We start from the raw sequence: 64,238 nt of genomic DNA on the forward strand, positions 1-64,238 counted from the left end.
AAAAAATATCAGATGATCATTTACTCTGAGAGAAAAAATAGAAGACGAATAAGAATTAAACGTGTCGGGGTTGTAGTTTTGAAGTGTTGATTTTGATGTTGTGTTGATGGTTTAGATAAATTGAGTGAAGGGAAAGACAATAGAGTTATTGTCTTGAAACACCATGAAGTCGATTGATCAAACCTATTGTAATTGTAGTGAGTGCAATAGCAGCAATAAATTTATGATGCTATTTTGGTGTTAATTTGCAAATTATAATTCGTAGTGTTAAAATTCATATTTAAACAAATTATGTGACAGCAATGTTTTACGAATTTGACAAAAAATTATGTAAGACAACAAATTTGTGATCGACTTTGATAATTGATCTACAATTTATAGTAGTCTAAAAGTCAAATTAATTGCGATATTTGTCAAGTCTAGAGCATTTTTCCGGAAATGAGTGCTAATTTATTTTTAAAACTGATGAAGAAAACTGGAAATGTTAAATAAATGAAGATGAGGAGAATGGAAATCAAAAGGTTGATTACATGATTAATACCAGAAAAAAGTTTGCTTGATGGGAAAAAGGTATTTATGTTAGAGGTCAAGTAGGAGAGAAAAGTGAAAGGGAGAGTAGTTGGTCAACTTTAGAGCATCACCAGTAAGGATTGCAAAATGACCAATGATCCAGCAATGAGTAATTACTAGGTTTTACGTATTATCACGAAATAAGACAAAATCAGGTGTAATACTTTAAATTATCACAAAACTTACTACAACACATGACCTTATAGCTAGGCTAACACAGGGTTGTTCAAAGATTTGCCAAATATTAGTTTATCAGTTTAAGCATAGATTTCAAATTTTAAATGGTTGCATTTTTTAACACATAAGATGTCATAAGACATGTAAGGCAATTATGCAAATGTAACAATGTGGACATCATACAAAACTAACGTTAAAATTGACCTCTATATCTCTCTTAAAGTATTAGCCTTCAGATGCAACAGCTTCCAGTCATTCCTTCCCAATAACTATCACACGAAGTGGATACAAGATGCTTCATAGTCTCTGCAGCAATTTTGCAACTTTGTTCATCTAAGTCATAGTGGAATGAAAATAAATGTAAGGTAATTGGTATGTAAAGGGAAATGCATCTAAAAAATCATTTATACCTTCTCATATCACAACCCCCTATAGCCTTTCATATGACAAACACCACAGTCTTCAAGATTTGGTTTTTGTAGATTAGGTGTATCTTCAAACAATTAAACTGGATGAAATTTACAAATTGGAAGGTTGGGTCATAACTTTTGAAGCCTATAGGAGCTAGGTGCATAAATATACCAAAATGGTTGGATTTGGCCGGAAATTGAGTGGATGACGGAAAATGGTGGCTTGAGATTGTTTTTTTTTTCTATCATTGGGCTGTATTTCAACATTAAAAATGGCTTTGGGGGAGAGAAATCATATCCTTTTAATTTAAGGTATGGAGGAATTTACCATAAACTCCCTCACATGAAAAATGCTTATAACGTTTTCGTTCAAACTCCATAAATCATTTACGCCTACGGTCTCATATTGCCGTGCTTCACTTTCTTATGTTAAGAAATTTATTGTAATGCCATGGAGAAAATTTTCCATTTGGACAAGCTAATTAAAGATAAGACAAATTGAAATATTTAAACTCAAATTCATTTAATTAATGGAAGGTAATTTTGGGTACAAAGTCTTACAACTTATCCTAAAACTTATAAGTTCAATATTCTTCTAATTGGATACTCTTACCAATCTTCCTCCTGATGATTCTTGAGTACAAATATCATCTAGAAGATAAAGGTAAATCAATTAGAGAGGCATAAATATAAACCTAGGCTTATAGTAGATTGAGTTCCGCACTACAAATGATTTGACATAATGACCTAAAGACACTAAAATATGACGCTTATATATCTCATAATCGTATTGAATGATGAAAATTTAGGGTAATTTAGACATTTTGCTCCCTTCGGATTTTTTATGTGATCATTCAAATAGTTGCCATAAACTTTATGCTATACTCTAGACCACACGAACCACAAGAAGATACCAATGTAGTGCAAGCTCGTCAAACATTAGTATGAAAATCTGCATGATTCAAAATATCATTAAGGTATGAGACAATTTAAACGACATACTGTAATTAGACATTAGAATGGGTGAGAATGCTTGACAAACCTTTGTCCAAGTTTTAACACTAAACGGGAATATTTTTCAATCTCATTATTTAACCCCTATTAACATATGACGTGCACTTTGTATATGACGTAGCAATATCAAACTACATAAGTCTTAATGAAAAACACATATTGCAAATACATAACATAGTGAACTGATAAACCAAACAAATATGAAAAGAGAAATGCATATCCCAAAGTACGTTCGGAGTTACTAGCTTCCAACATTTGCTTCACTCAAGTAGTCCACCCATATTTTTATCAACTATGATCTAACACACTAATTAGTCCAAATCATTATTGAAACAATCAATTTAGTGCACAATAGAAATTCACTATGAATATAGCAATGTAAAATAAGAGAAAGAAGTATTACATTATCCTGAATAAGTTGACTGGACCTGAGGCATGAAAGATACCCACAAGATACTATAACATCTCATTCGCTTGCAAATTTATACCCACATATTATAAATTATTATCATAGTGATAATTATTGTTTATACCAATAATGCAAAATAAGCACAGATAATTAAATCAAAGTCGATATACATATTAATGTGTCTAGCATATCCAATATCAAGAAACAAAACTAAATGAAAATAATAGTTATGCAAGTTAACAAGTTATAATTACTACTTTATCATTTTTATTGATTGTTCTGAAAATAAAATAAGCATATATTTTGTAAATAATCTACTACTCTAAGAATGGTGCATGACAATGTATATCCCTATATATTGCAATTAAATGTCTTCAATACTGGAAATTATATCAAACAAGTTTATTAACTTACGTTCATATGTCATTAGTATTATTTAAATTAATCCATTGTGGTTTACAGTACACCTGCCTAACTGAATAAGGATTGCAATTTTGGAAGAATATTGTGTCTACCATAGGAGAATGAAGGATAATTATACAGCAGGACATGATAAAATACGCTTCACCAAGGACAAATATAACCGATGATGTAAGTGACCTCAATGGTGTCACATCCTTCAATTCTGAACAGTAAAATTTCAAATTTAAGGATGATAGTACTCTGATATAACTCCAATAAATGAAATTATATTATAGTAACTAAAAATCTTTACCAAGTTTATCAAACCACTTGGATTACAAATTGTAAACATAAACATAATTACACAAATTTAAAGTTGTACGGTTTTCATCTCTCACAAGTCTCACCAAAAATAGGAAAAATAAACAGAAAGCAAAAACAACACTCTGCTGTCAACTGCTCAAACATTATGTCTCAACCCTAAACCCCAGCACCAATAATGGTACACCAAAGTTGTAAACACAAACATAGTTAGTTTCACAGCTGGTATGAGTTTAATATAAATACTCAACCTAACAACATCAACGCAACAAATGTCTCGATAATCAAAATAATTCACAACGCATGCATAAACCACTATAACCACGCAACACATATAGAGCAATACCACTCACGACAATAACACAACACATGCAGAACAGTTTTAGGTTAAAGCGACTCTCGAATCGCACCCATAAGAAAACTGGCAATAAAAACTTGTAATAACCCGAATTTCGTTACTAATGTCTTGTAATTTCATGAAGATTAATGAAATGATATTTTGGTTATATCCATATTCTACGTCTTTTAAATAACCTTCATTCGAAGTAGAAAAATCGGTTCGAGAACCATTAAGTCGTTTTTCGATTTAATTCAGTTGACTCAAGAATTGACTTTTGATCCGTCGCTCGTTTCTGAAAACTTCTTTCACAAAAGTCGTAGAGCTCGTCAAAACGAGTTTGTAGACATGTGACATGTAGTAATCGGAAGTTGGAGGAGCGAGATTTTAATTACGGAAGTTGTTGTGGGAAGGGTAAAATGGGGAGAGGAAGTATTGGAAAAATATCTATTTAGTTTCATCTTCTCCTTCTCTCTCTCCAGCCCGAGACCTTTTCATTTCTTTATTTCCTCCTTTCTTTCTTATGCTTCTTCCCACCGCTTCCCTCCTTTCCATTTCCAAAAAATCCATCTTCATCACCGAGCTCACCTTCCGGTTATGATTTCCTGCGTTGCTGGACTCTTTGTGACCGGGTAGCCTCTCTCTTCAACTGGGTAGTGGTGGTGTAACAACCTTGAAGCCCAGCAACCACTGCAACACTTGGAGGAGTCGGTAGAAACTTGCCACCGTCGTGTCAAGCGTCACCAGCAGGTTCTGGGCAAGGAGGTAGCTCCACCCGACAGTCCTAGTTACTTGGGCCACGTTGGAGCCAGCGGGAAGGAAGTTGAAGCTGGAACTTGGCTCCCCTGCAGCTGTTTCAGTTACTGATAAGTCATAGCTGCACTGCAGCAGCTCTCCTATCCTTCCAACGTTTCTGTTAGGTGAGAACTCTATCCCAACACTTGAATTTACATTTGGAAAGTGTTGAGGTAGTTTGACTTAGGTTTGGTCAGTTTGTTTGTGAGGTTAATTTTTAGGATGTAAGAGTGTTTGGGTGTGTGTTTTTAAGGCCAGCAACAGGGCTGCTGTGTTGTGGTAGAGGAAAGTTGAGTTAGTTGTTATCTTTGGTGATGTTTTGGTAGTTTCGAGAGTAAGGGGTTGTGTGTGTGTGTGTGTGGGTAGTGAAGTGTTGGGAAGTAGGTTGTGTGTTAGGACAGTTGAGGGAGAGGGAGGCCGAGAGCTGTGTTGGAAGTGTGAAGTTGTTCCTTTGTGTTTTAAAGAGTGGCTATGTCCTAGGGGCTGTTTTGGTGGAGTTAATTTTGTTGGACTCTACCACAACACAGCAGCCCTGCTTTGGGACTGTTTTGGGCGATTGGTGTAGTGGTTTTGTGGGTTAGGATCTTGTTGCTATTTTGGGACAGTTGAGAGAAAGAGTGAGACCGAGAGAGTGGTGTTTGGGAAGTAAGAGGAGAAGAGGGTGAAGAGGTTGGAGTGGATGCCACTAGTGTGTGGCATGGGTGATCTTAGTAATTTCAGCAAGAATGCTGAAATTTATGAAGTGTTTATTATTTGGTTTGTTTTGGTTCTTTTTTTTTACTAAGTGGAGCTTTGTTTAACTTAGGTGCTTGAGTTGGAAACAAGTGTTCGACTTGTTGAGTTAGAAGTGGAAACGAGCATTAAGGTGAGTAAACCTCACGTTGGTCTAGTTACCCTTGGTGGTAACTAGACGTGTGAACTTACATTTTATTAATTTTTACTTATTGTGTGATTGAATATAAATGTGTATATATTTAATGATTTATATACATATATCTAAATGGTAATATGATATGCATATATTTATCACTAAGTATATATAGCTACTATATTTGTGAAATATATTGTGTATTTTTAGTTGGTTTTCATTGAATTGTGGAGGATGGGACCGAGGGGGAATAAAATGTACCTCTCGGTAGTTTGGAGGTTTTTGGATGGATTATTGTATAGTCGAAGTGCTTATATGTTGTGTGACCAGAAGGGAAGAAAATGTACCTTCCGGCATTATTGTGTGGTGATTATTTTGTTGTTACCGGAAGGGAAGAAAATGTACCTTCCGGTATGATTATTGCGTGTGTAGCTTTGTGGGTTGTGGTGTTGTCTTTGTAGTGGCCTTATGAGGCAAAAGACTTTGTGTGAGTTGTTCTGCCTTAGTGGCGGCCAGTTTAGCGAAAGAAAATGAATACATATGATTTAGCCTTAGCGGCGGCCCAAGTGGCAAAATGTATTTCAATGTTCTGCCTGTGTGGCGGCCTTAGTGGCATAGGCATATGTCAGAACCACTTCTTGGCCGGTTGTGGGGATGATCATCTAGAGTTCTAGTATTACTGCCAATCTTTTGGGTGCGACTTGAGGGTCGCATGAACCCAGAATGTTCTGCATGTGTTGCGATGTGATTGTGAGTTGTGATTATGCTTGTGTGGCAATATGTGGCGTTTGTTGTGGCATTGGTTGCGAGTTGACATTGTTAGTGTTGTGATGATAATGTTGTTTTATATATATTTCTGAGTTTAGAAATATGTTACATTATCCTTGAGTATTTCTTTTAGTTTACTCATACCAACTTTGTAGCTGACCATGTTTGTATTTACAATCCTGATGTACCATTATTGGTGCAGGGGGTAGTACTGCAGGTACTTCGCAGTAGTATAGGCGGAAGGAGTGAGCAGTTTAACAGCAGTGTGTTGTTTTAGCTTCTGTTCATTTTCCTATTTTGGTGAGGACTTGTAAGAGTTGAATATTGTACAACTTACACGTGTAATTACGTTTTGTTACAGTTTGAAATCTAAGTGTTTTGTTAAACTTGGATAAGATATTCAGCTGCTATATCGTAATTTCATTTATTGAAGTTATATTAGAATGTTAGTATCCATAAATTCGAAATTTTACTGTTTTGAATTTAGGGATGTTACAAAACTAGAGTTATAGTTAATCATCCAGAGATCCGGCCAAGGTGTGGTTCTGACACTCTCTACGCCACTAAAGCCGCTATAAAGGCCGAACATTTAAATCTATTTTACCACTTGGGCCGCCACTAAGGCAAAACAACATTTATTGTTTTTCTTTCGCCAATATGGCCGCCACAAAGGCAGAACAACGCACACAAAGTCTTTTGCCAAAAGACCGCCATAAAGGAAAAACAACACCACACAAGACCAAGCAACAACAATCATACCAGAAGATATATTTTCTTCCCTCCCGGTTACAACACAATTATTAATAATCACAATAATGTCGGAATGTACATTTTCTTCCCTTCCGGCCACACAACATGTATACACTTCAACAATGCAGTTAATCCATCCACAAACCTCTAATTTACCGAGAGGTACATTTTATTCCCACTCAGTCTCATCCTCCACAATCAATATATAAACGAACTAAATATACACAATATATTTCTCATTCATAAGAGCAATATATACTTAGTGATAAATACATGCATATCCTAATACCATTTAGATATACGTATATAACTCACCATATATATATACATTTATATACCAATCGCACAACATTAACAAAACACGGTCATAAGTAAATGTATATAGTTACCACCAAAGATAACTAGCTTACACGTGAGGTTTACTCACCTTTTTTGCTCCTGCAAAACCTTTAATATCACCATAGCAATACAAAGCTTCCAACTCAAAAGCCTCAGTGAAACATTCATAAATTAGTAAATAACCAAAACAATAACACACAACTTGAACCTAACACTCCTCTCTTAACCCCAAAACCCAAAGATCGCCAAAGCGAAAACCTCCCTCATTGATCTCCCTCCTCCAGCCACCAATTCCATTGCCTCCGGTCCCGTTGGAACCACACGGCAGGCCGCATTGATCTGTGGTGGTGGCACACCACCCCGCGTAGCGTTTCAGTCGCACCCGAGATCGCACAGATTCGGCATCATCAAATCTGTCGTCGCCGGCGAGTCTGGGGCACGAGGCCATCGTCACTAATCATATTCCCTCCCTCCACTCTTGTTTCCATCAATGAGGAGGATCGAATTGATCGACAGCGATGTCAAACACAACCTCCGGTCTGGGTTTTCTTGCGACGACATTTATTGGCAGTTTTCGGCCGATTTGGTGCTAACTGCAGGTATGAAAATGTCCTACTTCAAGTGATCTATGTTTTTGTTGTTGGAAGTTTTGTGTTTTGTTGAAGTTTTGGGTGGAGGAGTGTGGTACACGTGCTGCCGCCTAGGGCGGCGTGTGGGAGGATGTTTGGTGGCAGGGAGTAGATTTTAGGCCGTAGGGTTGATGCAAGTTGAAAAATGGGTTGAATTGAAGGTTGCGAGTGAGGTCACGCACGGCTGTCTTGGGCGACGCGTCAGCCCCACGCGTGTTTGTCTAGGGGCGGCGTGTGAGCCCCACACGTGACTGTCTGGGGGCGGCGCGTGAGCCCCACGCGCGGCCGTTTATGGTGGTGTGTGAACAGTGTTTTCGTGAACAATGATTTGACTGTAATTAATATTCTCCTGTATTTTATGATGTCATTTTTTAAGCGCGTTGTTATACCACTAAGTGAGCGACGAAACGAGTGAGGGAATCTCGCGTAGCATTATAGAAGTTGCACTCAGGATTTAAGGTGAGTAAATCATGATAATGAACCTAAAAGGAAAGGAACTAAGTTCTAGTTTTAATTATTTTTCCGGTTTCCATTTTTTTTTTATGTTTGGCTACAATTCTTTTGTATTGGTCTTAACTCTTAAACGTACTGGAAGTAATATCACACCTTTTTTCCGATAAGTAAAACTAATATCACACCTTTACAATCAGTGAGTTACACCCAATGTCTCTAAGGCTCGGGTCATAGGATAAATAATAGAGCAATCAATAAAATAATATAATTTAAACTTAAAGTCACATTTAGAAATTAGTTAAAGTTAACATTAGAAGAAGTAAAAATATGTTGTTATAATATATCGATAAGTATGGTTAAATCATGATTAAAAAGGGAGGACACATGACAATATTTGGGGAGGTGGGCATAAACTGGGCATAGAGTTGTCAAACTTTAGGTGGTCGGTAAATTTGTTTCCGACTAAAGGCAGTGACACAGTACTAAAAGCTCGGCAACTTCAGCCTCGAAATCCGGAGTCACTTTAGTTGGCCCTCGACCTAGTCCCAATGAAAACTAATTTTCTGAAACTTACATCATTGCACTTCCATTTTAATGTCGTCTTGTCCTGTTCATATCTCGTCCCAATTTCGATCGGAATTAATCTGAGAGGAAATTTAAAAAACGCAAAGGCTCGTTTTAATCCCGTTCTGAGTTTAGATAGTGGGACGAGCCGCGTGATTGGCAATATCATGTCTCATGTCCAGCCCTACGTGTTCTATAATTATTTTGAACTCAAAAAATGGATAAATAAGTAAAAATAAGGGGTATTTAGATATGCACACATTTAGGTAGATCCGTTTTACATTAAACACACCTCTTCATTTTACACCCAACCCTATTTATTAGGTTAATTATTAATTTATTGCATGATTATTCTATAATTAAAGCCAATTTATTGCTACCTTCATTATAGGTAATTTATTATTACTAAAATTACATAAATATTTGTTTGACTCCATCATACTTGTTACTTGTTATAATATATTGGACTAATAGGAGTCGCTTGATGATATACTTAACCTCTAGGAGTTGGATAAAATAAGAAAATACCTATAAGAAAGACAAGATTATCTAAGAAAAAGATGACGATAAGAAACTTTTAGTATAAGAAACTTTTAGAATAAGAAAATATATATACATACTAGGAAGACAACATTGTCTTGTTTAATTATACCTATAAGGAATACAACATTATCTAGGAATAAGAAAATATACCTATAAGAAAAACAATATAATCTAGAAAAAAGATGACCAGTACCTTACGATGAGGAACTTTTAGCATAAGAAAATAAACCTATAAGGAAGACAACATTGTCTGTTTAATTATAACTATAAGGAAGACAACATTATCTAGGAATAAGAAAATATACATATAAGAAAGACAATAAAATCTAGAAAAAGATGACTAGTACCTTACAATGAGGAACTTTTAACATAAGAAAATATACCTACAAGGAAGACAACATTGTCTAGAAAAAAGATGAGGAACTTTTAGCATAACGTATAAAATATTTCCCAGATCATGTTATATTTCTTAATCTCATATCTCCCAATGTTTTCTTCTCTTTGAATAATCTTTCATCAACTATGACTAGGAGAGTAGGCAAGAAGTACCATGCATGATTGCCCTCCTCTTGCATCTCTCGTTGTCAATATTATGCGGTAACATTTGGTTTTATTGAGAAAAATATGTATGAAATTCTTTCAAAAAAGACTACATTCATATAAGAAAGATAAGAACTACAAATTTGTGCTGGAAACATAAAATGAGAATATATATATAATGTGTGTTCATGTCAGCAACATAAAATGAGGATTATATAAGGAAACAAAAATTGATTAGTCGTAACTACTTATTTAGGATATGTTTTCTTTTTTCAACCAAAATGGCAAAACATTGAAGCCAACCAAAACGAAAAAAAATTAATTTATAAAAATAAAACCTATAAGGAATGTTGAAATAATTAATTGGGTGTAGATTAAAAAATGAGTTTATATGAAAATTGGGATTCCATAATGGGTATATAGGGTTGGACTCGGTGCCAACGGTTCGGTTTATGAGCACTAACCGAAAACCGACACTGAACTCTCGGTTTCATATTTTTTTAAACCGAAACCGAAAAATATATATAGAAACCGCGGTTTCGGTTAACCTATAATTCGGTTCGGTTTCGGTTTCATTTCGGTTACAAAACCTAATATCCTTATTGACCTTTTGCACTTGACTAATGAAAAAAAAATTGAAAGAGTAAGCTACAAGTTCAATACTTCAATTAAGTTACATTCACCAAATGAATAATCAAGAACTCAAATATTAACTAAACAAAAACATTGTACTTCGTTGAAACACAAGTTAACCAAAATACACATTAAACCTCATGAGCTTCTTCCTTAGACGTCCAGACTTGTCTTAACATGAGGGTTAGTTGACAAAACCCTCAAGCATTACATTAGATCTCTGCATGCATGATTGTACACATACAAAAATCAAAATCACATATCTCTGCATGTATATATTTATTACTAAATATATTTTTTGCATAAGCACCCGATTATATATGTTCACCAAATACAAGTTATAACCTTAACTCCCAATTCTCGGTTCGGTTCAGTTTTCATCGGCTTTTTGAAAGCATATAACCGATAACCGACACCAACTGCTCGGTTCGGTTCGGTTTCTGACACCGACGCAATGATTTCATCCGGTTTTAGTTTCTCGATTTCGGTACGGTTCGGTTATGGCCGGTTTCGTTTTTTCGGTGTCATAAAGTCCAACCCTATGGGTATATGACTAATTATCCCTAAAAATAACGTCATTTTCAGAAAAAGGGTAAATTAACAGGCGGATAAAAATGTGATTTTACAAGGCAGAAGAAGGATAATATCGTCATTGAATAAACCCTAAAGAGCCTGAGGAGTGCGGCTCGGTTTATATAAATCCTTTTCCTTCTTTGAGAACCCGGTAGTGACTCACTCTCTCCATTATCGCTGACCTTCTCAGGTTTCGCTCCTCTATTCCTTACTTCTTAGACCCCTCTCTTTCTTTTGGTGCCAAAATTATTCCAAGACTCTTTCTTGGCTACGGAACAATCTCTAACTGTTAACATTATTGAATCATGTTGTTGTGATCAACATCTCTAAGCACTTGTTTCATTTCCAAGAAACTTGGTATTATGCTGGTGACCATTGCTTCTTTAGCTGTAATTAAGAATCAATGATGTTAGTTTTAAGTAGAAGCAAGATTCTGTGGGGAAATTATATCGGGCGGTTTTGTTTTGCTCATGCTACTGTCTTTGTGAGAAGGAGATTTGCATACAAGAGTTACTCTTTCTGACAATCTTCTCACTTGGGATGGTTGGTTTTGTATATCGATTAATGCAAATACATTTGAAAATGCAAACTAGAGTCTGCAGAGAACAACAATTGTAGGTTAGAAAATCCGAAATTTCATTAATTTTTCAATGACTATAAGCATTTTGTTCTTTGCAAATGCATGTATGCCATGTTGATCTGGAAGTGGGTAGATTGAGTACAAACAAGAGGTAGTCCATATTGGTTAGTTAAAAATTTGTTCAACTTGAGGTAGAAACGCGGGACATTAGTTAATAACTACTAGACATTCATACGAATGATATCATATGGATCATTGTATGTTACCATTATGTTGCAAAAAGCGTGTTGATAGAATTGTTTTGTTTCATGATTTGTCTCTTTAAGGGGCATGCTAATATTTGAGATCATGATATTCTCTTGCAGGTGCCACTGGCTTGAGTTATAATCATGGCTGATGGGTCGTCCCATCCATCTATAATTCAGAAAATGCATGGGCAGTCTATCCTCATTTCTAAGCTTTCTCCCTATTTAAACAGCAGGAACTATGGTTTAACGGGTGCTTATGCAAATGGAGGCTTGCAAGGCCACCGGCTGCCAGCATGCCAAAGCAATGCCCTTGCACAGGTCTCACTGTTGTCTCCCATTATGGCACAAGCTCCCGCAGAGAAAGGAGCAGCTGGTTTTGCAGTTGATTTTCTTATGGGAGGTGTGTCTGCTGCTGTTTCTAAAACAGCTGCTGCTCCAATTGAGCGTATTAAACTATTAATCCAGAATCAGGATGAGATGATCAAGGCTGGTCGGCTTTCTGAACCATACAAGGGGATAACTGACTGCTTTGCCCGAACAATGAAGGATGAGGGTGTAATTGCTCTGTGGAGAGGAAATACTGCTAATGTTATCAGATACTTTCCTACCCAGGTCATTTTTCTTTCCCTTCCTTTTTGTTTATTACAACCATCTTTTGTTTCCTTCCCTTTTTATGTCTGAGTTTTAGGTTATTTTATTATATTCAATAATGTTTCATATCTAGTTAACCAAAAATTTGAGAGGTCACTTCCTAAATCCAAATGGAGATTGTTGTCTTACGTTGTAAACTTTTTGATGTGGAACTGCGCGATTTGTGTCCCCTCTATTAGTCATTTTTAACTTCTGAATATTTGTATATCAGGCCTTGAACTTTGCTTTCAAGGATTATTTCAAGAGGCTTTTCAACTTTAAGAAGGACAGAGATGCCTACTGGAAGTGGTTTGCAGGGAACCTGGCATCTGGTGGTGCTGCCGGTGCTTCATCTCTTCTGTTCGTTTATTCCTTGGACTATGCTAGAACACGTTTGGCAAATGATGCTAAGGCTGCCAAGAAGGGTGGGGAGAGACAGTTTAATGGTATGATTGATGTTTACAAGAAAACCCTGAAGTCTGATGGTATTGCTGGGCTATATCGTGGATTTAATATCTCATGTGTTGGAATTATTGTGTACCGTGGGCTATATTTTGGAATGTATGATTCTCTTAAACCGGTGGTTCTGGTTGGTAGCTTGCAGGTATGTTCAAAATTTCAAACTTGTACTCTTTTATCAAATTTGTATGTGGGGTTATTTTCTGCGGAAGTTGTGAAAGTGCAAGTTTTGTGTTGGTGTCTAACTGTCTAAGGCAGTTGAACTATTTTCATCGTCAAGTTATTTCCTTTTCTGATTTCTTTCCCCCACCACTTTTTTGCCTTGTTACAAAGCAAGCTGTGAAGATCCATGTCTGGATACTATGTCGAACCTTGGGTTCTCTTTAATCCCAGACCCTTTCATTATCTAGTTTCAGTTATGTTATGGTGTTAATCTGTTTGGCTTATTTTAAGAGAAAATAATTTAAATTTGTGGCGTTGAACTATTGTAAACTGATGTTCTTTGAATGCCCCATAAAATTGACTTGATAATACTTGCAGAATATGCTGACGGTAGTCTCTGTGTTTCTCTTGGTACTTAACAGGATAGTTTCTTTGCTAGTTTTTTGCTGGGATGGGGAATTACGATTGGAGCTGGATTGGCTTCATACCCTATTGATACAGTGCGCAGAAGGATGATGATGACATCAGGAGAAGCAGTCAAATATAAAAGCTCTTTGGATGCTTTTAAGCAAATTGTCAAAAATGAAGGTGCTAAATCTCTATTCAAAGGTGCTGGGGCAAACATATTGCGTGCTGTTGCAGGTGCTGGTGTGCTTGCTGGCTATGACAAACTGCAAGTCATTGTTCTCGGCAAGAAGTATGGATCTGGTGGTGGTGGTTAATTGATGTTGATGTTGACGAAAACCTAGTGTTTGTTAATGTCTACTCGCTTGGTGTAATAATTTAGATGACAAATATGTTTTTACATAGTTAGGGAACTGTTACTAGTGAAACATAGGTACAAGAATGAAATTTGAAATAGTCGGTGTTATAACTTGTGAGATTTAAGTTGATGTTTATGGGGGTGCATATTTTTCCGTTATCCATTTCTTTTCTTACAACGCCAGGTAGTATACACCCAAGCTAGTGTGATGCAGGTCATTGATGCATTTGACTTGGGTGCTCTAAGTTGTGTTGCTGGTTATGAGCAGCAATGTTACAACTCAGTAGCTGTATGGAGCTAAATAGATTGAGCCATGAGTCAATTGGTCCTTAATTTCTTCACACTGCCTCTCCCCATAATCTTCAGGCAAGAAAATTATTAAATTACAAACAAAAACGAGGTAGGTACAGGGGACAGAATTCAAAACCAATTAGACAGATGGTTGTCTGAAGCAAACGTCAAACTTTCCTTTAGTTCGAAGAAAACTGAACGTGGCCTTACTATCTGTTCTGGTATTGTCTGGGGTTTGAAGATGTTAGATGTCTTTGTCCAGCTCCACTTGAAACAACTGTGATAACTACCTTTATGGAACGAGGTAGGTCTTTAGGCTATGTAATATTATTGCTATTATTGCCATCCTATTTCTATTAGTGTTATGCGAAAGTAATCCATATTAATACCAGAATTGTAATGGTGAACTGTCGCTAGCCAGCCGGAACAAATTTCCTCCAGCATCATCATCTGCTCTGATCAAAATGATTGAAAAGGAGACTAGTTCCCAGTGGGCATATGTGCATTTTTACTTGGACAGATATAAAAACGACTAGCTGATCTCTTCCCATGATCAAACCAATTAACTGACTGAGGAGAGGATTAAGAAATGGTTTTGTTTTCATTCACTTAAATTGCTAAATGTGCCAATGCCATCTTATTTACTCTACTACTTTTGTATATCTCCAGTTTGTTCAACCAAATTAATCTGGCTTCTGCAGCTGCAAAACACAGCAGCAGTAGTGTATATGCTTCTCATCATCATGGCCTTCCTCGCCACGGCCGCCGCCACAGAAACCATTCTAATTCTGCTGCATCATCAGAAGATCATTCCAATGCAAGACTCGATCGAGCTTTTCTTGCCCTCCAAGCATGGAAACGAGTGATGTACTCAGATACACACAACTATACCTCAAATTGGAAGGGTCGTTCAGTTTGCACTTACAAAGGTGTGTTCTGTGCACCTGCTCCTGATGACCCCAAAATCCAAGTTGTTGCTGGCATTGACCTTAATAAAGCTGACATAGTCGGATTCCTCCCAGACGAATTAGGCCTCTTGTCGGACCTTGCACTTATCCATCTGAATAGCAACCGCTTTTGTGGCATCCTCCCTCAGAGTTGGCCAACCTCACACTCCTTCATGACCTTGATATCAGTAACAACAGATTTGTTGGTCCTTTCTTACTGTAGTCATCTCCCTCCCTGGTCTAAGATATCTTGATGTTCGCTACAACGAGTTTGAAGGGCCATTACATCCACAACTCTTCAGCAACATAGTACAATTAGATGCAATATTTGTAAATAACAACCGCTTCACTAGTATAAACACCAGTGTGGTTGTGTTTGCTAACAATAACTTCAGCGGATGCCTTCCTCCGAGCATAGCCAACTTTGCAAATACATTGGAGGAGCTTTTGCTTATCAACACAAGCTTATCGGGATGTCGTCCACAACAAGTTGGCTTTCTGTATAAACTAAGGGTGTTGGATGTGAGCAATAACAAGCTTGTTGGTCCTATAGTAGATATTTTATCTTGTAAATACTTGATTCAGATTCTACCTGGGTGATTAATGAGTTCAGTGATATATTCCAGAAAACTGTAATAGGACAGTCTTAGAGAATCTTATAAGTGTAAGAGGCTTCAGGAAACCTGGAAAGAACTGACGAAACAAAAAGTCTTCATAAAGGGTACCGTCAGAAGCAGTCTCTTGCTGCTCATACAAATAATTCTGCTGCTTTCAGCATCATCATTATAAGAAAGAGATGATGCAACTATGCAAGCATTCAATACAAAGTGCGGTTTTATAGTGTCCAGGACCTATGATATTTATAAGTAATCCTACCATAGGCACATTACCGCTATATATTATGTACTTAATATAATCCAAAAGCAATGCGGGACTATGTTGACAGTCATAGAGGTGCATCAACTTTGACGATCGGTAGAGACTAGAGAATAATGCATTAAATCATACTTCTGTAGCATAATATCCTCAGAACAAATTGCAAGAGGGACAGATGAAGTACTTCTGACATCATACAAGTGAACCAGATTAACCAACAAGTCTGACATTAATTATTTATACCATGTGCCCGAACAGCATGTGTAAAACAAGTGATTTTTACATACTACATCCTCTTTTCATTTTGGTGAAAAAAGCATACATTTACCCGAGATTAGGTTTGGTTTACAAATGCTCCAGGGACGAGCTTAACAAAACTATACATCAGAAAGCTAGAAGCGGGATTGGACCTTTTGCCATAAATTGACTTAAGAAGTTGACCTATGCTTGCACGGCAAGTGCAATCAAGTGTTGCAATATAGATCATCAGGAGAGATAGATCAAAGGCGCACTAAGCAGAACACATTGATTTCCTTTGCTTTGCCAGCAAATCACTAAGTTTCTTTAAAAGGTGAGGGTCAGAGCACATGTATTCCTGGAAGGACACCCTCAGATCTTGCAACAGTTTCTTGTCACTACAACCAGGATTACTGTTAAGCAGTTTCTCAAAGAAATTCTTCCAGAGCTCAACCTTCCAGTATCTGAAGTTGTTTGAATCACCATAGCAGTCAAATCGTCATAGTACCAAAAGAAGAGTGAAAATTAGAAATAAAAAATAAGAACTGATGAGGAAACAAAAAGCTATGCCTTTACGTGTTTGTATTGCCCATGAAATGACCCTATTTCTCTAGCTAGGGTATATATATTGACACTGCCCCTCCCAGATAAGAGCTCAAGATTATAGACAAATGTCAAATATGCATGACTGAGAAAACTACCTTTTAAAAGATGCCTTGGGTAGATATACATAACCACCATCAGATGATGGTTTCTTGTCAATCTCCATGTAAGAACTATGCAGCATCATATGGACAACAACACAGAGTCCATATGTGTCTACCTGGTGACAAGGGACAAATCTAAGTAAGATAGAGTATAATAACCAAACTTACAATGCAAAATGAAACACGAACTAGCCTGAAATGTCCAAGGCTTATTCTGTTGCATCTCCACACAACGAAATCCAGAAGTTCGGCAATCTCCCTTGAACTTTATATTTTCGGGAAAGAGACGCAGATCTATCCCTCTTCCCCAGTCTACAAGGCAAAGACCCTGCAAAATTATCAAGATTAACATAATTTAACTAAACAAGTACAAGATTTTTGGAACCACAAACAAACCTGATCAAGCCAGGGGCCACTTCTTTCCAGAAACCCATCTTTTGTAAGCTCATTTTTGTCCTGAAATCCATTAGTTTTTAGGATGTCCCTGCAAAAGTTCAAGCAATTGATGTCAATGCAAGGTGGAAAAATCCATAGGATGCAATCTCTGATCACATGCTTACACACTTCTTTGATTCCAATCATGCTGTTCTAATAAACTTGCACTTATATAAGGTGTCATTTTTTATTATAGAAGCTTTGCCGAATATAAAAAAATTCTTATTATAAAAGATCCTTTTACTCTACATTGGATGACATCCTACTATATAAACTAATGAAGTATCAGCCATCTAACTGTAGGATAACTGTAACCGAAACTAATCTCGAAGTATGTCTCATAACTGGAAACGCAATTGCAACTGGGGAAGACAAAGAAATAAGAATACAACACTACTAGTAAGTAGTAAATAGCATGGGAGGAAGAAGGGGTGAAAAAGGTAGGGAGTTTAAGATTGTGAGTGAAAATGTAAGATGAAAGGGTCCAGTTTTCAGCATATTTAAGTTCCAGTCTGCATTTCTGCTGAATTCTAACTTTCTAAGAGTTCCTAACTTCAGATACTAGTCAATGTACACATTTAATACATTGTTAATAATGTTTGTTACCGAGAATAGCAAATTAGCAGATTATCAGGCTTGAAATCCCCATGAATGATGCCAACATCATGCAAAGTTTCTAACATGTAGAGCATTTCTATGGTGTAATAAATGCATAACTCCTCTTCCATGGATTTTCCGGTGACTGCAAATGAGTTTATTACATCCTGTCCAAGATCATTAGGCTATAAGCATTGATGGCATGATGGTTCCCGACAGTGTATATTAAAATTTGGTGTGATTATGATACCTGAAGAGTCCCATTAGCAATATAGTTACAGACAAGAATACTACAGTCAGAATAGAGATGCATTCTCTGAGCGAAACCAAAGATTGACCTCTGAGACAATGACATCAATAGTTAAATAAACAGAACAAGGAACTGCCCACAAAAAGGTGGAGCACGAGTAAATACTTACTTCCTTGTCTGAGATCCGTTGATCTAGTTCACGATACATATAGAATTCCCACGGGAAAGCAGGCTTTTGTATCTGCCGCAGATTAAACAAACAAAAAAACTATGAAGATATCCAGTAAGTTGATGCTAAACATCATTTAGAGATCACTACTGAGGTAAACACTTACCTTTAATGCAACAACATCTTCAGGGTTACAATTCATGTATGCTTTATATACTTGAGCAAACCCACCTTGACCTGCATAACCCGTAATCTGGTATTTTGTACGACCTACGAGCATAAAGATAAGGGGAATCAATTAATATAATGCTGCATTCATAATGTAATGATATTAATAATATAAAACAAAAATTAAAAGAATTAAAACTAAATATAAAATTTTTATATATTAGGAGAGCAGAAACATTATCAAATTATTTAGTGGAAATGTTGATGTTAAAATATAAGAGAGATCCTGACTCCCTGGACCCTAACTAACGTGATAGGGATAGGGAAGTATTGAAGTTGGTACTGGGTCCAATTCTTGATCAAAGGGAGAAAATGAATTTCTTTCATTCAGATTGGTGCATTTAAATGAATGTTAGTTTAAGTTTTGTTTGCAGAAACTATTCAAAAATTATAATGAGTACCAAGGTCAGACACTTTTCCTTGTGGACTGAGAAAGAAAGCTCTAAAATTAAGTAATGGATGAGAAAATTTGAATAATACACTTGTCCTGAGTACTTAAACTCTACAGTATATTCTTGTCCTGAGTAGTTAAAACTCTACCGTATATTAAATACTCAAGTTCACATATCATTTTATTAACACAGGAGAGCAAATTAAAAAATAGTTGCTGTTTATAGAATTTGCACCAAGAGTTTCATATCCAGCACAAATCAGATGCATGCATATATTTCTGACATCTAACAACCCTGCACCACTGCTTAACAAACCACTGCATTTATAGACGAACCTCGCCAAAAACTAGAAAGTGAGCAATTTGAAATAATTCACCTATCTCAATAGTCTTGTTCCTTGATGAGTTCTTCAAAGAAGACAGCGCCACTTTTCCTGAGTAAGCTTTATTAGTAGAATGATATCCCTGAGAAAGAGAAAAGGCAAATATGAGACGCTAACTCGAACTCAGACTGTACTGTGAAATGATACTACAAAGTGATGAATATCTCACATCACATTTCATAAGTTGAGGGGTAATTTTCTTTAATAGGGCTGTCATTGTGGAACTGGACCATGGATTAATTTGGCTGTCAAACTGAATGGATTGATCGTTGTCAACCTGCACCACAGAAACATTAATTCGCCAGCTTTCTTTGTATGTTCACAAGTTGCAGCTATATAACTCACCAACCAAAACTTCAAAGATAGAAAACAAGAGGAAAAAAAAAACCCTTTTATATTTCACATGTCACCAAACTATACATAGAACAAACTCTGTTAAGCAACAAAAGAGCAGTGAAAGAAGCAACAAGCAATCTGACAACCAATACATAAGGTCTAGAATTCGATAAATCAAACAAAAACAGTTCACTACCTCATGAGACAAAGCAACTAATCCAGACATCCTTTGAAGAAATGAAGCGTATGCTTTCTTCACCCACTCAGCAGGCGCAGCATTCCTAGAGCGCAATACAGTAAACATCATACAAGCATTGCACAGCAAAAAAACAAAAACAAAGATGCTCTATCCCCAAATGGAGACACAGAGACAAATATCACTACGGCATAAAGAGAGAGACCTTTGAATACCCATCTTATAAACCCTGTCGGCATGGTACGCCTTCCCTATGGATTCAAGAAAGTAGGCATACCCAACATACAGCTTAGAATTGCCACCACATATCTCCTTATCCATCAATTCCAGAAACAGTGTTTCGTAGTCTTCGATAAATCGCATCTACATAACCCAGGAGCACACAATTCCCAATTGATTCAAGCAAGCAAGGATGAAAAAAGCGACTAAGAAATCAAACATGAGATGGGTAAGAAGGTAATGTACATAGAAGAAGCAGATATAGAAGAATCTGGTGTCGTCATGGTAGCGAGGGTTGTCCTTTAATGCTGCGATGCAATCGGAGAGAATCTTGGTGAGGTGCGACCCGGAATCCTTCCCGGAGTTGAAGTCGTCGACGGCTTGCTCTATCAATCTGAAGGTTGCAACTAATTTGTTAGCAGCAAAATCCGAGAAATCTAAGAGAGATAGAGAGAGAGAGAGGGAGTACCTGAGGGAGGACGAGAGAGGGTCGCGGAGAGGAGAGGCGGTGGCCAGCGCTTGGTGGTAGACGGCAACCATGGCCGGAGTCTTGGAAGCAGAAACAGAAGCGGGGAAATGATTTTTGAACTTTTGAAACCACCACCGTTTTGCTTTTTTGTGGGACTTCATCCGACTAAGCTCTCAAGTCTCAACTCAAGCTCCAAAGTTTTTATTTTATTTTTTTCTTCTTTTGGGTTTGGACAAAATTAGACATGGGTGGATTACCAACATCATTTTTCACCTACCAACCAACACATAATTTGTATGAAAAATCAATTATTTTTACCAATTAATAAAGTTGGTATGTGCGTGTTTGGTTGATGGGACTAGTAAGCACAACACTAGATAAGGGATACAAACTACCTAATACTATGTTTGGGACTAATGGGTATTATATCAAATGACCTTAGGTAAGACCGTGATTCTCATTTCACCTCCTTAATTGATGTTAACGTGAGTACAACTTTTGTTACCCCTTATCTAAGGTTCATTCACTTAACTCTCTCTCTCTCTCTCCTGTCGTAGCAACAAAGACTCAATTCTTGTCTCCAGTTTCCGGCCACCATAGGATGTCCGACCGGCCTGGAATTCTTCTCCTCAATGTTGCGGTTATTCCTATAGCTTTGGTCTATTCCATGAGCTCTTCATGATTCTATAAGTAAATTTGAGTTTGATGGATTTGTGGAGAATCTGAGTTTTTGGCCGGTGGATGACTATCATGTATGGTGATTGTTTATGGTAGTGGTTCTAGTTGAAAGAGTTGAGTGTTGGGCTTGATTAGTAGAGTTAATTTTATTTTATTATAGAAGATCGATTCCAAATGGTCTCTTTGTTGATTGATGTAAATTGTTTATCGATATAAATTTATGTTTAAGCCTACCCAAGTGAGAGTAGCCTGAGCATTAATTTGATTTGAATTGATGAGAGTTGTAAAGATAGCACTGGGTATGGTAGACTTGAAATTGGATGATTCGAATTTACAAACAAGAATCAAATTGGTTTGATGTAGCTGGTTTGTTCTTGGTCTTCTCTCTTATGTGTTCTTCATTTTAGTACTCTATTCTGGGTAGCCTGGTTTATGCTTGACCACACCAAACGTAGTACAAAGTTAGTGTCGTCTAACCCTCCTCTCATGAGGGGAGGACAATATTAACAATTAGTACACAATAGTGAGGGGTACCAAATGTGCACTTACATGTTTGTTACATGGGATATTCTTGGATTGATTATCTTATTTTCTTACATAAGACTTATCTCATGTTTGGGAACACTTGAGACTATTTTTTTGGGACTTTGGAACACCAAAAGCCCTCCCAACATGATCTACGATAACTCCATCAATTTTTTGCCCTCCTTCCTCATGTTCTTCTCCTAGACTTCTCCATTCTCTACTGGTCATCTCCATCGAGTATGAAATTAGGATCTGAATGGGTTTGAAATTATCATAAGAGATTCAGTCAATGAAAGGCGCCAATTACAGGAAGTAGAGGTTCGTTTGATTGGGTTTGTGTTGTTCTCGTCTGTGTTTGATTCAATTGCGTTTATATGGATGCTTGGCTTATGGGGTTTTTTTTTTCCGAGTGGAAGCACATTGAGGATTGTAGTTGGATCAAGCCGAGATTGGTCGTTGATTTGCAGGTTTTTTTATCGAGAACAGTAAATTGATTCAACAAAAATTTAGTTTCTTTCTGGGTGCCTCCCTGTCTTTGTCCACCCACTAAGATCAATCTCTATCTCTCAATTCCACCTTTCCTCAAGTACTTTTGTTCTCTCTGTAATCTGGGTTTTCTGTAAGATCTGCAATTTCAAGTTTGGAGATGTTGACGGTGTTAGTTTTAATTGTAGTGTTGGTGGTATCAAACATGGGTTAATGCTTACATAACATAAGCCTAGCTTCTGGAAGGCTAGATTTAGGAAGAAAATAGATGGGGGTACAATAGTCCCCGTACCAAACGTCTCCTTAGTGTACGTTTGGTGTAAAGGACTAACTGGTATTGCACTAAATAAGAGGTATTAACTTATTTGTAATGCAATTGGTGTTGAGGAGTACAAGGAATTATTAGCTTAGTTAACACCATGTTTTCCCTTCCAACCTCCTTAAGTGGTGTTATCTTGAATACTCATTTTGTGGAACTCAGAATACCACTGTCTCTCTCGTCTTCTCTCTCTCTCTCTCCCTCTCTCTTAAAATTCAGATCGCTCACAATCCTCTTCATCACTCTCACCAACCACACTCATCTAATTTGCCAAGTTCACTACTTCGTCGTCCGAGGTATTAACATGTTGCTCCACCAATTGATTAAACAGAAGGTTAGTATGAGGTTTAGCTTATTGTTTATTAAACATAAGGGAAATTAGAATGAGATTGCTAAATTTGGTTCTAGGTATTGCAAAATTTAGTTGAATTGATGAAGATTGGTGATTAGAAAAGGGGATGAATGAATTAGGTTCAATTGGTTGAAAACTAGAAGAAGGATTTGAATTGGGATTGAGAGAAAGAGATTGGGTTACCAGAGAAAAAAAACTCACATGGTCCTTCTTGGGGCTGGGTTCCTCGTCGGAGCTCAAGGGTTAAAAGCCAAGCTTCGTCGTCTGCCTCCTCAACAATCTGATTTGGAAGTCGACTTGCATGTGTAGGTATGATCAAGAAGGAGAAAATGAGAGGAACACAGTGATATAGGCTATGGTGTGGTCTAAGTTGGCCGGACTGAGGCTCGGCGATGGATGTAATTAGATTGGCGGTGCGGCTCTACAAGTTCATTCGGGGTTGTAATTTTTTTGACTTCCTGACTATCCTACCCTACATAGCCCTCCCCATCAAACATGATTCAAATTAGTGCTAGGTAAGCCTACCCATATGAGAGTAGCCCAAGTATTAATTTTAGAGTGACTCACAACAATCTGTACTCAGTGCTATTGTGGAACTGATAGGAGCACTTTGTGCTACGTTCTTAATATGTTTTCACCTCCATTTGTACTTTGCTTAACCCTTATTGTTGTAATATCGAGTCATTGAGTCACAATAGGAGTCTTGGATGGGTATGGATGTGTTTTTGTGCTTAAATGAGTTAAAAACGAAGAATTGGTCTAGAGTCCTAGTTTGAGTAGGAATCCTTATAGGACTAGGAAACCTAGTTGAATTAGGAGTCTTCATCTTTTTACGTTTTGGTCGCATTGGCGATATCTTGAGAGTCATGTTTGCATTAGGAATCCTTGTTAGACTAGGAAACGTACCATTTTGGAAAGTCCTACTTGAACTCAAACTCTTATTACGAAACTTTCCTAAATGAACTTTCCTGTTCTAGTAACTTACTTATTCTAGTAAGTTTCCTTTTTGCAAATTAGAAACTTTCCTAATCTAGTTGAGCTCATCTATTACATATGTCTTTTTAAGACAACTAATGTCTAGATTAGAACATGATTTTCGAAATACATTATCTCTTACTATTGATTTTCTTTTCTTATTTTCAGATTGAAGAGATAATTCAAAGAGATAAAGAAGGAGTTCAAATCCGAGTTACACAAGATAATAGGAGAGGCCATGTCGTGCATATACAATCAGCTGAAGATAAAACTCACGGCTTGAGGAAAACAAGGAGGTTGTGTGCAACAAGGAAGCTTTCATGCCGTCCATATTCATTAAGGAGAAGAAGTCCAATTCGTGTGAAGCTTTAAGAGAATAACTAGGAGATGGCGTGCCTTATCAATTCAGCAAATAAAAAGGAGTCCAGCCGTGTGTAACCCTAGAGAAACAAGGGGATAAGAGCTGAATTAATCCAAGGAAAAAGGAGAGCCATTCGATCTCATCATGGCAGCAACATCACAGCCGTGCATCCTCCATGGATCAGCCCAAAACTCTAGCAGCCTCTTCTCCTCCTTCCTCTATATATAGCTCGGCCTCTCTTCAGAAAAATCATCTCCATTCTCTCATAAACACAGCCGAATTGCTGCCCAAACACAACCAGAAAATTCAAGCCACAAAACCTTCATCCATCACCACAAAACCGTGCTCATCTTCCTCCTCATCCAAATCCGAATCATCCTTGCTTCATCCTAGAAGGTTTCTAAAGTGTGATTCATCCATGGCTTGTAATTTTTCTTTTGGTTTTCTGCAATTTTCGATTTCATTGTATGAATTCTTGGATGTGATTTTCGGTTTTATATATGAAGAGCATAAATTCAGACTTCTTGGGTTTTATGTTTTGATTGTATGAATTCATTGAAATATGTATGTATGTCGTGCTAGATGAATAGGGGCAGTAAGTTTTCGATTTCAATTTAGGTTTTATTTCAATTAATTCCTTGAACTTGTGCATCTAAATCAATGCTTGAGGAAGCCAAGGCCATGGTTCTCCTAAAGTTGCGATTTCATTCACCAAAGTATTCTTTGATTGAATATGCGCTTCGTGTTTCAATAATTGATACTTGTTTAGGGTTGTGATAGTTCTAGGGATTTGCATGTTTAATCAAGATGAGTGACGCCATGCTTGTGTAACATGTTTCAATTCGACTTAATGTGCTTATGTGCTACTTTGTTGTTTAACTAGAACGCTTCGTTATGTTGAACTCTCTTTAGCATATGTTTAGGATTGAACGCTTCGTTGATTCTAGATAAATAAGAAGTCTTAACGATTAGATGAACCGCTTCGGACTCTAATTAGAATTGGAATTGAAATGGACTTAGATATAATCGAAATAAGTTGCTGCCTATATGATGTTCTATGCGTGTCATACATGTTTCTTGAGTGAAATTCGTGTTTTGTTTATGTGATGAATGGTTGATCAATTGTATATAAGTAATTTAGGATTTATTTTAAGTTGTAGTTTTAGAATCCAACTCAAATCCCCCAATAACATGATAAGTGTTGAGGCCCTTTTGATTCCCCGGACTGAACGATCCCTGCTTATTCTATACTAACGATGATGTTTTACAGGGTATTTTATAGACGTTCTAAACGAACGCTCTATCAGGAACTCTATAAATTTAGTACTTGTCCTACTCTCCCTTGGGTCACCTTAACAAGTACTAAATTGTACAAGGATTGGTACGATACCAAACTTTCGGTAACCAACATCTTCGTCTACCAGCTAATTTGATTTGGTTGGTTGGTTTGTCTTGGCACAAAATTGTCAGCCATAGTTAGCATAATATATTTTAAGTTATAGTCTTCTCTTAATTTCAAAAACTTCAAATTTTGAGAAAACATCGAGGATATATCAAAAATATTGAAATTTTAAAAATTATTATAGCAATATTATGAAAATTATAGGTACAACCAATATATATATATATATATATATGGGGCTTTTCAGGTGCGGAGGTATGTACTTTAGCTTAAGGTACAAATTTTCTTTTTTTTTGCCAACTTTCCAATCGAGTTTTCACATTTCCACCGTCCAGTCCTTAGGTAATAACGTATAGATCACATATGCAAATTTGCAGCCAATTTGGTAATCGTTAAGTCACTCAAAACTGCGTTTTTCTATTATACACATGAACGGTTCAAATTCGGCAAATTTAATTCGTTCATTGATTTAACTTAGTTAGATAGCTTAACGATTACCAAATTGGCTGAAATTTTACAGAGGTGATCTATACGTTATTACCTAAGGATTGGACGGTGGAGATGTGGAAACGCGATCAAAAAGTTGATAAAAAATAAAAATCCGTACCTTAGTTTAAAGTACAGACCTTTGCACTTGAAAACCTCCGTATATATATATATATATATATATATATATATATATTTTCTTTTGGTTAACCTATAATTTTCACAATATAGATATTTTAAGTTGCAATATATATATATATATTTATTTATATACACTAGCTTCATCACATACATTCCGTGTATATTACTATTTAGTTTATTTGGCTTATATTTCTAAAAAAATTATCTTTTTTTTAAATTGATGAAAAAAACAAACTTTTAATGGGTAGTTTACAAAATTATCTTCACAATAGTTTGGTACTTATTATTCATTTAGATTGAATTATAGAATTGTGATTTTCTTCTTATTTTTCTCTTATGTATAAATCCTTCTTCTTATTTTTTTTTCACTTTATAATTTATAAATAATTCAACACTTAGCATCATATCAAGAATTGTGATATAATCCATTGCTAACCATGGTTCGAACCCCATATTCACACTTGTTTTTACGGATATCCATGCTGAAATTATATAATTTATTAATATTAAAATATAATATTTATTTCCATTATCATTAAGTAAAGAACCAAAAAAAAGAAAAAGAAAAAGGAGTAGAAGACTGATATAATAAAATATAATAGGGGAGCCAGCGAAACTCTCCCGAGCATCTTGTGCTTCTTCTTCTTCTTCTTCGTCCAATCTTCCATACACCCAATCTTCACCGATCTCCATTTCTAGTGTCAGCACATCAATGCCTGCCCAGAAGCGCTCTTTTCCGGACAACCTCAACGACGATGACGACGACCCGTCGCACCAGCACCGTCACCGACCCAAGCAATCTCACCCGCAAGACGAACCACTACTACACCTGGAAGAAGAAAAGGAAGAACACCAAGGAGACGACGTAGCAGTAGAACAGAAACAGCAACCAGAAGGAGAAGAGGAGGGGGAAGATGGAGAAGAAAACGAGGACGACGAAGAAGAGGAAGAGGAAGAGGAGGAGGAGGAGTACGATCGAGATGAAGTTTACGGTTACGTAACATATCGCTATCTCATTTCTTCATCCTCTCCATGTGATTCATTGATTTCACTATTTACTTGTACCATTCGGTTTTCAGATTACGACGGAAGCCCATCTTCTACTTCTCACCAAAAGTCCGAGTAACTCTCTCTCTCTCTCTCTAGTTTTGCACTAAGCCCACATGTTGCAAACAGCTGTTGCTTGTGCCTGTTTTCGACTACAGCATCTTCGTAGGCTGTACTAAGCCAGTTCTATGTTTTTCGGAGAGCTCGTTGAATGTTTTGATGAGATTTCCAAACCCTGATCTTGTTTCTCAGTGGAAACTTGGGTGTTTCAATTTCGTGTTGGGTTGTTGTTTTTGTGGTATTTGATGTCCATTATTGTGTTCCTGGCTTGCTTTAATGCGTGTGAGATTCGTGCATGCTGGGATCTGGGCCGATCATTGCATTGCATTAGAAGTTTGACTGGTCTCTGAATTTCATTTTTTTCAATGTTGGTGTAAATCGAGTTTTCCTTTTTCAATTTTACGTTTCAAGATATTGCAAAGTAATAATTTAACCTGCCAACTTCTTGTTCCGGCGTGCAGGTTTGTACTTGTACAGCTGCCAGATATTCGAAAAGATGTACACTGTCCGATATGTCTGGGTAACTTCTGCTTCTAAACTCACTCTGCCGTCTGAATTAATGTACTGTGTAAACATAGGCATATATATACATAGGATCTGATCAGAACATTTGTAAAACTCTTAAGATAAATACAAGTGTATCGTACCCTAAAACTGAAACAAAACCTACAATTTCATGAAAGATAATGTTGAATTGTTCGATACATTCCTGAAGTGAGTATGGCTATCAGTTGAAGTACTGTTAACAGCTGCTTTCTGTGGTTAGCAAACAATATGTAGTTGGCAAAATGGGGCATCCATGTGCCTCCTTGAACTCCTCGGCCTTTTACTATACCTCCTCTAATCAGCCATGGTTCACTTTAGTTAGAAATCATGTCTAGTTTCTGCTGTAAGTTTTCATTCCTGATCATGAGGTTAGATGATATAAAAGAAGGGAAGAAAGGGAACACAAGGTTGTATAAATCCACACTCACAGCTTGAAACTATGAAAGGTGGTGTTATATAGTTAGATACCTGTGCTGATTCCATTGCTAATTGGACATTACATTCCACCCACCAGCTTCTTCAGTATCAACATGTGGATTTTTAACTATTCCCAGGGTCATAATATAATGATGTTATGATTTATAAAAAGTAGGTAGAATATTTGGCGATTTGCCGTTTCTTTGTTGTTTGTTTGAATTACAATATGGAGTGTAGAGTGTCCGGTTAAAATGTATGTCTAGCTACTTTGAGGGATTGTTGAGTACTGAAGAATAGTGAGTCATCTCTGCTAGGTTGTAAATCACTAAAGTTTAGAAGTGTTTACCTCTGATGGGAACTCCTTGTCAGCAAATGCTGGTTTAAAGTACACTCGTCTTTGTTTAAAGTAGGTAAGTGAGGACGTGTCCATTTAACTGTGCTGAAAACTCGAGTACTGAAGGGAATAAGAGCTAGTTGTCACGTGTAATTGTAACAAAACATGTAATTTGACTTTCTTGTAATTTTCAAGATTTTACCTTTCAGGGATATTTTTCCTAGCCGTGTGAATGAATCTAAAGTTTTTGTACTGTTTTTGTTTCCTTAACTACTGGTCTGAAAATGAATTCCAACTGGTCAAAAAAGGATTGAAAATGATTTCAAATCAATGTCAAATTCTTCTGCACTGTTCGAAGCATTTCACATTTTTCTTGAGATTAAATCTATCATGTTGATCTGAAACTTTGATGATGAATAACTTTGATACTGTTACTGTTTTCTTTAGTTTTTTCGTATAATTTTTATGAATCCTTTTTATTTTTAAGTTTTCTAGAGATTTCTGTGAATCCGTTGTTCCCTGTTTTAAGATCTGTATCTTTCTTGTAGTGAAAAGTTTATTTCTCACAACCAATTTTTTTTTTTAAAACTTCAAACACTGCTCGTATTAGATGTACAAGCCCACTTTAAAAGAATAATGTTAAACAATGAAACAAAGTCAATGGGAGAAGTCAAATTTAATTTCAGTTGTCGGGTTGTTATTGCTTGTGGAGGACCTTGTGCGCTCAACTATCTTCCTTTCCTTCCCCTCTCAATTAAAACTAAGAAAATAAGTCAAGTTTACTTCTTAATAAATGGGCTAGATCCCTTTAGGTGTGAAGGACAAAAGTCAGTATATACAAATGTGAGAAAGTTCAAGCACTAGTCAACTGCCAGTTTGGAACATTCAATTTTAAGTTAAGTTCTTCACATTTTGTGTTGTTGATAAAGTAAAGCTGTTTTTTTTCTTTTTTTCTTTTTCAAGCGGTCTCTTTGTTTTTGGTAACTTTGAAGTGTGGCTGCTGAAACAAAAATGGAAGCTCCTTAGAACTTTAGTTATAAAAAGAAAAGATTTTCCTTGCCAAATGGTAGCATATTCCCTTGTCCATTGGGAATACCTAGCAGAAATCTCCTGGAGTACTTTCTGGCCAGTGAGAATATGAACAGAACCAATAAAGACCTCAGCTCGGTTCATACTTTGAGATATAGCCTTCTCGGTGTCTATTGCCAACAGAAATGTAGATTTTAGTTTCGCTTATTAAATTCCAAATTAAAATGACACCATCTTCTTCCTTAGGAGAAAAATTATGATTGAACTCAGAACATTACACATTAGGTGATATGTTGGCCTGCTGAAAGTTTGAGAAGATGACCAGTATTGTTTCGATTGGATCCTTTTCTAAATTTAATACTGTTTAGTGTTACATACAAAGTAAATTGTTGTATCGACCTTCCAAGATTCAGCTTTAGAACTTCTAGTTAGTAGAGGTTCACATCAAACACTCCTAGCCATTTGATGTGATGCTGCTACTGGATAGTTCTGTTACTTTGGTCTGGTGAAACTCTTAAAGCCCAAACCTGGTCCACTGTTGCATATTTTGTTCTATGCTTATTCGTTTACCTTTCATCTTGATTCATTATAAGTTATAAATTCTGATAAGCCGGACATTGATCAATTTCTTTCTTATGGACAGGGATTATTAAGAAGACACGTACTGTAATGGAATGCTTACATAGGTTTTGCAGGGAATGCATCGACAAATCAATGCGAATGGGGTATTGACACCAAAACAACTTATTCTTATTTTCTGAAATAGGTCTTGAGTTTTTTTTATCAGAGAACTAAAGTGCTAGGTGCCCACATTTTCATGTGGCCGTTGATGTGGTTTTTAACCATTGGTCTAACTTATGTGGCCCCTTCAGCATTGTGCACTTTAGACCAATGGTAACATGCCTTATCAACTGCCCTGACTTGTGGTTTCCAGTGAGTTATACTAACAACGGTCATTTTAGCATTATTTTGTTTCTGCTTATCCTGAAGGTAAGTTTTGTTTATCAGATCGTTTAGCTCTTAACACTGTTCATATTTCTCCACCTCGAAAGATGGAAGAATTATAACATATTTTGCAAACCAATCAGGATTTTATTAGCTTGTTACAAAATTTCAGGAACAATGAGTGTCCTGCTTGCCGCACACACTGTGCCAGTCGACGGTCTCTAAGAGATGATCCAAATTATGATGCCTTAATTGCAACATTATATCCAGATATTGAGAAATATGAGGAGGAGGTATAAGTTGATTAGCTTGATATACTTACTAGTACAAATTTACATAAAGCCCTGATTTTAGTCTCATACGATAATCATAATAAATTTTCTACAGAAACAGTAAGATTGACAGAGTTTCTTGAATCATGTACTTTTGAATGAAGTAAAGCTATTTGGAGCTTTTTCTATTAGATGATTCGCAGATATATATGCTTTTATTAACTTATAATTCAAATAATGTAAATTCAGCTCAAAACTTACTTTGAGTTGAGAAGATGAAAACAGTGTAAAAAGTGAAAGAGATAGAGAGATAGCTTAAATCATGTAAATGATGGCAACAGGGCTGAAAGAGAATAAGGAACATTAAATAAGAATTTCCTCAAAATTTCACTTTTCTTAAGAGTGTAATATGGGCCAGAAAGTTGTGTTTTTGCTGACTATCTAATTATTCATTGTCATTTTTTTCAGGAATTGGCTTTTCATGAAGAGGAGAGGACTCGAAATGAGCAGGTTAGGCTCATGATTAAATGATTTTTCAGTTAAGATTTGGATGGTGGTGTCTTACATGAGTTACGTCAGAATTCAAATTATTCCAAAGATCTGAATGTTGGAACCTGACATGATCATATCATATATCTCTATGTTTTCCCCAAATAGTTACTGCACACTGACAATTTTATATCTGTTGTATTTTTTCAAATACAGATACAAGCATCAATTGCCCAAATATTTCAACGACAATCAGAAGCTCTAATCAAGAGACGCTCGCTTGGTAAAGATACCCAAGATGCAATTATGATGAGACCCCAGCGCAATAGTCGGAGTGTTTTCCAAAGGAGAAGGAACTCTCGAGCCACTGAACTCCAAGGGTTTGAAGACAATGACGATGAAAATGACACTCTTAACATGGGCACAAAATCACCTTCTGCTGAAGAGAGACATACTGAAGTAAAGCCAAGACGGCCAAGGAGAAAGAGAGGATTTCGATCATCTCAACCTTCATCGTCTATGACCTATTCAAATGGAGGATGCACTGAAAATGATATAGAAGTGAGCCGAGAGAGCAGGGGAATTTCTCCTGGTCCTGTGTGGAGCTCCGAAATGCTTGCTTGGGGCCGGGGTGGTGCTCGGAGTCACACCAGGCATGGCATTGCATGTTGCAGCAATAAGAGTTCTCGAAGCACTCGCTTATCAAAGCTGGTTAATCACCTTCGCAGCCTCAAGGAAAGCAATGATGAGGTATAGGAACATGCTGCTGTTCGGCAGATGGAATTAGATACAATAACTGATTTGACTTTTACTGACACCAGTTTGACCTGATCATTATTCCTAGTGTTTTGTTTTTGTGGTTACATTTCTTTGATGAAATCTTTCTCTGCCTGCAGTTAGATGTTCATCTCATGCTTATTTCTATGGATAAAAGATGTACTCCAAGCTTGCAGCAGCCTCACCTTTGCTGTAGGCCAAGTTTGTCAGTCAAGCACCTTTGTGAAGTAAGATTTTTTTTCCTGATGTTTAGTTATTGTAGAGTAAAGTATGTTTTGAAGCTTGCTTTGACAATGGAAAAGGTTAAATTTCATTATTTGGTATTTGGACCGGAGAGCATGATTGACTGTGAAACTCACTATTCATCCTCTACAACATTAATTGTTCACATAATATTGATAGAGAATTGGAGAACTAAGAACTAGTTGATTCATTCCAAAACTCTGATCAAGCTTAAATCATGGAATTTTAGTTTCTTTCTGGACATGTTAATGTACCTCATTTTATTTTCTCTTTGTATTACTCAACTTCTCTGCCTGTGTAATTTTTTCATGCATATATTTACAGTATGTTGCTCGTCAAACACCTTTGCAAGCCGAAGAAGTTGAGTTGTTCTCGGTTAAGGGGCACCACAATACCAATGAAGATGTATTGGCCGATCACCCATCACCGTCAGTTAATGATCTGGATTCGGTTCCCTTTTTGGTTGATCCTTGCAGATATGATATGCAAATTCTGCAAGCAGAAGAAACTTTGGCAGGGATTAAAGCCAATTGCGCTTCCAGTAGGGACCACTTGGTGAGTATACATAGAACAGGTTCAGTGTGTGGGTTTATGTTTGTTTATCTATACTTTTCTACGCTAAAGACTTTCAGTGAGAGTTTTATAATAGTTTTCAATCCCGATAAAATATATATGAAAGTTAATGGACATTTTTCTCTAAGCTTTAAGCAGTCAAATCCATGGTTAAATGTTACGCCACAATATTCCCTTTCTCAAATTAAAGTGCAAGTGCGTAATTTATGCAGAGTGGCAAACACTTGAATATAGAATGGAATATCTAGTAAGATTCATGTGCCTTCATATGGCAGTGTTTGTAGCCATACTGAATTGATTTCCAAATCCATGTGCACACAGATCTTTTGTGGCATAATTAACTTGTTTCAACTAGATCTTCAATTTGGGTTTTCGCATCGATGTCTGTTTAAAATTAGTTTCCAGTCTCAGCTAATGATTACAGTGCTGCAAAATTGGAAACAAGACTCATTTAAGTAATCATTACTTGTGCAGTGTTTTGATTTGCAGTTTCTTGATATAATGTTGTCAACAGTAGTCAAATAATATTTCACTTGCTGTTTTCAGATTCTAGCATACAGGCGGAAGGAGGTTTTGTAATTGATAGTTCATTAATTTCAAAGGGAAGATTGTTAAGTTAGCTGTTGATAGAGTTGTTGTAAATGTAGTTAAAGATAGATCACGGGATGAATTGATCCCAATTGAAGGGATGGATATCTTTCTTGTTGTAAAACATCTGTTTCTATGATATCTGCAATTTGAGGTTTTATAATTAATAGTTCATTTTTTCATCTTTATCCCCCCTCTGCCAGTATGTACCATTAACAGTTACCAGTTTTCTTGTATACTATTCAATAATTTAACTATTTTCTTCTATTATTTTAATTCAACCTAATCAACTTATATGAACGAACTACTGTATTTTCAGCAACTTTTCATTTACTGCCAGGACTGTAATGGTTACAGTGACCAGAAAGTCGTGCCTTGTTTCCATTTCATCATGGCACAGGACCAGAAATCCGTCCATCTGCCTTCCATTTCAGCATAGCAATATAGAATTCCCAGTTCAGAGTAAGTTCCATCAACAATTGTCTAGAGAACTTGTGCACAGGCTTAGAATTTCCACTGTATAATGTTTGGACATTGATTCAAACATTACCATTTAAAAACCGCATAACAGTTTCCCTGAATATTTTACCGTTCAGATATCTTTGCTGATGATATTGCTAAAATAATAGAAGAAAATTAGTGAGTTGCCGAAATGAGCCGATGTAACAGGTGACCAGAAATTAGTCCCACTCGTGTCCATATGGAACGTCTCAGAGTAAGCTCGAAAACATCATCACATCTTCAAACAAATTCAAAGAATTACATTCAGTTTCATTCCAACTGAAACTTTACAGTGATTTTGTTCAGTTTGCATTGTTGGAGACTGATACAACTATGAACTATGCCCTTGTACAGGGTTCAAAGGTTCTTGAACAAACGAAACCATCTTGAAACTAGTTGGTGAACTCTAATCATCTCATCTGTGCAGCAGCGCTAGACGTGGCGGATTGGAGCATCCTTCGCCGTTCTTGACGTTGCAGCACCCGAAGGTTTGGTGACTTTGCCTTTGTTGTTTCCCTTGGACACCTATATTATCATAATGAAACACCAAAATTAGTATGTCATTAGCATAAAAATTTTACTTTAACCACCTATATAAAAAAATTTCATTGTTCTTACTTCTGGGGGCAGAATGGATGCTCAAAGTTAGGCACTGGTCTTGCATGGGGTACCATCGTCCGTCTCAGATGTTTTAAAGCTTTCTCTTCCTCCATCTGTATACATTAGGGTGTCATTTTGGATTATTTTCAGTTATTATGTTTTAATATGCCAGCGAATAACAAAAATTTATTTCTTCTGACAAAAAAAAAGGTTTGTATATTAGAAGTAACTAACAAAATTTATAATAGCATGCATACCATCCTTGCTGCTTCACTTTCTTCTCTATATCTCTTATATGTTGTCTCTTTCTCCTTCACCTGCAAAACTTTGTTTTAGTGAGGATAAAAGAACCATGCTTTTGACAAAGTAATGGAATAATGGATTCCCTGATATGGGCACGTACCTTGTGATCAAATTCAGCTCTTTGCACTGCCCGGTTATTAACATTCAGATTGAATTCTTGAACTTGTGTTAGAGGCTTCCGAACTTTCTCTGGAACAGGAATTGGGTCCCTGCATTATTATGGAAAGAATGAGTCTTTTACCTTTATTCTGGAAAGCATACAAAACCCGTGTTTTACTCACTCTTTTAAGATCGGTTGGGCCTTGAAAACCCTTATCTGAGCTTCCTCCATCTCTAACCTCCGCCTTTCTTCCATTTCTTTTTGCATTTCCTCCTCATGTCTCACTAAGCTCTCTAACTGGAAGGGTTCTGGTTTTGTGCATTCCCTGGGCTCTGGTTTTGGTGGGATCTGCATTTAACAAAAGAACCATAGTATCACCAAGTACTTCAAATGAGCCAAATATATAAAGATAGGGAAAAAAAAAATAAAGATGTGTACCACAGGATAGTCAGTAGTATAAGGATAAGGATTAGCTTTTGGAACCCTGGCTCTTTCTTCCTCGAATTGCTTTTGCATAACTTCAGTATAAAACTTCTTTTCTTTCTCGGCCCCTCTTTCCTGAAGACAAAAGGTAACCACCAAAGATACAATGAATATATTGTGTCCTAAAGTTTCAAACATCTTTTGTACTAATGAAAATTTACAGACCTCTGTATGAAGATGGAATGGGTTTGGCATTGTCTTTCTTGGAACTGGATTCTGTTGGGGCTCTGAGTTCAAAGACAACTGGAAAGATAACAACAAATTAAATGCTAAACACCAAAAAATGCCTTGCAGTTATACAAGTTCATACGAAACGCAGTGAAGATGAAGAATCATCGTGTTGTCATACTAATTTGTTTTTAGTACCTTATCAAATAGATCATGAATGGCTGAAGGTGGTGGTATTCTTTCATTTGTTGCAAAGTGAAATTCCTGAGGTATTGTCACATGTTTCTTAGCATTGCAGAACATCCCGAGATCTCCTTTACTTTCAAATATCTTCAAGATGTTTCAGGAAAAAATAAAAGCAATTAGACATTTTCCTTATCTTGAGCATCATTTCTAAAAGTTACTGAGGTTGGTTTAAGATATACCTTCTTATTCAAAGGCCTTGCCTTGAATTTTGGGATCTTTTCAAGTTCTTCCTGCTCAATTTCCGAAGAAGTTTTCACCCTGGGTGGACGGGCCCTCAATAACGTATGTAGCACAGGAGTTTTAGGTTCAGTCAGATAATGGGGCTTTGATTGTTTACTCTGTCATAAAGTATAAGGAGAATATCATAAGTATGTGACCTAAGCTGGTTTAGTAAATAATTAGGAAACATGATTCTCTATACCTGTCGAGATACATCTATTGAAGCCACTGAGGCTGTTTCTGCATTTTGATTAGCCCTTACCATAGTCTCTAAATGGAATTCCTGCATCAGAGAAATATGACAGATCAAAACTATTAGTACATCTTTTTTTACAATCTCAAGTTTGCTCCTGTCATCATACTTAAATCACTTTAGCTTTACCTGGAATTCAGGTGGCTGAGGGGTACTTCTTGACATTGCAGGTAATGATGGGGCTTCAAGGATCTGTAACAACAAAAAAGTTCAGTTAATCAGCAGATACAAATTGTGATTGAAAGCTGATCACGCTATAAACTTAATATTACAAAAACTACCTTTTTGTTTACTGGGCGAGCCTTGAACTTTGGAATTTTGGCCATCATCTCTTCTTCAAGCTCAGCAGCACTCTTTATTTTTACTGAGCGGACACGCTGGGATGTCTCAAATTCTGGCCCCTTGGGCCTTGTTAAGGTGAGTTTGGGCTTCATCTGGATAGATACAACATCAACCTCTTTAGCACATATTTGATCCCTGACATACTAAATGAATAAAACATCTAAAAAAGTGAAAGATCTAAGTAGAGCTCTTACATGTGAAAGAGAACCATTAGCATGTGGCAGTGACAAGTCTCTGGTACTTGATTGGAACCTGTTCATCATTTCTGCCATTGAAACAAAGGGTGCTACTGCTTCCCGAAGATACATCTGTAAATAGAGAAGGTATCAATTACTCAGTTCTAATATTGCATAACATTATGGATTACAAAAAAAGGGATAAAAACACAAACCTTCCTGTCCTCTTTTTGGATTTTCGTAGCAGTTGAAGAATGTATGCCAGTGGTATAACCCGATTTTGATTTGTGGGGCAATGTTTGGGGTTTCGGATTAAGAATCTGTATTTTGAGGCGATACAAGGAAAACCAGTTAAGAGAATGTTTAGAAATAATGTACACCAAAAACGAGAAATAGTCTACAGGTAAAATTAACCTGTCTTGATCTTCCTCCATCCAACTTCTGTCGTTTAATTGCCTGATTCTCCTGAGCTAACATGGATGTGCCAGTTGCATTTTTCACATTTTCTTCTCTGCAATTTTCAGACAATATGGATCAGGATATAGCGCTGGTGTATAATAATTAAAAGCATACAAGATAAAAGGTGGAATATACCATACCGACCTTTTCATAGTACACGGTTTAGCTTGTGAAGAGGTCAAGTGACCTTTTCCCCTTAACCCTGATGGGTTCCTAACCATGCTTGATATCTTTTTAGCTGTCTGGAGCTTTTTAGTATCACTTAGAATATCTCCCTTCTTGGATATATTCATTGGTGGTTTTGGAGTACATGCTATGTAATTACTATTCTCCTTCTGATTAGTCATATCAGTTTGCTCATTCAAAGATACTGCAGTGGACAAAACACTGCAAAGAAGAAACACAATAAGAAATCTTGGAGCAGAAAGTTCACACCCGATCCACTAAAAAAAGACCAAAGGCAGAACTTTAAACAAGAGGTTACCTTCCATCATTCTTAGAGCACGTGTCGTCTAGATTATCAGCATAAATCTGGAAGGAAAATATTGATAATTAGGGGGCCAAAGCCCAAATTTAATCAGGTATAATATGTGAGTTTCAAATAGTAAAGTCAAATTACCATAGTGCATTGTCCTGCACTGTTTTCTTCTTTAGCCTTGCTGGGAATTATTTCTTCCTTCAATTCAGGAGTGTTCTTCAAATCAGTCTTAGTTTCCATAGAACCATCAGCAGCTTTTACTTCAGATGATGATTCAAGGTTCTGTGAAAGTTGAACCATCCGAAACTATAAGCTAAAAGTTCCAAGTTTCATAATATATAAAAGAAAACAATGTACAAGACCACTCCACCTTCTGCATAGGTTCTGCTTCAGTAAAGTCGCACATGCTATCTACTGTAAAAGATCTACCAGTCTTGATTCTAGGCATGAAGGCTGCACATACAACGCACCCAAAACATATTCAAAACCTTGTCAGTTTCCAAAGAAAACAAGAAATCACATTATTGATAACTTTCACCAAGAAAGGTTAAACCACAGGTAAGCAAACCAGAATATCAATCCTCAGTCCACATTCAACAGACTAATGGTATGTACCTTTGAATTCTTATCAATTTCTCTTGTCTCTCATCCTTAATCTCTATAAAACCTCAGGAAACTAAACCTATTAATACTTGGTTGGTATTAAATGGATTAATTTCTTATGTATACAAAAACAACAGAAAACCCCCAAATTCTATGATTACAAGTAGTCAAAATTCGTGAAAAATTGGCACAGTAACAGTAAATTCTTGCTTTCAACAATTCCTTAACACTTCAGAGTTCACGATTCACTAAAATTCCACTAAAATACAGACAGCAGATACAAAGCAAGCAAATCCACACATCAATTTCAAGAAAATACGCGATTCAGATCACAGCGGAAACCTAATTCATTAATTGAGGCAATCGAATCCAAAATTGAAAACCTAAACTCCAAATTAGGAAAGAAAATGAAATCAAGATCTGAACAGTAGAGAGAGAGAGAGAGAGAGAATCGTACGGGAAGGGGCGTAGGGGCGAGCGTTGTCGAACCAGAGCTCGGCCTTGTTCTTGTCGCCGTCGCTCTCCTCCTTGGTGAAATCGAAGAAGCGCGGCGCGGAGAACTCATAAGTCTCGTCAATCACCATCATCGCCGTCGTCGCCATCGGCTTTGTGACCGGTTCGTCCGTCGTCGCCGGCATTTGGGATTCTGAGGATTCGGTTAGGTCTTGAGAGAGAGAGAGAGAGAGAGAGAGATGAGAAATGTGAGGAAGGGGGGGGGATTAATGGAGGGGGAGAGCGTTTAGAGAGACGTTTTGGAGGAGGAGGGATCTCTCTCTCTCTCTCTCTCTAACGGTATTATGGAGTTTTGAAATGGGGCCTATTCTCTAACGGCTCTATTCTTCTTGCCTTTTCGGCATCCCTACGACGTCGTTTCCACTATCTTCCTTTTTTATTACTATTTAATTCCCATGGTCGTAAATACTAAATACATACCTCTCTGATTCTACTCCATCCCTACTGTGTTTTCACTGTTCACCCTCCTAAAGGCACTGTACGTAAAAATAATTTATTGTATACATCTTCAGTTTTTATTAATTGTGTACCCTATATAAGTTTAAAGAAAGAACTTTTATATATATATATATAATCCCTATTCAGAGTGAAGCTTCACTCTGAAATTACAGAGTGAAGTTCCAATTTTGACACACTTTTCGGTCAAATGTTTTTACTATAAGTGATTCAATATTTAGGTATGTTATTCAAGATCATCTCTACAAAATTTCATCCAATTTGACAATGGTTTGAGCTTTCAAAATTGGGATTTACACGAACGGTTCACGTTGAACAGTTTTAATTCATTCATTGATTTAATCTAATTTCAATACCTTAGCGATATCCGAATTAGATGAAATTTTGTATAGATGATCTTGAATATCATACCTAAACATTGAATCGCTTATGGTGAAAAAATTTGACCGAAAAGTGTGCCAAAATTAGAACTTCACTCTGGATATGGACTATATATATATATATATATATATATATATATAAAATAAACACGTGGTGACGATTTATTACAAATTTTAACTAGAATAACTAAATGAAGATGATGACTTATTACTCAATTGATACATACACAATGTCTATAATTAGAGTTGGTTGACTCGGTCGTGATATCTTTGTGTGAAGGGTAAATTTAACAAACAATACTCAAATTATTGGTCATTCTAATTTTTAATATCTCACATTTGAAAACTATCACATTGGTACCTCAAGTGTCTATTTCAGATTAATTATAGTTCATTCCATCAATTAACACCGTTAGTGCCTTTATTTCTTACCAATTTTAAGAGCATTTTCGTCACTTTAATTTCCACTGATTTCACTTAGTTTATAGCCAATATTTTATACCATTCAAATCAACCAATTGTTATATAAGCATTTTTTTTGCTTTTGAAATAGTTAAATGCCTATGATCAATGATCTATCGTTTTTGTAAAATAAGGATATACGGGAATATATCGAGATATATCAGATCTATCGTTTTTGCTAGTTTTTATATTTATTAACATATACTTCAAAATATACCAAATAAACTTAAGAAATTAAAACTTATAGTTCAAAATGTACCCAATAAACTTCATAAAAAAGAAAAACATTTGATTGTTTTGACAATTAAAATACATAAATAATTTTAATTAATAAAAATAGGTGCCTAAATGTTAAATTGAGGTGATCATTTATCATAAACTCTCTCGTCATCGAATATTATCGACAACTTTTTTTCTTTTTCTTAATTTTTTTAAAACGACATGGTTTAAAAAAACAATTAAAAAAATATTGATATATCGCCATATGACTTGATTTATCCGATTGACCAATATAATTTAATTATCGTATCGTTTTGTAAAAATCAAAGATATATTGGGGATATATCGCCGATATATCCCAATATTTAGAATATTGTCTATGATAGAGTTTTTGAGCATATTGTTGTTGATTGATGGACATATATAATATGAAATATATGTTGGTTTATTTTGTAATTACAAACTTTAACTTGTTTGTAATAGTTGTGGTGATGAAGAATGCTTATTAATTTTATAATGAAATGATGTGAATTAATTAACTTGGTTAAAAAAAATTGATATTAGAGGAAAATTAAAAATAAAATCGAAAAATAATTAAGTCACAAAAATGCCCTTAAAAATTGGTGGGAAATAAAGCCACAACGGTGTTAATTGATGAAATGAACTAAAATTAGGCTGAAATAGAAATTTGAGGTAAAAATGTGATAATTTTCAAATGTGAAGTAATAAAAGTTAAATCGACTATTAATTGGGATATGGTTTGTTGAATTCTCCCTTGTGTGAATATGACTCTCTAATTAGACACACCGAAAAGGAGCAGCCTAGAGGATTGATTGATCATTCATGAAACATGATCTATATTTTTATTGAAAACGAAGAACAAAATTAGTGCTGAAGTTTCTGTCATGTGAAAGTCTCGTGACTCGAACTCTGGTTTCTTACCTCCCCAAATGCAACAAGTATATATACACTCATATTAATACTTGTACACCTCATAGTTAGTTTCATATTGAATTATTGATCCATCATGGCAGTCCGTCCTTTTAGTTTTGCTTATGTAACAAGTCTTTTTCATGTGCTGCTACTTTGTTCAACATTTAGTGAGGCTCAGACGGCGGATTACTGTGCGACTGTATTAACGGAATTTAGCCCTTGCCTGAGTTTTGTCGGGGGTTTATCTTCCTATCCGACGAGGGATTGCTGTGAATCCCTGGTACATTTGAATGACTTAGCACAGCAAGAGGAGAGTGGTCCGCGGAGGATATGTGAATGCATTGAGACCTCCTCCTATTGGACCAGCCTTCGTTATAATGCCTCCCAAATTCAGGAGCTTCCCACATTATGCTTTCTCCGTCTCAGTTTTCCCATTTCTGATAGCATGGATTGCTCCAGGTAAACTCTCTCTCTCTCTCTCTCTCAAATTGACTAAAGCTTTTATATTCCTGCAGGGTCTAATGGACAAGATTATTAGTAAGGTCCAAAATGATTGAAAGAGGATACGGAACTTGGCGGAAAAAAGATCGAACAAGAACTGATGTAATTGAAAGATGATATTGTATATGTGGATACGTACAACTTGTTAGCAAACTATCATGTAAATAAGAAATCGTCATTGTATATGTATACGATACTATCTATTGTGCTTAATTGCGGTACAAACATATTGTTTTTCACTTCTCCGCAACTAATTATACTTGAGAACGAATCAGGTCAGTCCGTCAGTAAATGTTAATTATTCTACTTTAGATTTGCCAATAGAGATCACATTTTATAAACGTCAGGGGCATCATGACATGGGTACGTATCTTCAACTTAAAAACAGTTAAACAGAATATAACTATACATAGATCATTCTAGAAGGAATTACGTACTTAAAACTTCTGTTACATTTAGCTTTTGAATGATTTCGAGTTACCTTATAGAGGTGAGGCTACATGTATATACTATATTATTATGTATAATATCGAACGCGATTTTTTTATATATCTCATAGCTTTTTTGCTCAAATAAGTTTTAGTTGTACCCATATTTACAGAATTAAGCTAGTTGACTAGAATTGCACTGTATTGATAGAGGCGCACATATATTTACAGCATGAATGCAAATAGCTAGATTGCATACTGTATATTGAGAAAGTAATCGCAAAACAAAGGGGAGAATTCTCATCCATATATATAATCATATATCGAATATAGTAAGTTCGTAATTTCACATATATATAAACACAAGTGCAATGTGCATGACTACGTACCCACAATCAGTGTGTATCACCAACTACCTTATCATATCGCAAAGCCTGCAAACCAAGCTTATGCGACACCGGCCGATGCCCCCAGGACTGCAAACAATGGTTCTCAAGTTTCTTCTCATGTGGTTTAGTGGCAAGCCGTCCGAGTTGATCAATGAGAATGTAGATGTTGATATATATTGAGTGACTTATTGATCCACCCCTTGATCAGGCTCTTTTTGTGATCAGAAGCAGTAGCCAATGGTAGTGGCTGGGTCGGCGTTGGTGGCTTCTTGCATAGAGTGAAGTTAACACCACAAGATCCGATTGTTTCCCAAGGACTCAGAGCATCAACTCCGGCGGCTGTGGAGCAGTATAACACGAAATCTTCGAGATCGGAGCCCAGAACTGGTAACCTACCTTGACGCTCGTAGAACTTCAAGGCCCTTTGGATGACCGTAGCGACAAGTTCCTTCTTGTCGACGACAAATCGGATCGGCCCGGTACTGCCCACGATACTGATCTTGATCAGCATCATAGTATTGTCGCCCTTGGTTGCTTTGCGCTTCTGCTTGGAGAGCAACATCGTAGGAAAGTTTAAGTTTCTTCCACCTGCATGCAGTGGTGAACGATTCTTAATTTGTTTAAGGGTCGAGGCCGGTGCAGCTGTAGTAGCACCAGAACGGGCCTTCTATTCTGCCTTGCAAAGCCACTGGCATAAAGCAGTGCATGAAGATGATGGTTATGATGAACAAGTAAGCTTAGGGTTTTGGTCTGGGAGCTTTGGTGTACCTAGCGATGAGTTATAGCGGTTCTGTAGCTAGTTTGGGTTTATAAACTCCTACTTATAATCTAGTTGTATCCTTGTAGTTTATGGATTGGCAAATCCTTGTTGGGTAAGGATTTAGATTTCCTTGTTTTTTTTTTTCCTTATTTTATCTGAGAAGGAATCCTTATTCGTTAAGCAATATGGATTGGAATCATAAAACTAGAAAATCTATGAAGTAATTAATTTATGCATGTCTATATCTCTTCTCAGATACATAAAATGGTGGCGGCGTGAGATACCAGCCTACCACTATTACAGTATTATATCTCTCATTGACTAAGTTTATCTTTAATTAATTTCAGTATATACGGTATCCATTATGTGATTTAGGTCTTACGACTAGGGTAATACTGTAGCAATAATTTTCCTTAAGCTTGTATGAGGAATTCAGGATACTGTAGGTAGAAATCCAACTGCCTTTCTTTGTGCAGTGATTACCAAATCCAATAATCTTTTCCCCAGCAAGAAACCACGAGAGATCGAATAAATGGCCCCAAACAACCAATCCATGCCATAATTATAAAACCAGTCAATCAAGATACATATCACACTAAACCTGCATAGTTTTCCCAAAAGACGCCAAATTAACGAGCCGTTTTTTTTGTGGAAAGGAAATGGATAAGCCTTTGAACCATCTACCCCATGGAATAAGATCAAAAGTGAGCAATCATACAGTCACGAATCACCAGAGCCAGAGGGTTTGTATGTATAACAGTGACTTCTATAGTTCTGCCTCCAGAATTGTCGTTAATGACAAGAGAGTACGTACGTTGAAGAAGAAGACATATAATATATATATATATATATAGAGCCTCACTAGCTAGGGTTAGTACGTATCAGAGTTAGCGGCTATGGAACAATGTTCTCTCTTCTATTTTTTTTTCTAAGTACGTGGAGGAGGAGATGCTTCACACTCTGTTTCCCATATGCTAATATATCTAGCACAATGTTTAACGAGGATGTCATGATTTAAGCCGTACTTTCAGAAAGTTCTGTTAGTGTATTATCTATCAAAACATGCTTCACGAATGGATGGTGATTTGTTCAAACTGATTCGCATATTGTTACATATTTGTTACATATATATATATATATCATATATACCAAGTTAGCTATTAGCTAGAAAGCAACAATACTCATTCACTAAAACAATAATATTGAGATGGATCGCCTTTTTGCTTGTTTGATGATATTTGCACTAATTTGTGGATCGGTCAAGGGTCAAGCGTCAAGTTTTTGTGCTGAAACCTGGAACGAGTTCAGCAACTGCATGAGGTACATCACCGGGTTAATTTCGCAACCGTCAACGGAATGCTGTGATTCGGTGAAGAAATTGAACAAGATGGCCAAAAATAGTGAGACTGGACCTCGCGATATATGTCAATGCATCGAGGACATGTCTCGTACATATGATATTCCTTTTGTTGCCTCCATCATCCAGGATCTACCCGTCATATGCAGTGCACATCTTAGCTTCCCAATCTCTAATCGGATGAACTGCACCATGTAATTGCTCTCTCTCTCTCTCTCTCTCTCTCTCTCAAGAATAAGACCAAACCATACTTTTATATCATTATTTGTACGTACGTTCACTACATATATAAAGGTTTATTTGATGAAAGTATATTCTTCTCGAACCTCTCTCAAATGGATTACATTCTCCTACAAGGCTACACAAGAAAGAAAAGGTTAACAGATTAAGCGTGGATCGATTGAAAATGAAAGGATTCACCCTTTAGCAGTTCCAAACTTTAGTAAATCCAGTACCTACTCGATCAGTAGCCTTTTCATTTCATCCTGTCAAGCTTTTTCTGTTTAATTTCATCGTTAGATCTAGTTGCATTCCCGAAAATTAACAATTGATTGTATAAAAATCGGAGGATTTATTATGTGTTATGGACTTATAGTCGACTCTTCTCTTTGCTATGCAGTGAACCAGTCAATCTACTTACCACCTTCACCTTCACATGAATTGAAGTCCTCGCAACAACAAATCATGTGCCCTTCAGCAAATTATGCATGCTTATTGCCCGACTTGTATTGGCTTTTGCTATGAAAACAGATTAGAGTTGAAGATTCGCAGAACAAAGCTGTATGTGGCAGTTGGAGGAAAAATAGCCATATTGCCATCATACTTCCTTGTTCTACACATTCTCCAATTTCAGATCTCCGGTCCAGGCCAGGGTGTACACTTTGTCAGTGGCTGCAAATTAGAATTCGCAGCCTTCACCTGTAGCTCCACCAAAGTGAAAATATATGGTAACTTTTCAGTAGGCGTTTTCTTTTCCTACAAGAGGGTCATAGCAAAAGATCACATACCAGTCGTTTTGCCGGCTAGTAAAACAGAGCATACAAGATATTTCAAAATAATGCTACTAAACCCAATCAGGCATGTTTCAGAAATTTAAGTCTTACTGGTTTCCCACCATGTAATGGTTCAACCTAAGTACATTAATATAAGGCATAAATGCCGATTTGCACCCCAAACTTTGCTGAAATTGTCAATTTGCACTCCGAACTTGCATTTGAGTCAATTTACCTCCTAAACTTGGTAAAAATTGTTGATTTACACCCCGAACTTGTATTTGAGTCAATTTACCTCCTAAACTTGGTAAAAATTGCCGATTTGCACCATATCCGTTAAATTTAACTGATTCTATCCAATTTTGCGTCACATGTCATGCATTTAAGGGGTAGTATTGTCATTATATATTTATATTTTTCTTAAAAACAAATAAAAATATTCTTTAAAATGAGGATTATTTTGTTAATTAAATTATTTATTTACATTTTTTTCTACCTACTTAACCATACTTTGAATTATATATTCAATATACCCACCCATTCAAATATAATGTGTTGTGTATAAATATATTTTTATATGTACACATTGTTGGAGGATGAACAAAACAAGAATAATAACGACGTAATAGAACAGAACGTAACCGTTTATTGATTGATAATGATGCCAATATATAGGCATTATATAACCACAATCCCGTAGGATTCTATTACAGAGATGCGAATCCATCTCTAACAGAACCCCTAATAAGGCTAAGACACACACAATGGTAGAATAGTAATTCTCTCGGAACACACATTTATTTTTAATTTTCAATGCATTTATTTATTTATATTTTTTCTAATATCTTTTAACATACCATATCACATAAAATAATAAATATATAAATCAATAACATGCTTCGAAAAAACAAACATTGTAGCAAGTGTTCCTCTTAAGTAATTTTATTAATTTATTTCATTTTTCAATATGAATAAATATATAATGACAATACTACCCTTAAATGCATGACATGTGACGCAAAATTAGATAGAAACAATTAAATTTAACGGATGGAGTGCAAATCGACAATTTTTACCAAGTTTAGGAGGTAAATTGACTCAAATACAAGTTCGGGGTGTAAATCGACAATTTTACCAAGTTTAGGAGGTAAATTGACTCAAATGCAAGTTCGGAGTGCAAATTGACATTTATGTCTTAAAGTACTTAAGGAGAAACCATCCTTTCAAAAAAGTAAAAGAAAGGAGAAACCATCTATGGAGTACATGAAAGATGAAACCACCACATTATCAGCAATTTATTCTACTTTCTCACATTATGCGATACAGCAATCCAATTTTCATCACTAATGGGAAGCACAGTGCAATCTTCTGGAAGTGTCACCGCCATCCGTGGATAAACAGTAACCTTGTTGGTAAACAATCTTTTTGCTGGTGGCTCAAGAGTAGGGTCCATATCTGAAGTATGGTCAGAAGGCAAAGTTGACAACGAACCATTTTGAGACACAGGGGATGCAGAATGTGAAGTCTTCGGTTCAAGGCCATGCACATTGCCAGGTGGAGTGGATCCTCCACCTACATCAAGATTCACTCTCGGAGAAAGAGTTGCAGATGGATGATTGGTTCCCATTGTGGCCACTGTAATGAAACATTATGTACTCTTAAATTTAAAAAATACATATTGCACAAAATGAAACCAGTGTAAAAGCAATGTACTTGTGTATATAGGAAAAATTGCATGAGTTTTAATGTAATGGGGAGTTCCCTTTAACAAGTATTCTGAGTTGGTAGATCATATTATGGACCTCTTATTACTTGTCCAATATGATAACTAGTTCCTACAGCGGCTACTGCAATTATATATAAATGTGAACCCACTCATAAGTTGGCACATGGATTTTAAGTTCATTATACATTATCTTATAGTATTGTATACTGAGATGCATTAATTAGGTCTAATTAGTACGAAAGCATTCCCCCCCCCCCCCCCCCCCAAATCCCTCTTTTTTCGCCTCACTAGATCTACGTGAAATAACTTTCCACGATTTTATATTATCCTTGATGTATAGCAGCCCGCTGAACAGCCAAACTCCAAATTTAAGGAATGAATTCAATCTACAATGCGCCCACAATTACAGCAACAAAAAACAAACAATATTTAGGATTCAAAAACAGATAGCAACCATTGATGAGCCACTACAATGCAGCAGCCACAACTTGGTTAGAAAAGAAATATCCTCTTTGGAGACCTAAGACTAAGCCCAGCTCTGTTTGGTCCAAAATAAAGCTTCCGTAGTGGTTGAAGGGTCTTAAGAGTGTCAGTTATCAGTTGTTTGGAGAGTAATTGAGAGTCTATTTAAGTCTTAGGGTGTGTACTTAAGGGTCTTGTTAAGTTTGTTACTAAGTCTTTAATTGAGTTTTCTAGTGTTCTATAACTCAAAGGGTAATGCATATTTAGCCTATACATATGCTATCGTTTGTGGACCCAAATCACATAGAATCAAAATGAACTCAAGTTTCTTGAAAGGTTCAGTGCCTAAGCTCTCCCATTAACCTCTCTCTCAGTCTCTTCTTTTTTCCTTAGACAGCTAAAAGCCCCTCTATTTCTTCTAAAACTATTCTGCTTTCTTAATCTCTCATTCTCTCAACATTCCCCAACCTACTCTATGCATACCCTCACCAACTGGTGCTTTGTTCTGCATCAGCTCAGCTTCAGTGCTGGTGAGATTAAGAGAGGTCACCCATCCTCAACTGGTACAGATCCCTGAGATCCTTTGGTTAATCCATGCGATAAATTGATCAAAAAAGAAAGAGTAGATTCCACTCTTCCAATTTGTAGCTATATAGTCCAGGCATTTTTGGTATTTATTTGGTCCATGCATCCACTCAACCTCCTGCAAGTTCAATTTTGAATGCCCTAATCTTCAATTTGTTGAACTAATTTTAGGGCCAGTCATTAGCGTTCACAGAAATTAGTAAATTTATCATGTGTTAAGGAAAATACAAGATCCCAACAAGGAGAAGGTTATGAACACAAATACATTTATTAGGTGTACAAGGCTTCATGAGAAAACATACCACTGATCTCCGATTGTCGTGCCCCAGTAACCGAATCAAGAATGGGAATCTTCGGAGAGTTAGGTCTCACTTGCTGTTGTAGATCAGCAGCTACAACTGGCAGAGCATGAGAATATATGACCTCGGGACCTTCTCGCCCTTGCAAAACCGGGGTGAGAAACAACGGAATCTGGCTTGACTTACCTGAAGAGGAACCCATATCATGAAATGAGTCAAAAAACCAGTCTCTAGCAAATGTAAGCCGACCAACCTTTTAACCACTCATATATATATATTCAAATTGAGTAAATTCTGATTAGGTCTTTTCTATGAAAAGGAATAGTATGATAGGGAAATTACTACTTACTATGAATGAAATCAAATTCAAATGACCTGCGTTTGTTGGGGGAAAATAATTCATTAATTGATTAATTAATTTAATTATTTAAGATTATTTACTTATTTATTCGTTTGTGCTATTGGTTGAGTTAAACTATTTAAATTGTAATAAATAACTAAAGTACAGTATATAATAAAAATAAACCAAATGATTTATAAAAGTGGCAATTAACAAACTCAATAGTATTATGAAAGATAATATAAAAATCTAGAGAATTTTACAAATAAAAAGAACATGAAATGGCTATAGATTGAGATGGGATAATATGTAGATTGTCTATGTTGCTTGAACATGGAATATAGGCTTCTTCGAGGTAAAGCTACCAGATAGGTCAAATATCTTCAAAGGACATCTTTCATTTGCTGTATTCAAAGCAAGCGGCAAACTATAGCAACACTGAGGATCACTTACTACAAGTGCTTAAACTTCCAGGTAGAAACTCTTTAGTGCGTAACAAACTCTTTGTTTGATATTTATAGATTAATAGACTCGAGTGTGATACCCATCTCAAATAAGAACATAACAAATATATATTATCACCTAGGGCTAACACTAATTTGGATCTAGTAAATTCAAGAAATATACACTTACGATCTCTCAAAGTATTGTAAGCAACTTTCGCTGCGCTCACTTCTGCCAGCTTCTTGCTTCTTGCTACTTGACCTGTAAAATATTCTCCTCTAATCTCCACAGTTGAAACAAAACTACGCATGTGAGGTTCCCCCGATGTCGTTGTGCTATAGAGTGGTGCATGTTGGCCTTCTTTTTGAAGTAGTTCTTGTAAAAGGTTCTTGTACAAACCAGAATCATCCTAAAGGGAAGCAAAGAAAAAAACAAACAAAAGTCTGTTTGACTCGTTTTGAATTATAACAACATGCATAGAATATATATTAATTGGAAACAGGTTGTCGGAACAATAACTTCTTGGGCTCCATCTGGTAACAGGGAGAGCAAAGCAACTTTCGCAGCTGCATGTTCCGCATCCTTCATAGTAGGAAGAAATTCTTGACCCTGATAAGTCCGTCCATCAATTGTTACTGTACATTTGAAACGAGTGTTATGAGGAGGACCTTCACGCTCACAAGAGTAGACAGGTAAAATGAGATTCCTCTTCTGAGCATAATATTGCAGCTGGTTCTTATGCAAATGTTGTACATCTACACCCCAAATAAAAATAGTATTAGTTGAAAAACATGGAAAATCACAAAAAAGTCAATGGGTATGAACTACGACTTATAAGTGAGTTAATTGATTAGTAAAATGTGTGGAGGTAGAATGTCGAAATTACAAACTGGATATGTCATTTCTCTCGTTACAAAATCTAAGTTTCATGTCCAACATTCCAACATGCTAGCGTAACAATAGAATGATGATAATTACATTCGAGCTTCATTCACATCTTTCATATGAAAATTTATTTTTACATGCACGGAAAACTTTTTCTAAACGATGCAAATTACTGAAGATCCTCTGTAACAACCCAACAAGCTTGAAGGTTATGTGAAAAGAATCAAATTACTCCAGTGAGACAACTGATAGAATATTAAGCTCAGCTTCAATAACTAAAAAATATATCACTAGAGCGTATACAGAAAAAGTTGTCTAATATTTAGATCTATTATCACCTTCAACATTTAATGTTCTGCCAGTGCTCTGAGAACCACAAACAGTAGCATTATCGATGACCTGAGGAGCTTGAGGCTCTTGCAATTGCTGTGGCATGTTTGTACAACTCCATTCAGAGCCCGGTCCTGGGATTACAAGCATTTGAAAATGTGAAAAAAGAAAAAGAAAAAAACAATAGAGGTAATACAAGGTAAGTTTCGGCACACGAAACACCTCAGTTAACAAAGTTTCATGTGGAAAAAGATCAAGTCATATTGTCCGTTCACCATTAGTAATGGTCTGTTAATGATCACAAACCCATCAATTATTTAGATTAGTCGCTTTTAACTACTACGGGAAAATTCAAAGAGAAGCCCCTCCATTAAAAGGCAAAGTAGATAAATCACATACAGTAACTTAACCAGATAAGCAACATCACATCATCACAATATTAAATTTAAGGGACTGCATATCAGGATCAATATAGAAAATGCCAGAAAAGTAAAACTCTTTCAAAAGTCCCATTCAAAAGTAAGATTAGCGAAACTCTCAAGTGGGCCATTAATTAAATTCACAACCATAGCACCAAACTTCTATAACTAAATAGAGTTGAAATAATCATGTCAACATATGATGAAGTACGCTTTATCTGGATCAGTTATGAATCAAAAGCAGTTCCTTTAAAGGTATGATCATGAACCTAAATGATCTGATGGTAATGGCAGAATTATCATCGTCTTGAAAGCATCAGAAAACATGCAATGTCGCAAACGGTAGTATGGTAGTTACGACAATCTGAAATTTATCATTGAATAGTAATATATAGTTGAATCTCGGCAGCTAAAAGTCACTAAATAAAACCGCCACACGTACACTCAATACAAACATGATTTTTTGTTCCATTTAGTCCAGATGTATCTCTTACAAACTCCATATCAAACCAAGTTGCTTTTAAGTAATCGAACAAAAACCTACTATTCCAACAGAAAGTATCGATATCAATTCACCAAGCACACTCTCTGAACACCAAATCCAAGCTATTCTCCTGCTTTCGCATACCATTTCCGTATATCTACTGATCAAGAGCTGTACAGCCTCAATAAACAACATATCACACAAGCTATATCACTATGATCAAATGTTCAACATTTGCACAACTCAAAATTTCAGCACCAAAAAAACAGGATTTTCAAACAGAAATTAGAAACTAACAATATCAAACCACAGCATAACTTGAGAGCCAGAATCGTGCACCTGCAATAAGAGGGAAACCGGAAGGAAGAGGGCGGGAACCACCTGGAGGTACGGCGGCGGCGGGGGCGGGAGGGGGAGAAGAGAAGTGATGAAAAGCGATGCAAGCGGCGTCGTTTTGGGCGAGCTTGGAGGACCTGAAGGATTGGGCAGCGTTGAAAGTGAGGCCGCTGACGACGACGGTGGCAGAGAAGCGAGGGTCGTGATCGAGGCCCTCCTTGGTGCTGGTGTACTCGGGTAACGACCACGCCTTCTTCTGGCACACATCCTGCAGCTTCGACTTGAACATTGGGTGCCCTAGTGATATTGGGATTCGGGTCGGTGGGGTGGAGGAGGCTCATGCATCTTGTGCACCAGGATATGAAACGGATGAGCGATGAAGGAAATGGAATACAAGGTAAACTACTCTCTAGTCAGCTGACCGCATATATAGCATGGATAATCTGATAAAAGAAAACGACAAAGAAAAATAGAATATAACTGAATAACTCAAACAAATCACTAAAATAAATTCATATGACCCAAAATAAATTGTTTTTCCATGCGGAGAGAAACAATATGGACTAGATTCGAAAGTGAGAGAGCGTGTTCATGTACAATAAATAGGGAAAATATTCATTTTTACGCACGAGTACATCAGTTTCACAAGCACACAGGACCGTGCAAAAATGATAGTTTAGAATGAAAAATAATCATGAAATGTAGATAATTGAATGTGATTGAAGAAGAAAAGAATCGACTAGTATTGATTTATGAATCATCCCTTTTTTCAGAAATTTTAAATGCACTCTAATAACATCTTAATACACACCCATATTTTGTTTTTTTTCTCTAATAAGATATATAAATAAGTTAAATGACTATAATAGACATATATTTTTAGAAGGAAAAAAGCATGGCGCAATATCTAGACTTACGTAGAAAATATGTCTTCTTCATTGTATACTAGAACTTATATTAGTTGTTATTATATATTTTCATTATAACAATGTAACGACCCTAAAATTTCGAACCTAAAAACTCAAAATTTCAAAGTCGTTAAACATCAAAACAATCTCATGAAAACGAAATCATTTAAAATGCACAGCGGATCATTACTGAGTTTTCAATACAACTCAGAAAACCAATTATTACAACCCAAATTTATAATTCAACATTACATAAGATGGAAAAGTAATAATCCTCACAATCTCTCACAGAACTCACAAACAAATCCACACCAATTCTCACACACAAATCCACGCTAGAAACCTCACCACAAGAAGGATACGAACAACTTCGAGTCTCCAGAGTCGTCACTCAATCTCCACTAATCAATACCTGCGAAATTATCCCCTACACCATCGAATTGGTGCACCGGGATTGTAAACACAAACAAATCCACACCAATTCTCACACACAAATCCACGCTAGAAACCTCACCACAAGAAGGATACGAACGACTTCGAGTCTCCAGAGTCGTCACTCAATCTCCACTAATCAATACCTGCGGAATTATCCCCTACACCATCGAATTGGTGCACCGGGATTGTAAACACAAACCCGGTAAGCTTATAGCTCGTATGAGTAAAATGAAAATATAATTCGCATATCAATATATACAAAAAATCACAAATCAACAAATATAAATGCCCTCATGAGTCAATGGACGGCCCATCTGGTCGTCCCAAAAATATATGAAATGAAAGTGCTCATGAGAAATCGGGCAACCCTTCTGGTTACCCAAAAACATTTATGATACGGGTACTAAAACCCTTGTGAAAGTGCTCATGCCAAACACGTCCGAAGACTGGTCAGAAGACATAAACACGTACAATAATCTACTCATTATTGTACAATTTCATCACATATTCAATATATAATTCTCATCGTCACTGTGATCATAATTCACAACGAAATCCTAACAGTATATAATATAGCAAACTATATATATTTGTACCTATTTACCATTTATACAATATATATATATATATAATCCACTTTATTATATACATGTCATATTTCTTAAACACATCCGAAGACAAAACGATTTAACAAATCTCAACGTTAAACCATGTACAATAATCTACTCATTATTGTACAAATTAAATCATATGCTCAATATTAAATTCTCGTCATCGAAATGACTAATTCCAATGAATTCATAACAGCATATAATATAGCAAACTATATATATATATATGTACTTATTACCATTTATACAATATATATGTAATCCACTATATTGTATACATATCGTAATTCAATATTAAAAACTCTTGAAAAATCTTGAATCTCCGCACGATAGATTCATAAATATGTGAGATTTTACTCACCTTATCGACTCGAGCGTAATTCCACAATTTCTGAAGATAATTCATTTCCTTGATTTATCGATCACCTTGAAAAGATAAGAAAAGAATTTAGAAATATTTCGTAAACCTTTAAATGCCGAAACAGTAATAATCGGTTACTGTTCAGCAATTTTCGGTTTTACGAATTTACTGTTTACTGTTTACTGTTCATTGTTCAATGTTACTATTCACGTATTTACTATTTATGTATTAATGTACAAATACACATCCAATACGTATCTCTGTACGAGTACATACTGTTTATGTATAAATACTATTCAAATGTACGTATTGTCTCAGTAAATAATAATTACCGAATTACCCTTCCAAAATTACTTTTTACCTTTACTAAAAGTAATTTACATTTACATTTACCGTACGTAAATAAAATTTACATTTACATTTACCGTACGTAAATAAAATGTATATTTACCGTACATAAATAAAATTTACATTTACTGTGTCAGAGTTACTGTTCACGCGCCGCCGCACGTGGCGGCGCGTGGGGTACACGCGCCACTCACCGGCGACCGCGCGTGGGGCTCACGCGCCTTCTCCGACGCCGGAGCGTATCACGCCACCTCCGCCCCAAAACTCATCCTCTCCTCCTCCTCTTTCTTCCTATGGTCGCAGACCACCCCTAGACTGCCCCACGCCCCCACACGCGCCGCCTAAGGCAGCGGTGTTCATCATTTCTCCCCCTCCTCGATCTCACTCTAATCTCCTCCACAAATCAACCAAAACATCCATAATACACACAACAACAATCACCATATCATTTAGAGTCGAAACCTCACCTATTTTTGGTCTTGGAGGCACCGAAGCTCGTCGGAGAGCTTGGTGTAGTCGTGCGGTCCGGCGAGGCGCGACGAGCTTCACGGCAGCGAGCTGGCTCGGGTCTTGCTCGGTGGTGCGTCGCGTCGTGCCTGCGATGTCGCTGGTGCCGGCGGTGAGGAGCACGTCCCTCGGTGGAAGGAGATCGTTTGGCGAGCCGAGAGGATGAGAGGGAGTCTTCGGGAGAGAGAAGAAAGGGAGGCGGGGGAAAGAGGGAAGAAAGAGGTTTCCAATTATGGGAACCCTAGCTGAAAACATTTCCTTTTATACCAGTTTCCAAAATCGGAAACAAACTTTCGACGTTAATAACTTTCGCGTCTCATGTCCGATTCGAACGCGTCACATGTCCACGCACTCGTATCGACGAGCTCTACAACTTTCGTGAAGTAAGTTTTCGCAACTGAGCGACGAAATAAAAGTCGATATATACGTTGCGGAAACGTAACGTTTTTCTAATTAAACGTTCCGAGAACGTTTCCGTTTCTCGTTTCACAACGTCGCAACCAATCACATTCATTCTAATTAAATTTCACAACTTTATAGAATTTATATCAAACCAAAATATTGTTTGAAATGTAGGGTTATTACAAACAATTCTTAATTTTCTTCTTGTATAATTGCAAGCCATGTTAAATAACTTAATACATATTTTTGTTTGATTTTGATTGATGTTGGAGTTGTAACAACAATAATTCTCCATTTAGTTATCAATTGATTCAATTCGTAATGATCATTTGAATATAGAATTAAATTTATAGCCAAAACTAATCAAACGTATGATTTGAAAATATTTTTTTAAACAATTATTACAATTACATTAAATATTATGATAATTAATGATTTTTCTAGAATAAAGGCTTTTAGGCACTTTGGGATGTGTATTTAGTAAAAAAATAATTAAGTTGTGAGTGGTATTAAGTAGGGGTGTGTATTAAGAGATTAGTATTTAAGAACGAATTTCTAATAAGATAAAACTTATACCCATGTTCTGATTACTTCACATAAAACACTTTTTCCCAAAATGATCGGAATTGAATTATTACATCCACAGTTGTTATTAGACCAAAACTCAATTTTCTTTTAACAGTTCACTATTTAGATTTGTGTACAAAAATCACTTTGATTAGTCTGTATGTTTACCATGTTGATTTGAAAATTTAAGTGAATATTGATCTTTGATAAATATTATAGTAAACTTTGTTCACATTTAATATTAACTAGATAGGTTGCCCACACTTGGTTGCGGGTTTGTTTATGGAAAAAGAAATTGTGAAATGGAAGTTGTTTAATCTATTGTATATCTTTATTTATTACATTTAAGATGTGGAAGAAAACTTGTGATACAAACTTTCATATGTTGTAAAGTCCTGCCTCTGCAATCTTGATCACAGTTGCATTCTAGTGCTCAACATCATTTGACAACTTCTGTTCTATAATATCTGTATAAATAGAGAAATATAAGCATGAGTGTTGATATTGCAATGGAATTTTGAAATTAAGTTAACAAAAATGAGAAATTGATGAAGGATATGGCTGGTCATGTTGCTCACCTAAAACTTAGATTGGCATCCCTATGTCAGTTCTCTTTTAATAGCATTTACTCACATGCATTGACTGAAATAACCTTAGATTGACATCCTTGTGTAAGCATTCACCTGTCAAATCTCAACTAATCATACACCTGTAGAGTATATTCTCCAACAGCCAAACAATAAAATGTAATGCTTACTGGCTCAATTATGCTTTCTTGAATGAATATACTCTCAATCAAATTATAAAAGAGTTAGAATCGTAACATGACCTTGCAAGAGTGTAGTCAATTCCATAATAGCTTTAAAACTGCACACTGGATAGTGAAATTCAAAAGAAAACTTCAAAGCTCGACCTTTAACTATGATCCCTACAATTTTCTAGTATATACAATAAATTTTCAAGCCAAAAACCTAGTAATCAGAATAGTTACAGCCAAAAAATTCACCAAACTAATAGATAATCCTTTGTATAAAAAGAGAAGAAAGGAAATAAAAGCATATCTCAGGACAAAGAAAAAAAAGACCTCTCAATAAAAATGAAAAATGAAAGCTCACCATCAAATAAGTATACACCTAACACTTGATTTACTTTCACTAAATTAATTTTAGGAATTAAAAAAAAAAGCAATACCTGAGTTAAAAAGTTATGCATGCAATATGTTCACTCTCTCTATTAGATGGGTTTCCTTTGTACTGGTCAGTCTAATCTTTGACATATGCCATTGTCGTTTGCAGCCTCATATTTTATAGTACACATTTAAAGCTATACATCACCTAACGACACATAGGATTTTTAGTACTTGTCTATCCTATATTTTTACAAAATATCAATAAGTAAGAAATCTCAGATAAAACAGAAGCTTACAAAATGTAGGGAAGTACTTACCTTACCCATTAAAATAGGATACCTTCTAAAGGTAAATACTAATGTTAGATGAGATGAAAAATAGTTAAATATATATATGCAAGCAATCCGAACATGAATTTTATGGATCCAAAGAACCAATGTTACAAAAGCATACATACTGAGTGTGGGGCCTGAAAGAAAGGACACCAACAAATTTCGAAAGAGACTTAACTGGTGTACATAATGAATTGAACTCATCTATAACTTCAGTAAAAGAAACAAACATAGATAAACATTCCATTGTATTCTTTGTTTTTTAGAAGAAACATACACATTCCATTGTATTGTTATATTGATACTGATGGCAAAATGTGTTCTAGAGAAAAAGAAAAACTGTAAACAAGAACAAAGCATGAGGAATGAGATGGGAAAAATTAACCATCCAATATTAAGGTTGAGTACAATGAGCTGAACAATTGATCTCTCATGCTCTGTAAATATAAATTGACCTTTTACTTTCTTATATAAATTGTAAATTTTGTCGTCGATATTTTGTTGTACTCGTGATATATACTGTACTAAGGGGGTTTATATTTTTAATGTGAGTAGTTTTTGTTACAAAAGGGTTTTCAAATTGTCTTCTCTTTATCTTCAATTGTTACGGTGCTATAGCTGCTGCTAGAACCTATAAAGCTATTAAGTAGATAGTAATGTGAAGAATGAATGAATTTAAACCAATAATATATGGAAATCTTTAAATAGAAGAGGTTTAATATTCCATTTATCAAACAACATACATGTTTTTGTAGCTGGCCACTTAAATAGAACGTCTCCAAATTCCTATACCAACAAAACTTGAACATCTGCCAATAACAATAGCTATAAGGTCAACATTATAAAACATTGTAGTTTCTAAATATCGCATAACATGTAACAAAATACTAACGTGCATACCCCAAATTCTTAAACATACAAATAATTAAGTGGATCCATGCCTTTTTTAAATCAAATAACCAAAAAGTATGAAGTGCACTCCTACACCAATTTGATAGGCAACATCGTTAACCTAATACAAAGTTAATCAGTTAGATCTTATCAAACAAATAAGGATATAGATATAGCAAATGTCATATGGAATATCAACGTAAAGATAACTTCTACCAGTAAATGGCGTTTTCAAATGGAATAAAAGTGAAAGTTAAGAACCCAAAAATGATTTTTTTAAAAAAGCCACAGAAATCCAGAAACATTTCCAAGAGAAAGATACATGCAATGAAAACTCATGACCAATCATAAACATAAATAAACTCACCTTAAATGACCTCAAACATTGACAAATCAGGGACAAAAACCTACATAAAAGAAAAAAGCCCCAATTAAATTCAATTTAAGATAACTTCAGAAATACATATCAATCAAAAACTTGATAATCAATCCTTTAAAGCACATTTATAAACACAATCCAACTGACGGGCAATTTTGGCACCAAATCCTCATTCCTTGACATGTTCTTTCTATTTAGTCTCTGCAAAATCTACAAATGTACAATAAATGAAATTAGCACAATGTCATGGATAGAGAATATAGATATTAGATGGAAAACATCAAACATGTTTTTGTCAACATTGTCTATTCTAAACTAAATAGTTTAGTTAGAACTGACTAAAAAAGGTAGTAGCTTATGTCTTAATTCAATCAGAACAAAATACATGCAAATAGAACCTAGTTTTGGACCCCAAGATAGTACCTGACAAAATTATATGATTGTATAACCCATAATAAACCAAATCACAATCAAGAAAACCAAATCGCTTCCAACCTCAGATTGCTCTTTGCTTCTCTTATATTCCTCCTCCAATCACGTTTATTCCTCCTCACGGCTTGCTGGCTATTCGATTGTTTAAATTAGTAGAACTAAGGGACGAACGGTATAATGAACATCAAATGATTTTTTGTAAGCCAAGCAGATACATTGGATCGAAACATGTATCAATAAATAATAATAGCAGTCAGCATTAAAACACTGCACCATTGTATAATCCAATAATAACCCACACCAGGTTAACCAAAAGTGACAGCATTCACTTGTTACTTGAATTACTTGAATGAATACCTATTATTGAAGCACTTTCATGGTACTTGGTTGCTTTATGGATTGTAAATTATTATTCCAAGCATAGTAGTGCCATAATCTCTGTAGATTGAAAAATATTCTAAATTAGTGACAAACTATATGTTTATCGCAGACCACCAATCCATTTTAGTAACAAAACTATGAAAAGTTGTAAATCCATATAATTTTAAATGTCACACCTCCAGTATCATCAAATAAGTATCAGTGACATTTTGATGAACACCTTCCATGAGTTCTCCTCACCTTTGCAACCTAAAACATCAACTTTTGATAAACAAAGGAACATGACGCATGGGTTAATCTCAAGTGATAGAAACATGTTCAAATAAGTCCAATTTCTTAAATATAAAAACCATCCAAAACTTTCAGTAGCATCTCACTGAATACTTTGAAAAAGAACATTACTCTCCAAACATGATAAAATCATTCTTGTTCTGTCAATAACCTGGTCACCTCTTCTGCAACCACCCAAAAGCAGTTCACAGCTTCTAATCATTTTTCAATCAGCTCTAACCAAAATACTTAGCAGCATTTTGTCAAACATCTTTTGTGCGGATTGTAAATAAAGGATTACAACGTGAGAGTTATTACTCACTATAGCAATCAAAGATAACATGAGTGTATAGAGAAAAAGAGAAAAAGTCCACCATTGTCATTGAATTATTTCAAAATCGAAGATAGCGATAATCATGAAAAAATTGCTTCTTTGGATTTAATGGTCTCAATGATACTGAAAAATACAGGAATCGATAACGACACGATAAACAAAAATTCAGAACAGCTATAATTTAATAACAAATGTAACCCATATTGAAACTTAAAGCAAAAGAGATATAAAAAAAAAGGAAAACAAAATTAGTTAAACCAAAAAGATTTCACTTTATTTGAATTCAATCTGAGCAATCTGGGGTTAGAGCAAAACCTATCAAATTGATAAGAGCAAGTTTTGGTCCCCAAGATAGTACCTGAGGAGATTGATCTGATCACATGTATAAGATTAAGAGTTGGATATGACTCCTTCATCATAAGCTTAAAATCCAAATGATATGCAGAAAAAATAGACCAAATGTAATTTTTTCCTTCTTCCTCAACACCTTGTGAGTAGAAAAAGCATCGTTGGTTAAAAAAATCAATAGAACAAGCAAACAAAGAGAACAATGGAAGAGTCGAATTCCCTCACCCGATCGCAGTACTCATATTGCGTAAATGGAGAAACGCATAACCCAAAATATTTGAACTGAAAAGTAGTAAGCATACTTGATCAAAAGTCGTTCTCGGTAAAAGCGGTCATCTTATTATTTCAGTGTATTCGAGGTTTTGGTTTTGGAAAAGAGGAGGTCGGTCTGTTTATCGAACCATGTACAATTTTATCTACAAAACAACTTGTAGCTCCCAAGACTATATACCTCGCAAGGGGAAGGGCGCATGCGTCAATTTAACAAAGTGGCAGTCATGTGAATATTATGGAAAACCTGGGTTCTCTGACAGAACCCTTATGAACAGTACGCACCTATAGCGCGTCTAATATATATAGTAAATAGTAAATATTGTTTTTCTCTGCTAGGGTTTGCTTAGCGGCTTTGATAAGATCTCCAAAATGGGCGGTGACGGTGAACCTCAGACTAGGAGGATTGGGTTGTTCTTTTCCCTTTCGTTCTCTAGAGAATCTCATAGTGGTGGTAGGGCTCCTCACTGCTTTAATTATCTACCGTTTCTTTTCTTCTTTTTATTGTTTCTTGATATCCCTCTTCTTGGAGCCGGAATGGTTGTGCTGGTGTTTGGGTTCAAGGTGCTTGAAGTCGATGTGAGCTGGGATCCTAATGGAACCAGATGTAGAATTTTGACCTTATTGGGTTTGAATCTACTTTTGGTTCTCCTCTTAGCTAACGACAATGCAATTAAGGCTAGGTAGTGGAGGAAATTACCCTTGTATGTATGTTAAGTCGGCAACCATTTAAAACCCAATTTGATACCTCGCCAGAAAAAATTAAATCTAAGGATGTTGGTATGCGATTTTGAATGGTAGCAACTTTGTACCGACAATGTTGTTTTGTGATGGTCGTCAACGCCAATGGTCGGAAGCTAGTGTTCACACAAGAAATGACGGCTCTGCCCCTAGTGTTTCACTTGATTAAGCTGGTGCAGGTTTGAGCCTATGCCAGCCCAATTAGTTTCACTTTGTGGATTGGGCTCCTATGTTTGTGTGGCTGGTTTGGATTTGATCTTTATGACCCATCGTGAGGTCTAACTATGATCAAGGGTAGACTATGCTTATGTGGTTAAAAAAAAAAGTAAGCTTTGTTCACAAAAAAAATATTGTGAGGTTGATGATAATCCTATAAATCATGTTGTATATAAGCGAAAAAACAGTAGAACAAGATCAAGCTACAAAGCTTCATCAACCATCTTAGAACATTAATGTCTCAACAACTGAATGTGTTTAAAGTTCAAAACGTGTTGTAGTCGGAGGATGGAGAAACAGTGATGTCGTACAACTCATGAGTACGTTAGGTCCAGTCTACCATGTCGAGTTAGGAAAAATCTAATAATTTTTTTTGAACAATTTTAAATTGTTAAAAAATTTCTCAAGTATTTCGCTTTTTAAATAGAATATTGAATAGCCAAAATAATCATAATTTTATTCAATTATAAGGAGGCTTTTATCTTAGCATAAAATCATATATGTCGATTAATCAAAGATTACATATGTCAAACCTCGATTTTTTTAATGAAAATTATTTTTGAGGTGCAACTTATATCCCATTATGGAATGAATTTTCATAATAGAACATGAAAGAAATTGGAATAGAGAACACATAAACACACAAAATGAAATTTATTCTTTATTACATAGTTCATATAGCAAACATTACATAGTGGACTAATCACATAACTCTACTCTTGAATGTTGATTTTATACATCTACAACTCCTGACAACTTTAACTCCTTTTAGTCACTAAATGTTGGTCTCTGTTAATCCTGCAAGAAATGTTAAAGGATAAGCACAACTTGCGGCTTAGTAGGGAGTTATTCTTCTCAAACAAAGATAATTATACAATTAATATATGACATATGTATGTATGCATGTTCTACTCCAGTTAATCTACATAGAAGAATACACTGAGCCTACATGTGTTATACCATGCATTTTATCATAAAGGTGACTCAGGATACTCAACCATATGAACTAACTTCCACCAAAAATCATTTGCCTAGCCTCTTTTGCTAGTCATCTTGTTTATTCCCCTTTTCTCCAATCCTGAATTATCCTTTCACACTCTATACTAATTGAGCAACAACCATGGGCATACGTGGGTGCATGGTACCTGCTGAGATTATGGACTCAGCTACGCAAAAGATCAATATCATATTTCATTCGCCACCCTTATACCTCAATGTATATTTTCATATAATGATGCATAAACAGATAACATATACAATAATGTGATATAAACAAATATTCAACCATTCACATATCAAGCATATCAATAGACACATGCACACAATCTAAATGAGTCAGGGTCAGATCCCCCTACCTGGATCCAAAGCTATTGCATGGTTATACTTCCTTGCATAATGTAAATGTCCAAGCTCAAATCACATAGTTCAGTTTTAACAGAAGCTTATAGTATGACTTTAAGAACAAGAATAATAATCAGCTATGATGCTATAAAGTAGTTAACAAAATGGTAACACTTGAAAGAAAACACATTTCAGTTTCTGGACTAGTCACCTTTACCCACAACGTACACAAGTACAAACATGCTTAGAGTCTAACTCTATAATATTCTAGTGAATTGTAATAGAAACTCTAAAGAAACTCATAGACTTAAAAACACCTTGATTGTTTTTTGAATTAGTTATGAACTTTCAAACATCAGCTTCAATTTCAAATATTTTTGTCAAGTTTCTACTGTGTGTCCCTAACTGCCTAGATTATGTGATTAACATAAACTCTAAGTGGTACAAAACTTTTGATTACTGAAATACAACACTTCAATTATATAAAGAAACAAATCTAATCTTGCAACTTAAGGGCTTAATTAGATTATAACAAAAACAGTGAAGAAGAAATATTTTGAAACTCTATAAACATGTCTAAACGTTTAGCTAACTATAAAGCAACTTTAACCATTGATTTCTACCGTCAACTTTAGAAACCAGGTAAGTATATGTGAAAACATAAACACCAAGTTTAGAATCATACAAAAAC

The 64,238-nt window shown here is 35.9% G+C and overlaps 7 protein-coding genes across 9 annotated transcripts; 3 read left to right on the forward strand and 4 right to left on the reverse strand.

Annotated features, from left to right (window-relative positions):
- Window positions 1–11,246: 11,246 nt before the first annotated feature.
- LOC126798126 (ADP,ATP carrier protein 3, mitochondrial) lies at window positions 11,247–14,096 on the forward strand. 2 transcript variants are annotated; one of them, XM_050524967.1, is made up of 4 exons: window positions 11,247–11,285; window positions 12,041–12,535; window positions 12,786–13,157; window positions 13,597–14,096. In XM_050524967.1, the coding sequence occupies exons 2-4, from the start codon at window positions 12,065–12,067 to the stop codon at window positions 13,894–13,896; spliced, it is 1,143 nt and encodes a 380-aa protein (XP_050380924.1). In that variant the 5' UTR covers window positions 11,247–11,285; window positions 12,041–12,064; the 3' UTR covers window positions 13,897–14,096. The 2 variants fall into 2 exon arrangements, with proteins under 2 accessions (XP_050380924.1, XP_050380923.1); XM_050524966.1 differs by lacking the exon at window positions 11,247–11,285 and adding an exon at window positions 11,325–11,452.
- A 745-nt stretch (window positions 14,097–14,841) lies between these two features.
- On the forward strand, window positions 14,842–15,775 carry LOC126796997 (pollen-specific leucine-rich repeat extensin-like protein 3; the record flags this gene model as incomplete). The annotated part of the gene is given in 3 exon segments (XM_050523696.1): window positions 14,842–15,325; window positions 15,328–15,387; window positions 15,390–15,775. Coding segments are annotated over 3 exon segments (930 nt in total), but the record flags the coding sequence as incomplete, so codon positions are not given.
- A 531-nt stretch (window positions 15,776–16,306) lies between these two features.
- Window positions 16,307–20,805, reverse strand: LOC126799476 (mitotic checkpoint serine/threonine-protein kinase BUB1). The gene is made up of 14 exons (XM_050526682.1): window positions 20,669–20,805; window positions 20,446–20,593; window positions 20,186–20,343; window positions 19,981–20,065; window positions 19,618–19,725; window positions 19,443–19,530; window positions 18,613–18,716; window positions 18,447–18,518; window positions 18,278–18,367; window positions 18,037–18,194; window positions 17,392–17,479; window positions 17,189–17,323; window positions 16,990–17,111; window positions 16,307–16,752 (listed from the first exon to the last, which is right to left on the reverse strand). Exons 1-14 carry the CDS (start codon window positions 20,737–20,739, stop codon window positions 16,563–16,565), a joined length of 1,617 nt encoding a protein of 538 aa, XP_050382639.1. The 5' UTR covers window positions 20,740–20,805; the 3' UTR covers window positions 16,307–16,562.
- A 6,229-nt stretch (window positions 20,806–27,034) lies between these two features.
- On the forward strand, window positions 27,035–33,926 carry LOC126799168 (putative E3 ubiquitin-protein ligase RING1a). Its single transcript, XM_050526302.1, has 10 exons — window positions 27,035–27,385; window positions 27,473–27,515; window positions 27,962–28,020; window positions 30,470–30,551; window positions 30,944–31,064; window positions 31,512–31,553; window positions 31,749–32,282; window positions 32,429–32,536; window positions 32,877–33,107; window positions 33,672–33,926. Exons 1-10 carry the CDS (start codon window positions 27,106–27,108, stop codon window positions 33,702–33,704), a joined length of 1,533 nt encoding a protein of 510 aa, XP_050382259.1. The 5' UTR covers window positions 27,035–27,105; the 3' UTR covers window positions 33,705–33,926.
- A 511-nt stretch (window positions 33,927–34,437) lies between these two features.
- Window positions 34,438–39,307, reverse strand: LOC126798878 (protein TPX2). The gene is made up of 20 exons (XM_050525955.1): window positions 39,102–39,307; window positions 38,412–38,494; window positions 38,183–38,323; window positions 38,048–38,094; window positions 37,708–37,950; window positions 37,519–37,615; window positions 37,320–37,424; window positions 37,123–37,236; window positions 36,868–37,020; window positions 36,716–36,778; window positions 36,536–36,616; window positions 36,294–36,452; window positions 36,067–36,198; window positions 35,866–35,943; window positions 35,656–35,775; window positions 35,399–35,565; window positions 35,218–35,326; window positions 35,072–35,131; window positions 34,833–34,927; window positions 34,438–34,739 (listed from the first exon to the last, which is right to left on the reverse strand). The coding sequence occupies exons 1-20, from the start codon at window positions 39,280–39,282 to the stop codon at window positions 34,625–34,627; spliced, it is 2,343 nt and encodes a 780-aa protein (XP_050381912.1). The 5' UTR covers window positions 39,283–39,307; the 3' UTR covers window positions 34,438–34,624.
- Window positions 39,308–43,073: 3,766 nt separating this feature from the next.
- On the reverse strand, window positions 43,074–43,487 carry LOC126796999 (uncharacterized). Its single transcript, XM_050523697.1, has one exon. The coding sequence runs from the start codon at window positions 43,485–43,487 to the stop codon at window positions 43,074–43,076; it is 414 nt and encodes a 137-aa protein (XP_050379654.1).
- Window positions 43,488–47,192: 3,705 nt separating this feature from the next.
- LOC126798514 (double-stranded RNA-binding protein 4-like) lies at window positions 47,193–52,735 on the reverse strand. Of its 2 annotated transcripts, none has more exons than XM_050525514.1 (6): window positions 52,348–52,735; window positions 51,114–51,239; window positions 50,410–50,525; window positions 50,080–50,299; window positions 49,110–49,292; window positions 47,193–47,669 (listed from the first exon to the last, which is right to left on the reverse strand). In XM_050525514.1, the coding sequence occupies exons 1-6, from the start codon at window positions 52,631–52,633 to the stop codon at window positions 47,335–47,337; spliced, it is 1,266 nt and encodes a 421-aa protein (XP_050381471.1). In that variant the 5' UTR covers window positions 52,634–52,735; the 3' UTR covers window positions 47,193–47,334. The 2 variants fall into 2 exon arrangements, with proteins under 2 accessions (XP_050381471.1, XP_050381470.1); XM_050525513.1 differs by having other exon boundaries at window positions 47,199–47,669; window positions 50,410–50,645.
- Between the last annotated feature and the right edge of the window lie 11,503 nt (window positions 52,736–64,238).

This window comes from Argentina anserina, chromosome 6, assembly GCF_933775445.1.
Source record: "Argentina anserina chromosome 6, drPotAnse1.1, whole genome shotgun sequence".
Lineage (NCBI taxonomy): Eukaryota > Viridiplantae > Streptophyta > Magnoliopsida > Rosales > Rosaceae > Argentina > Argentina anserina.

Bases quoted from the DNA above. Each gene is read 5' to 3' on its own strand.
- LOC126798126 (XM_050524967.1), top strand. From the start codon at position 12,065: ATGGCTGATGGGTCGTCCCATCCATCTATAATTCAGAAAATGCATGGG. The intron at 12,536-12,785 runs GTCATTTTTCTT...TTTGTATATCAG, and splicing joins TCAGATACTTTCCTACCCAG to GCCTTGAACTTTGCTTTCAA. The intron at 13,158-13,596 runs GTATGTTCAAAA...GGTACTTAACAG, and splicing joins TTCTGGTTGGTAGCTTGCAG to GATAGTTTCTTTGCTAGTTT.
- LOC126799476 (XM_050526682.1), bottom strand. From the start codon at position 20,739: ATGGTTGCCGTCTACCACCAAGCGCTGGCCACCGCCTCTCCTCTCCGC. The intron at 20,066-20,185 runs GTCTCTCTCTTT...ATTGCGCTCTAG, and splicing joins TATAAGATGGGTATTCAAAG to GAATGCTGCGCCTGCTGAGT. The intron at 19,726-19,980 runs GTAGTGAACTGT...TCTGTGGTGCAG, and splicing joins TAGTTGCTTTGTCTCATGAG to GTTGACAACGATCAATCCAT.
- LOC126799168 (XM_050526302.1), top strand. From the start codon at position 27,106: ATGCCTGCCCAGAAGCGCTCTTTTCCGGACAACCTCAACGACGATGAC. The intron at 28,021-30,469 runs GTAACTTCTGCT...TCTTATGGACAG, and splicing joins ACACTGTCCGATATGTCTGG to GGATTATTAAGAAGACACGT. The intron at 30,552-30,943 runs GTATTGACACCA...ACAAAATTTCAG, and splicing joins GACAAATCAATGCGAATGGG to GAACAATGAGTGTCCTGCTT.
- LOC126798878 (XM_050525955.1), bottom strand. From the start codon at position 39,282: ATGCCGGCGACGACGGACGAACCGGTCACAAAGCCGATGGCGACGACG. The intron at 37,237-37,319 runs GTTTGTGTTTTT...CTCTATTTACAG, and splicing joins TCCAAAAAGAGGACAGGAAG to ATGTATCTTCGGGAAGCAGT. The intron at 34,928-35,071 runs GTATGCATGCTA...TAATGTATACAG, and splicing joins AAAGTGAAGCAGCAAGGATG to ATGGAGGAAGAGAAAGCTTT.
- LOC126796999 (XM_050523697.1), bottom strand. From the start codon at position 43,487: ATGTTGCTCTCCAAGCAGAAGCGCAAAGCAACCAAGGGCGACAATACT.
- LOC126798514 (XM_050525513.1), bottom strand. From the start codon at position 52,633: ATGTTCAAGTCGAAGCTGCAGGATGTGTGCCAGAAGAAGGCGTGGTCG. The intron at 50,646-51,113 runs GTGATAATAGAT...TTTGGGGTGTAG, and splicing joins CAGAACATTAAATGTTGAAG to ATGTACAACATTTGCATAAG. The intron at 50,300-50,409 runs GTTATTGTTCCG...GCTTCCCTTTAG, and splicing joins TACCAGATGGAGCCCAAGAA to GATGATTCTGGTTTGTACAA.